The sequence below is a fragment of the Micropterus salmoides genome, unplaced genomic scaffold, assembly GCF_014851395.1.
Source record: "Micropterus salmoides isolate LMB-PRFRI ecotype aquatic unplaced genomic scaffold, ASM1485139v1 Ms_hic_scaffold_14, whole genome shotgun sequence".
NCBI lineage: Eukaryota > Metazoa > Chordata > Actinopteri > Centrarchiformes > Centrarchidae > Micropterus > Micropterus salmoides.
Genome location: NW_024040485.1, coordinates 31,731,125 through 31,803,213, shown reverse-complemented (window position 1 = coordinate 31,803,213; position 72,089 = coordinate 31,731,125). Strand labels below are relative to the sequence as shown.

The following is a 72,089-nucleotide window of genomic DNA, read 5'->3' as shown; positions in this document are numbered from 1 at the left end:
TCAGCTGTAAATCATGGGTCTAGAGACGAAGTCTGATGCAAGGAAGGTAGCGTTACTGCTAACAATAGCAGGCCCTCAAGCCATAGAAGTGTGTAATACCTTCGTATACGACAGTGAAGATGACAAAGACAAACTTGATAAAGTGCTGGAAAAGTTTGATGCCCACTGCTCTCCAAAAAAGAACGAGACATACGAGAGATATGTTTTTCGTTCCCGAGTGCAGCAGCAGCGTGAACCCTTTGATAGCTTTCTGAGCGACTTGAAGCTCAAAGCACAGTCATGCAACTTTGCTACACTGAAGGACTCCATGCTCCGAGACCAGGTCGTGTTTGGTGTGGAGGAAAGGCTACTGCGGGAAACGGAGCTGACGCTGGAAGGGGCCGTCAAGATCTGCCAGGCAAGTGAGATTAAAGGGAAATACGCGCAAAGTATCCCAAAAGAAAGTTAACACCTTTGGGGTGACTTCCCCTGAGACCCACTCCCAAATTGACGTCACCACTACCTAATGAAGTCAAATAAAAGGGCCTTGTTGTCTTCTGGCTCACCTCTTCTCTAAAAAACTCTCTTGAAACTAAACCTATACGCTCTCTTAACTTCCTTTACTTTTTGAAATTCCGATCTTTTTCCGTTTCGTACTTAAATTTTCTTCAGACGAGCTGAGAAAGCTACGACCCTGAATCCCAATTTTCTTAGCGGGAGATTTGATTTTTGATTTTTTGTTTGGAGCTGCCTGTTTAATCTCAGCAACATTAAACAGCCGATATTCACGAATGTGTGTTTATTTGATTTTGTTGTTGCAACCTCATCCGATCGTTGTTGAACAACTTTGGACCAGAAACTCAGAAGCCTTCATTTATGGCCTTGAATAAATGAAACCACGGCTCTGACGACAGAACCCTGAGTGGGCTCCGCTATAGCGACACCAAACGAACTGAGATCAGAGTAAAAGCCTTGGCTGACGGCCCGTTGCTGCAAGCGCTTCCCACAAAGGACTCCGGAACAAATCCACCGGTTTCGAACTCAACTCGAAAAAGCCACTGGGGTCGGGCCAGAACCGACTCCACGAGCCAACCGGCAGTCGAGCCTCGCTACGGGACCTGCGGCAACGGTAGGGCAAAACAAACCACACTCTGTGACTCGTTGGTGTTCTCTAGTGGCTCCATCCACAGTCAATAAACCCTTAGATTAGTCAAACTAAATCTGCAACCTAATTTCGGTCATTCGTTCCCTCATACTCGTAGAATTCTCTCCCTCTACAATATAAACTGAAATCCAATCGAGCTTACGTAGGCCACCCTGTTCATTACCTCCTGGGTGTCATATTGACTGTTGTCCCTGTAATAATACCACTATTGTACTCTCTTTAGTTAGTTAATCAATTCACCTTGAGCACAGTGATGTTGTGTGTGTGTTATTAAGAATCTAGAGTCCCTGTATAGAACTCACCCTCAGATTTGAGACTGACTGATTGACTAGAGTTTACGATTTCAGAATAACGGAACCAGTAACAACTAATGAATTACCGGAAATTTGTGTAATTCTCAGGCTTTACTCAAGGACCTAAAGCTTTGGGCGGACAAGCAAATCTTTAGGTGGTGCTCCTAGTTTCAAGTCATAAATTAATATTCCCGGAAATATTAATTTTCATAACTGTATTAAAATTATACGTAGCCATGAGATGAGAAGAGATGTTTTGTACCACATTCCAAACCACCCCTCACCCATTGGTGCTAAGTAAGTGTCCTTATCTGATCATGCAGAGACCCCCTGTTTCTGCACCTCTCCAAAAAACACACAAATCAGGTCGAGTTTAATAAATGATAAACCAACATATAAACTTCTACCTATAAAATACATCCGAGATCAATATAAGAAAACACAATACTAGTGGTTCCCCTGAGTAATACACAAATCATGCTATCATAATCTCTCAGCATGAACGGCAAAAGCTCAGAGAAACCCTGACAACTGCACCTGTATTGGCATTCTACGACCCGGCGAAGAGGATCAAAGTGTCGACAGACGCCTCAAAGAACGGGATTGGTGCAGTACTTTTACGAGCTGAAGGTGAGCACTGGAAACCAGTAGCCTATGCATCCAGATCCATGACAGAGACTGAGTGTAGATACGCTCAAATAGAAAAAGAATGCCTGGGACTTGTGTTTGGCCTGGAGCGGTTCCACAGCTACATTTATGACCTACCATCTTTCACGGTGGAAACAGACCATCGCCCGCTAGTCGCCATGGTCAAAAAGAATCTGAGCGAGATGTCGCCAAGGATTCAGCGTTTGATGATGAAAAAGCAGAGATATGACTTTGAGCTGATCTCCACCTGATAATTGCAGATTTGCAGAGGACGTTCAAGATCACGTGAACATGGTGTCTTCTGCACTTCCTGTGTCAGATGAAAAGTCCAGACAAATAGCTCATGAAACTTCAAAAGATACGGAGCTGCAGTGAGTCATTGAGAACATGAAAAATGGATGGCCTGTGGGATCCTGTCCACAGTTCTACCACATCATTGTTATTCCAGAAAAGATGAGACAGGACATACTACACGGGATCCATGAAGGTCATCTTGGTGTCGAGAAATGCAAAAGACGGGCGAGAGACACAGTTTTCTGGCCTGGAATAAACAAGGACATTGAGAAACTAATAAGCAGATGTGACACGTCAAAAACACAGGAACAAGCAAACCAAAGAGCCTGTGGTGGTAACTGCAGGACCAACAGCGCCATGGCACACGGTTGGAATGCTAAATAAATAAATAGGGAAGTAGTGCAATGAATGTCTCAAATGTAGTGGAGTAAAACTTTTCTGTAAAAATCTACTCAATTAATAGAGTAAATGTAACTCTTTACTACCCACCTCTGTTTTCTTCTCTCCCCACCACATGTTAGAAACACAACGCAGAGTCCAAGGGGGACGCCTTGCTAATCCTGGACTTGAGTGATCCAGAATGTTCTGGTCTCATTTAACAAACTGACTGTATTTGGGGAGTTCATGGCTGAGGTTTCCTTCCTTAAAGTCACCAAGAACAATAAAAAGGGAGTCCAGGTTAGTCGCTCTACTCGCAGTATCTGGTCGGCCAGCGTGCGCTGTGCGTCGTGCACGTTGGCCTGCGGTGGAATATAAACACCGAGCAGAAAGTAGGAAGCAAACTCGCAGGGAGAGTAAAACGGTTTACAGTGTGTCAGTAAATATTCCAGATAAAGTTTTCAGTGAGTTGATCAAAAATCAAGCCGTTAACTTTGAAGATGCTGAAGTGTTGGTGTAGAGAAACTGTTGTCCTGATGGTGGCGCTAGAGGAAAGGTCAGGAGGTCACCATAAATGTTAGGATTCATCCTCTGGGAAGCAGAAACATCCACAGGACATTTATGGAAACCTGGCAACAGAACCAGCGTCCTAATAAGCCGCTGCTAGAAGGGCAACATCCTGACCTGACATGTGTCCAAGATTTGGCTTTTAAAATGGAAGAAAGTGAAATGATCTGCTGAAATCTACTGAAAGCTGTTAAACAACAAGTGCTGCTGGAAGGGTTTTCATTCAGAGCAGATTAGTATTGTGAGGGAGGAATGGACTTTATTCCAGCAGCAGAACAAAGAGGACGACTTTAATCTGCATCTGGAACATCTGGCTGGAAACTTTATCTATTATATATCATTTACTAAAAAGTGAATCAGGATTATATTTTTATTTAGTTTCCTCTTTATCTTGTTTGCTCATTGTGCTTCTGTGCTGCTAGTTTGTCCTCACTGTGTGGAACAACAAGAAACCTGCTGGAATATCTGATCAAATAGAAATCAATAGAATATTAAAGAAATCCCTCAGCTCAGTATGTTTGTGACTCTGGCTGAGATGGAGGTGAAATATGTGAACCTGGGCTGTGGTTTACTGCTCTCTTCCTGTCACAAACACTGTTTGACATCTGCTGGTTTTTGTTCAGGCTGCACGGATCATTTCTCACTGTGGGCCCTTCAACAGGAGCAGTAGTAGGTGGCTGAATGAGAGATGGTAACTTTTGGATCTGCAACTCACAGCCGTTCTGATTATTCACAGCTGAGAAATCATCTTTCTGAGGATGATGCTGTAGCTTGAATCTATTTCATATCATATCTAGAATCACTGTGAATGTTTCTGTGTCTTTCTTCTGGTACCAGAATATCATGTCACACTGGTCAGTTCCTCGACAGCTGAAGGAAACAGTTTCATCTCTCCTGGTCCATGTTAAATCCTGAATCAGGTCTGCTGCCATGGCAACCAGCGCTGTAGAGACACAGACAGATAGATGAAGGTCAGTGTGACAGTGTTTGTTCCAGGTGGAGTTTGCTGGCTCCTGATTGGCTGGAAACACTCACCTGAACACAGACAGCACAGAGCAGCAGCTGGGAGGAAAAGCATTGTGTGCAGTGGTGTTTCCTCTGGTGAACCTGGGGAGAAGTGGCGCTCTGATGCAGCTGAGGCCAAACAAGGACGAGCTGTGAGATCAGACGAGGGCCGCGTGGTTTCTAACGGGTCCTCAGACCTCCCATCAGCCCCTGCGGCGGACAGATAAGGCTGCTGCTGCTGATTGACAGCTCAGCTGAAGCTGCTGTGTGGTTTTCTGCTGAGTCGGAGCTCATTCTGCTTTATTACAGTTCATCTCCTCTATTGAACTATTTCAAATCACTACAGCTACATTAGAAAGAAGGAAAACTACAAACTCGGCTGATTCTAACAGTGAAAATCATCAGTTCAAGGCAGGAACATGTAGTTGTGTCTCTCTAGTATAAAAAGTGGAACCAGCTTCTTGTTTTCATTGTGTGGTTCGTCACACTGAGACCTTCATTCTCCAAAATCCTGTTTGTGTTCAATCTTCAAATGTCTGTTGTTGAAAAAGAAGATGAAGGTTACTGTCAGCCAGCAGATTCATTTCTTACTGACACTATTTATCTTTCTGTTCTTCTCATTATTTTAACGTTGTTTCTAAATGCTTCTTGTTTCCCAGACTTCTCTGTTTCTCTGAACTGATTCACTGAGAAGTTTCTTCGTCTTGATTTGAATCTGACAGCAGATAAAAAATCTGGCTCACGATGATGCAGAAATACAAACAAACATTCCTGTTAGCACAAACACATTCAGGTTGGTGCTGAATTTAGTAACACAGACTGTTATCTGTTGTTTAACAGCTGGGATGAAAATACAAAAGTACAAACTGTGACTTTAACCCTTAAACGTCCCCTCACATTTCATCATTTCATTTCTACGACACATGAAACCTTTTCCACACACAGCATCACATCTTTATTTAGTGTTCTGTTGTTCAGTCTCTTCATTAAAGATACATGATGTTTCACTTTGTTATTCTTAATAGAAAGTAAAATGTTTCCCTCTGAATTGTAGTGGAGTAGAAATATAAAGTAGCAGAAAGTGGTAAAGTACCTCTAATGTGTACTTCAGTCCAGTACTTGAGTAAATGTCCACGGTTACTTTGAACCGCTGTCTGTATGTGTGCAATATCAAATGTCACTAGATCACTAAACTTAAACAGCAAAGATGAAGTGGAGGAAATAATCAGCAGGTTGATCCAGAATGAAAAGAATCATCAGCTGCAGTCTGATACTAAACAGTTCAGAATGAGCTGCAGCTCAACAACTACAGCAGCAACATCCTGCTGCACATTAATGAGGAGGAAGAAGAATCTGAGGAGAGAATATATAATAGTACAACAGACACAGTTAATCTTGTTATTAATGACAAACACAAGTTTTCCTGCTGTCACGTGTCAAAATGTCTCCATAAAAAAGTTCTGCATGCTGTCAGGATTATAACTGTCACACTGCTGCCCTCTAGTGTCTGCAACAACACACTGCGTCTCCACCTGATACTACTACTACTGCTATTAATACTAATACTGCTGCGACTACTGTACTGCTGTTACTGTGTAGAACAAATCCTTCACACTGCTGCCCTCTAGTGTCTGCAACAACACACTGCGTCTCCACCTGATACTACTACTTTTTCACACACTCAACATTTCTCCTGTTTTAGCTTCTCTGCATTGGCTTCCTGTAAAGTCCAGAATAGAATTTAAAATCCTTCTACTTACCTACAAAGCTCTTAATGATCAGGCACCATTTTATCTTAAACTACCAGCAATTTCCCCCAATTTCCAGGACAAAGACCTAAAATAACACACCCTAAAAGAATCAGGAATAACTCCTCAACCATTCGGCTTGGTGCATAATAAGTGAAGATATTTATGTCACCAAAAATCAAATACAAGCTAGCGCACACTGATATGACTTTACTGCATTTATTGTGAGTGAAGTAGTATACTTTGTGCTTCCACGTCGTTTAAAGACAGACACAATGCTTGGTTCAGGTGCTCATATGTTGGGACCTCCATACTGGTCCGTAGAGTGGCGTGGCAATCAGGGGCAGGGGAGCCTCCCGCAGCGTTTCCAACCACGGGCAATAAAACACGAAATTCCCTGTGCACAGCAACAATATTTATTTTTAATATTTATGTTACCATTACAGACTAAATAAAGGAAAATATGAGATTTCCATCCTCGCCTTGTATAAAATCTATATTTTACCATTTATCACCATCAAAACCTCCTCCTGCAGGTTATAATGCAACTGAATATCTCCTGCTACACCTGGACTACAACTGGAACTGTAAATTTGATGAAGAAACTCAAATACACAATTTATAAAATTATACCCAGGAGGTGTTCATGTTAGTATTATAGATCTACTGTTTACATGTTTCTGTCCACACAAACGTTACAAATAACATCAAGTTCTTAAAACATTGAAATATTGATCAATACAATGACTAGTGATCAATATTGCTTGGACCAAAGAACCCCTTTGCTACCGCAGCCCTTTCATTCGATGTAACTACCACGAGTCAGCGATACTGTAACACTCTGGATGTCAAAGCCAGGAGGGAAACGTCAGAGGTCAGAGTGCATTATATATGGTGCCTTTCTCATTTCCCAAAGTGCCTCCTTGCTCCTCGAGGTGCATTTTAGGAACTGAGATGTTCTTCAAGATGCACTGAGATCAATTTCCAGGTCACAGGCTGGAGCATCGAGGAGGCCCTCGGTCTGTTCAGACATGTTTTTACTTATTTATCAGGGTTGATGAACCTGAATTAATCCAGTGTTCATATTTAGATGCAAATTAGCACATATTTCATTAGATACTGCCTCATTTGCTTATTTAGACATAATATTTTCTACCCTATTCACTTCACGCAGTGTCTCGCCTTAAACAAATGAGCTGATTATTTGTTTGTAAACCATCTGTTTTTTTCATGTAGTTTGGTTTTTATTCCACCTTAAATTTACTTTTATTCTTAAATATTTGTAGCGCTGCTGACTTAGTGCTGCTGCCTGTTTTATTTAGTATTTTCTTTGTAAATAAAATGTTAAAAACACGCCTGTCGCTGTTGAGAAAAGTCCAAGATGATGTCATCTAAACACTTGTTTTGTCCAATCAAACTTCAAACTTCGATGGATCAGGCTTAGTTGCCATCACACGCCCTCAGTATGGCACTTGAGTCACATGATAACAGGTGGTTGTCTTCAGGTGGTAACATCTGTCTCTGTTCACAGACGCTCTCTGGGTTGAACCGCTGTGGTTTGATCCAGTGAATAGTCAGGAGCGAGAGGCGCTGAATAAACGGGGACTACAAAAACACTACAGACGACATTTGTTCTTGTGAAAGTCGGACTGAATCAAATATTATTGTGATTGTGATGAGATTTGTGTGTCCTGGCCTGCTGCAGCATCATCGGCTCTCTGGGCCAGTGTGAGATGGTCAAGAAGGAGTGAGGTTGGATTAATGGACTTTGGAACCTCAGGCCCCAACTCGTCCCTTTCCGTAACTGTCGTCAGCAGGAAAACACGTTCCGCCTCGCTTTTAGGAGGTTGAGGAGGTAAATTTGTGTCTCCTCCCCTGTCAGAACGCACAACCTCATAATCCATGTGGCCCACTCGCCGTGTGACTGCCAGGGGTTCTACCACCTGGTGAGTAATTTAGAGGTGGAATAATACAAGCACCTTATCTCCAGATGCAAACTGGCTTAACCTAGTTCCTCTGTTGTAGAGACGCTGCGGACGCCCTGAGCAAATTCTCCCATGACGACCGGCCTAATGTGTGGAGCTTTGCTCTGATGTTTTCTTTCTGGAAATTACAACCTGAAAGTCGTGAACTCTGACCCTGCACATTTTCTCAAAAGGAGACATTAACAGAAGCAGAGAGTTTTGGCGGTTGTGCTTCTACCATGAGTAAGTCGGCTGCAGAGTAAATGCTTTCTTTTTTGTCTCTTCACGATCAGGACTCAGCACAGGCTGTTTCATACTGAAGAATAAAGCGGAGACCCTGAAGCGGTCGATCAGCTCGTCCACATCTGTGAAGTTAATGGAACATTATCATATGATTTGAATGTGTTATTATAGATTAAACATGTTTTATCAGTTCATAAATAAAGTGCATCTGTTCTGTCTGCATATGTAGAACCAAGGGAGTCTCATGCGGCCTTTGTGATGAAGGTGAACAACCTGAACAACTTGTGTCCGAGAAGGAGAAGGAAGAAGTCAACATTATCAAGGGTCCAGTTCATTATACCAAAAATAAAGAAAACATATTTCCGCTCTCGGTTACTGTATCAAAAAACAAGAGAACCGGTTTATACCAGTAAATATATGAAAATACAAGCCAGGAGTTATAGAGCAGCTGTAACATTATCAGAATCATCAGAATCAGAACACTTTATTGATCCCAGAGGGGAAATTCTTTGTTTCAGATACTCGCATGGCTCAAAGAAATAGATATAATATTAATCATGAAAGCACAATATCAGGATAACATTAGAAGAAACACCAAACAAACTGGGAACCAAGGGAAAATTGTTAGCAACCGTAGTTGAATACATTTTTAATATTGTGCATTTATTCACGTACACAGCAAGAGTCCCGTTTAAAGAGCGCATTGTTGGTGCAGCACAGTTACTTAGATAGTTTAACCTCAGTCATTTCTGTGTGTGCAGAGTTGTTACTGTCAGCACTGATTTTTAATTTGGTTTCCACTCTAAAGGCTGTTGTTTGAGTGAAATGTTTCCCTTCTCTACCAGCAGGTGGCAGCACGAGTGTATTTAAAGGTTTGACTGGTTTGTGTGTTCAACTGTTTTTAAACCTGGTTATTGATCCAGATCTATTTAATGCTGTTAATTTCATTTGTTGTTTGATGTTTGTGGTTTATTTGCAACCTGGTTATTTAAAGTATACTTTGTTTTTATATATCTTTTCACAACCATAAAAATAAGTATATGATTCCCAGCAATCTTTTTCTTCTTTAAACATGTTTCCATGTTATTGTTGTTTGAAGAAGTGTGTCTATATTAAGAGTTTTTTTCACCACTTCACAACCCTTTGCTACACACAGTGTCACACAGGACACATGCCAGTAAAAGACATTTCAACCAGTCACTGATGGAAACAACTAAAAACTGTACAGTAGGCCAATAGTTACAAGGATCAGTTTTTGTTCTCATGACTTTCCCTTCACGTCATTCAGTGAGGCTGCCGCATCTTTTCCAGGTTTCTCCAGGTAGGCTCCAGGTGATTGTCTCCAATACTTTACAGGTTTGTTGTGCTGTGAGATGAAACATAAATCAAATCGGTATCTTTAAGGTTTGTTCAAATAGGCGATGGGCCGAGGCCAAGTATCTGCTTTAGTTGTTAGTTGAGCAGACATATCCTGCCTTTCTCCTCCTCTTGAGGGTCTTAGGGTCAGACCCACCTCCTCCACCTCCACATCCACACATAGTCAATATTGAAACAATAGTGTATTCTACCCTACAACACGTCTAAAGACTGAAATGTGACACTAATAAGACAAATTACTGCAAATGCATAAAACTACATCAACACAAGCACTCCAAGTTTATGTGCCGTGTCACACGATGACCTTCACATTCCTCACAGCTGCAGTCTTCTTTGCAGGGGCCCCTTGCAATCACCTTATTCTACTTTTATCAACGGAAAGCCTGTACAATCTGTCAAACACAACCCTGACCCCTCTTTTGAACTGCCTCCCACTACTCACTAAAATCAAGACCTACATTTTTATTTGTACATAAAAACATTACGTTTTTAAACAGGTAAGGCATTTAGCCCGGAGGCTCAGCTGCTCTGCCTAATCTGTAGCAAGGTGAGGGGTGTGTGTTTCAGTCTGCCTGCTGGTTGTCTCTGTGCCGTGTGATGAAATGCCATGTGATTGTGCTGCAAACTAACTTTCCTACGGGGACAAATATATTGATTGATACACTGTTTAATTATGTTACTGTACATTAACCAACAAATGTTCTACTCTGCATCCTTACCAGAAACCCAGATTTGCACTCTCCATTCTCTAACCCTGTCCTCTTCTCTTCTCTCTATAATATCTGTGTAACTCCTCTACATGTTGTAAGATATAGCAGGACTGCACTCATCTGTAAAAACACTATTTCTGCACTCCTGGTTAGATGCAAACTGCATTTCAGTAGCTCTGTACCTCTAAAGATCCGCCCCCCTTCAAACAGCTGGTACTCCCATCACTACAGAGTCTGCACGAGCAGCGCATGCTCCTGGGTCCAGTCTGATAGAGACGAGATGGCGGCAGCAGCGTCTAAGAGGATGAGCGTCCGACAGAGAGTTCCTGCTAAGAGCGACCGGGACCGGACCAGCCAGGAAGTCAGCACCGGGGTGAGTACCTGGCTCTGGGACCAGTGTGACAGTTTAATTGGTTGCCACATGAACTGGGGATGTTACTGCAGAAGTTCATGCGGTCGCTCTGATTTGTGCCCTGGTGGTTTTTAATCTGTGTGTGTGCTGACATCCAGCCTGTACGGGCAACAGGATGAGGGATTTGTTGAGTCCAGATCGCCGTTGAGTCAGGACGCTGAAGTTAGCTTCCAGTTCTGCACTTAAGGGAAAGTTAACTTACTGCTGAGCTTTTGCTCCTCTTGTTGTGAAAGCTGTCAGACATTTTAAGTTTTAACTCTGTCTGAAAATCCAAAAAAGAAACTTCCCCATCGTAGGACTACTAGGAAAAGATGTGAGTCCGGCTGGACCTGCTGGGACTTTGTAAACAAATCTGAGGCGCTAAATCTGTACTGTCAGTGTGTTTTCTATAGAGAGCAAAACATAGTGAGGGCTACATGGAAAGGAGGGCAGAAGAAGGAAGGAAAGATACAGAAAGACAGAGAGAAGCAAACTGAGACAAACATTTGGAAGGTTTAGTAGTTAAAGGACTGCAGCCCCAAGTTGTAGCAGTATCTTGGAGCTGAATTTTTCTCTTTAGTGTTTATTCAGAATATTTAATAATTCACAGACTCAGCTTTAAGATTTCTTTATTTGACTGTTCTGCAGAATGAAGTGATGCAGTCCTGAAAATCAAGCTCTTCACAGTCCTCCCAAAGCACACTCTGTACTGCCCTCCCTTTCCAGGACGTCCTCTCCATATTTGGTCCAGTCCAGTCAGTATCTCTGAACCTACAATGAATCACTCTGAGAACTTGGCCGGAAAAGTAGTTTAGTGCACATTCCAACGAGATCGCTTCATCCTGTTCCTCACATGTTGGCCAGAGTCCAAGGAAACCCAACCTAACAGAAAAACATCTGGTTTCTAGTTTTTCAGAAGTCAGTACGTGTGTGTGTGTGTTTGCTTTAACGCTAAATCAAAGTACCTCTTATCTGCATGAAAATATGACAACAAAAGTACAAACACACATATTCTACAGCTGTAATCATATCTTAACTAAACCTTATCTCTAAATATGAATTCTGCCTTCTGAACCTTGTGGGTTCACTTTCTCTGTCTGTGTCACACAGAGAGACTGACCTGGATTTATCCTCCATACTTGCTGCACCATTACATCTCACTCACCGTCTTTCTCTCTGTATGTCTGTTATTATAGAAACAGAGAGGAAGAGATGGACTTAAACAACACCACTGTGACAAATCCTTCAGAACATCGGACAGTCAAAGAATCATCGGAGAGTTCACACTGGAGAGAAACCGTACAGCTGTGACCAGTGTGGGAAGGTTTTCTCTACTTTAAGTAATCTAAAAAGTCACAAATATGTTCACATGGGGGAGGAACCATACTGGTGTGAGCAGTGTGGGAAAAATTTTCGCATAAAGTTTTAGGTAATCAGAAGTTAGAAGTTTAACAGTTAATGGGATTCTTGTCATCACTGCGTTTCTGTTGTTTTGTGTAAGATGAGTTAGTATATGTGTGATCAAACTAAGTGTTGAATCTGCTACCATTTTATTAGTAGTGTTGAATTTATGCTTCTGATAGTTAAGTGGTTAGGAAGCTTATTATTAACTGTGTTTGAAATCTAAGTTAGGTTTATATAACATGTCTGTGATGGATGCTCGACGTCAACCCTGTTTTTATGATGTGACTGTGCGAGACATGTTAAATTATATAGTTCCATAACGTAGAAGAAACCACAAAGAAAGATGATTAGTTACGAGGCGTAAAACAGTTTGAGTGTGAAAACCTTTCCTCCTCCTCCAATACGCACCCTATCTGATGGTGGTCCGGCCTCTTTCACCTATGTTTCTTTACCACTACATTACTCTTCTACAATAATAATAATAATAATAATAATAATCTTTATTTGTAGAGCACAAGTGTAAAGACAATAATACCCAAAAGACAATAATACAAAAACAATACAAGATAAAAGCAAGAAAACAAAAAGACTAAAATATAAAATAAGTAAAATAGAATAAAATAAAAGGGATAAATAAAGTCAAATAAGATCGGGAAAGGCTCTCCTATAAAAGTATGTTTTAAGAAGGGACTTAAAAGAGTTCACTGACTCAGCCGACCTGATTTCCTCGGGCAGGCTGTTCCAGAGCCTCGGGGCCCTGACAGCAAACGCTCTGTCCCCTTTAGTTTTCAGTCGAGACTCTGGAACAGACAACAGACCTCTGCCCGAGGATCTCAAGGTACGTGCTGGTGCGTATGGGACTAAAAGGTCAGAAATATAACAAGGCGAGAGGCCATGAAGAGCTTTAAAAGTGATCAATAGAATTTTAAAGTCAATTCTAAAACATACTGGGAGCCAGTGTAATGAAGCTAAAATAGGAGTAATGTGGTCATATTTCTTTGTTCTGGTTAAAAGCCTGGCAGCTGAGTTCTGGACAGTCTGGAGTCCATCAATAGATTTTTGGGTTAAACAGGTGAAAAGGCTGTTGCAATAATCCAGGCGTGATGAGATGAAGGCGTGTAAAATGGTCTCGGTGTCCTTAAAAGTTAACATAGATCGAATTTTTCTATATTTCTAAGTTGATAAAAACATGATTGAACAAGCTTTGTGGTGTGCTGCTCGAAATTTAAATTACTATCAAACCAAACACCAAGGTTCTTTGCCACAGGCTTAATGTGATTTACTAGGGAACCAGCAGATGGCAGTATTTGATTGCCATCTGCTGGGACCCGATGACCAGGATTTCTGTTTAGTCTGAGTTCAGCTGGAGGAAATTATTTGACATCCATTTTTTAACTTCACAAAGGCAGTTGTTAAGTGAACTCAGCATTCCAGGGTCTGTGGATCTGACGGGCAAGTACATTTGTGTGTCATCAGCATAAATATGAAAAGAAATGCCATGTTTATGGATAATATGTCCAAGGGGAAGCAGATACAAGGAAAGAAGATACAAGGAAAGCAGATACAAGTCTGCATTATTATTCCATGGTCTGCCCACGTCATCTCCGGAGTTTTTTTTGTCAACACGTCATATAACCCTTATTAAAACCTAATTTATTTTATTCACTTGTTAAAAACATTTAGTTATAAATAAATTTTCCTTTATCACCAAGTCTTTGTCTGTGAATATTTCTTAAGGATAAATATATTGGGAATTCACAACTCAGGTAATAAAACTTATTAATCTGCTTTCTCTCATTGTTCCTGTGATTGAAGGTGTTGCCCCAAAAGATGTTAGGAGTGCAAATATTCCATCTAAAGTAGTAGTCCTGCTATCTACATTTTTGTTTTCTATTACTGAAGATGATTTGGAATCCTTCTTTGTTCAGACTGAAAGCAATGCCAAATGTAATCGATGCAAAGAAACAAAGCTTTTTGCACCAGCTGAGGTGAAGACAGGTCAGCTCAAGTGTTAATGTTGCAGCTTCAACAAAAATCTTTATTCTCAACGAATCAAGTTAATGTAATGTATAAAGGTTTCAGACATTTTTGGCGCTCATTACTTTTGGAGATGACACTTGTAGCTTGTTAGCTTTTCTTTGCCAGTGTGTGTTGAAAGAGTGAGTGCTCAAGTTCAGCATACCACATTATAGTTTAGGTTCACTTACCTGTGACCATTAAAATCCTTAAGCGTGCGACGTGAAGTGCATGGTGCAGGTCCCTGTGTAGTTTTTCTGAATCCACTTTTGCTAGTTTACAGGGTTTGCTAGAGAACATGGTTCAAAAGATTTGTACGTAGTCTCTAATCATGGGTGTGTTTTGGGGCGTCACATGCAATAAACCAATCAGTGTCATCTCCCATTCCCTTTAAAAGCAGGTGAGCTTGGACCATGGTGCATTGCTATTTAAAGGAGACCTGTTATAATGCATTTCCAGTCCTATATTGTAGTTCTGTGACTCCTGTATGGCAGCTTTGCATGATTCAAAGTTCAAAAAAAGAATTTTCTATCTTATACTGGCCCTTCATGCAGGCCCTCATTTCAGCATCTGTCTGAAACAAGCTGTAGGTGCTCCTGTCTCTTTGAAGCAAAGCCTGTCTTCTGTCTTCTGGTTGGCCATTGTCTTATGTGTTTACCATGTGAAGGGATGGGGCTGCATGTTCCTTTGTGGGTGTGGTCAGCATTCTCTGCCTGGAGCAAATTACCATATTTACATTTACATTTTTTCATTTATTCATTTAGCTGACGCTTTTATCCAAAGCGACTTACAGCTGCTATACATGTCAGAGGTCGCACGCCTCTGGAGCAACGAGGGGTTTAGCGTCTTGCTCAGGGAGACATTGGTGGATGTCTCACAGTGGGAATCGAACCCAGGTCCCACACCAAAGGCCAGCATCTTATCTATGCGCCATCACCACCATCCGGCTCGGAATGACATCATATCGAGCCGTTTAAAACAGAACGTTCAGAACAAGAGGAAAATCTGAGGTTTTGTCTCACAGGGATTTCTTTTAAATACGTTTACCTCATTATTTGAAGCTTTGGTCATGTTTAACATGAATATGAACAGCTGCAATAAAAAATGTCCCGCTAATGTGTAGCTTTTTCAAAAAAGCAAGAAGTGAAGAGGAGGATGTCGAGCTAATCAGTGTTCAGCATCGTCTACCAGGGGCGCCCCCAGAAAATTTTCCCAGGGGTGGCCAGATGGGGCCACTGAAAATCCTGGGGGTGGCACACTAAACCAAAAGCCATAACTGAATTTCAGGATTTCTATTATGCAATATAGACTAGTTGAATACTACATAAAATGTGAGTTAAGGAATCACAGACTGATATCCTTTGGATTCTTATACTAAAACCAGTTCAGTTAACATTCCATAAAAATCCTGTTTGATGTGTTATCTGTATATGTGTTAGGCAATTAATTGTTCTTTAAATATGCAAGTTAACCTTTTCCTTAAAAAGCATTTATTTGTAGGAGTGCAGTGATGGGGAGGAACAAAACATTTACTGGGAACAAGTCAACTCAAGATTACAGACATCATGGAGCATAAATATTTTTCTTTAAATTCAAATTGAAATATACAACGTGTGTCTGTATAGAGTTGTGTAATTATTTGTTAACATTTGTTAACAAGGATAGGTATTCTTGCAATATCCCACTTTTTAACAACCGATTTGACCAGTGTCATATTTATATGTAAAAATGGTGGTGGGGCACCGACCATTTCAAAAAGCAGTAGGAAAGTGGCTGTATGACAACATCATGACAACAACCGTAATCTGTAGCCAGGGGCCTGCACCGCGAAGCGAGTTCAACATACCCAGGATATGTTTTCGTTATCTGGCTTAACTAACCTTAACAATCGCGATCGGAATAAGCGGTACCAAGAAGCTGGTTATCAACTCGGTAAGTCAACCCAGGGTTTCCCAATCCAGCCGGGAGCACGTTCACGTTCAAGAGGCGGTGTTAGCAGCAGATGACCAATCACAGACATGAACAAGTCCACTGGCAGCAGAGCGTCATATTCTATGAACGAGGATTAAACTGTAACACTACAGAAATGCGACAGTAGCACACCTGCATCTGACACATGCAGGGAGACAGAAAATCGCAGACAGTGTGAATGCCTAAATGAACAGGCGTGGTCTATAATATTGTGTTGATTTAAAGTGTTCTTATGAGCTGTATGAAAATATCAGCCTTATTCTTTCAGCTCGGCTGTGTCGGCGTTTCCACATTAAAAGACACGGGTCGTACCACCTCACTTTAAAAAAACCTGTCGTCACTTCAAAAATGAAATTAATTTATTTAACACACTCAAAGTGTCCAAACATTGTTCTAAATTAACTTCATAAAGCAATGTCTATGAAGATTCTCAGTCATCCAGGTCATAGTTATCCAACGAAGGTTAAAATCAAGGGCAACTGGACTTGGTTGAAGATACTGGAAGACGTTTCGTCCCTCATCCAAAGGACTTCTTCAGTTCTGACTGACTGGCAGGGAAACTCAGCTATTTAACCTCAGTGGGGTCGTTGGCCCGGGTCATCGATACCGCTGGTTCGTTAGTGTTCCTTGTTGCTGTGACGACAGTCGTTACAGTCGTTAAGACTACCTGTGGCCGAGACTGAACGACCATCGTTGGTATCTTCACCTGAGGCCAATAGGTTACGTTTGTTGAGTTTCCTGGGAAGTGATGAAAGGACAGCATTGTAAGTGGGGGATAAGTGGTGGCGTAGACCCCCTCCTCTGTTCAATGACGGCTTCCTACAAGGAAGATGAATCTTTATCTAGGTCACATGCAGTGTTGGGCAACTTACTCAGAAATTGTAATATATCACTAGTTACTTATTACTCCTTAAAAAATATGATTACTTTACTTATTACTGGGTGATAAAAGTAACTAGTTACGTTTCTATATACTTTCCAGTGTTTCCCACAGAATGACAGGGTGGGGTTATATTCCAACAGGTTTGAGAAGCGGTGTTCATGAGAGAGAGAGAAAGAGCGAGCGAGCCTGGAGGTGCTGCACGAATATATGCTCCTCAATCAAAAATGATTTTAAATACACCTAATAAAAAAATATTATAAAATCAATATGTGGCGGTCTGTGTTGATAATTATCCAAATTATAGGCTAATTATGGGAAACACAGCTTTCACTACCACCCCCCCTTCACCCCCAAACAAAGCGTCTCTGCCGACTTTTTAACTAATATCATATTCAACAGCAGCAAGGAGTGTGTTTTTTCTGTAAGTTTCACGTCGCTGTGCTGCTTCAGCAGACGCTTCAATAGATCAGATGTAGAAATGTTCGCTGTAGAAAGCTTTTTGCTGGTCGCACAGAGTTTACACTAGACCACAATGTTCTTTGCATCTTAGACTGTGACACAATAATGGCAGCAGCTACTTACAGCTGTGGAAAGAACGCCTCTCTCCCTCATTCTCCTTTCTTCCTTCAGCGACATGAACAACAAAGTCCGGTCCCGCTGAGCTGCAGCACAGTCGTGGATTCAAGTCAAGGATGGTGCGTTCAGTAACAGCGTTACTTGGATTAGTAACTGTAATAATTTTACTGTTTTAGAAAAGTAATTAGTTACACTACTTAGTTACTGGGACAAGTAATATTATTAACATGCCACTCAAATACAGACAGGAACTGTTATCTAGCTTTCACCTGTAGGCGTTTCCTGTCCATCTCTATGCACCAGTTCCTGTTTTATAAGTTCACTGAGAGTGTTAAACGCTTCTTCTTTATATTTATAGACAGGCTTGCAAAAGTTTAATATACTGAAGCATAGTACATTTTTCTAACAGTTGGACATGTTGGACATCAGGATAGGTTTGACAAAGTCTCTGTTGCAGAGAAGGTGGTGCACATTAAGTGTGTTATTAATCAAGACACACATTTACTGGTGGAAGCTCGACATAAATACACATTTTATTAAATGTTGCATGAACGACTTCAGCATCATATATTACAGCTCTGTCCCTTTCATCACTGCAGGTGTTCTGTCTTGTTTCCATGATAACAGAGTGATTACTTTGAGGTGAATCAATTGTTTGCATTTCCAAATGTACACTAACTGATTGTACACTGAGGTGCAGACAGCGAAGTGAAGTCCAAGGTGAGGAACATCACCTTTTTGCCCACTGAAGAACCTCTGTAGTTCAAGTAGAGTTGTTACAGTGTCTGCAGATGGTTCCTGTGTTTACTTTCATCGTCATTGGCAAAACAAAATACTTTTAATGGACGCACATTCCACCAAGGATTACGTTCCAGCCCATTTTGTGGCTTCCAAAGAGCTGAAGAGCTCACACTCAATGGTCCGGTATTGGGGTGCAAGTTGATGAGTACAAGGGTTTCTCTTTTAACAGATGTAATTTCTGTCATTATAATAGTCTTGTAATGGACTTGTCATAGATTTCTAGAGTTAATCTTGTCTTTTACCTTCTGGCTATCCAGGCCACAAATGATGTTGGAGCATGCCCAGGCGGAGGTGAAAAAGATGGAGATTGGCTGTAAGAAGTATCAACATTTCCTGCAGGCTGCAGACTTCTATATCAAGGGACCACATGTGTCATTTGTGAGAGCGGTTAGTGCAAGCCTCAGCTGCCCTGTTGTATTAGCTTTCTTACATGATATTATTTAATTATTTGCATTGGTTTTAAACAATTATTCAAACATTCAGGCATTCACAGGGGAACACCGTCAAGAATTGCATAAAATTAGTCATTTAATATTATTTGCAGTAACAATTACACTCACTGGCCACTTTATTAGGTACACCTTGCTAGTACAAGGTTGGACCCCCTTTTGCCTTCAGAACTGCCTTAATTCTTTGTGGAATACTTTCAACATGGTGTTGTCTTCCAGCAGGATAATGCACCACGTCACATAGCTCAAATCATCTCAAACTGGTTTCTTGAACATTACATTGAGTTCACTGAACTCCAGTGGCCTCCACAGTCACCAGCTCACGGTCCAACAGAGCACCTTAGGGATGTGGTGGAACGGGAGATTCTCATCATGGCTGTGCAGCCGACAAATCTGCAGCAACTGAGTGATGCTATCATGTCAGTATGGACCAAAGTCTCTGAGGAAGGTTTCCAACACCGCAAAGGACTAAGGCAGTTCTGAAGGCAAAGGGGGTCCAACCCGGTACTAGCAAGGTGTACCTAATAAAGTGGCCAGTGAGTGTATGCTAACTTTCTTCTTACTTAAAGAGCAGAGTGAAAAGGTGTGTGCTCTTTTTCCTTGTGTGCTTATGATGTGAAACCAGTAGAGGTGGGAATCTATAAGCACCTCACGATTTAATTACAGTTCGGGAGGCCACAATTATCGAGGCATCTTTATGCATCTTTTTTTCTATACAGGATTTCTTTTCTTGCACCGTCTGACTACCGACAACTTACTGCTGTGGCTGCAAAGAGATCTTAGGTAATAAGTTAGAGTATAGCAATTGAATAAAGCCCAACCAACATGGGTTTTTGGGGGCCGATGCCAATTTTTATGCTGATATTTAGATTTTTTAAATGATCTTGATAGTAGACCCCTTTCCTGTATAAACTACACTTAGAACAGGCTGATACTGTAAGCTGTTCTTGTGTGTGGGCTATAATACCTTCTCCTGAATGGATTATGTTTTTTAAAAAAAGCCTCAGATTATGGTCTCAATTTAAAATGCAAACAATTTCACATCAATAACTATTTGCTAGAACATGCATCTTCTTCAGCCATCAGTAATGCAGGATAAGCATGTGTATTTTACTTTACACTTAACCTGCCGTAATGGCTACTTTTAATGTAGTGGTTTATCCCTCTACCCTCTATCTAAAGCTACTAGAAACAATTTTTCAACCACCATCTATGATACAGTGACCTGCTGTTGAGAACTTGCACCTGAGCTTTCACAATAAGACAGATGAAGCTTAAAGATCTCTTTATTGCACCACCAAGTCAGCTGAGACTTTCTGCAGAAAGACTGCTGTTACAGTTATGTGCAGAAAAGTCAGTTCGTTTATACACTTCTTCAATACCAGCAAAAACAACGCCTCCCTTTTTTTCTCTCTCACCCTGGACTGACTATAGTTGAAGAACGTTTTGGGACTTTCCATGAACATAATTCATTTGCGGCCATCAGGACACAGACAGCAGGCCTAGCTTGTTTTCCTTCAAATCATTAGTTATACACAGGGCTGGAAACTTTGGCTCACCGGCCAATGGGACTGCTAGATGAAAAAATCCACCGGCCAAGATAATAACTTTCCTTTTTATGTCACATAAACATTTGTTTCAGTACTTTTAATTGAGATAATTGAGATTGAGCTTGGGGTGGTGATGGAGCAGTGGATGAGACGCATACTTTGCTGTGAGAGACCCGGGTTCAAGTCCACTGTGAGACACCAATGTGTCCAAGACACCCCTCGTTGCCCCGCTTAATATTAATTGTAGGTTGTTTTCAGTTATTAAATCTTTGTGCAAGAAAAACCCTCTACATTGGTCTCTAATTTATTAATGCTAAGTACTAACAAAAAAATCACAACCTATGCCAAAACCACTCCAGGTACTCCAAGCACGACTTGACTGCTCCCGACTCCACTCCCCTAACGCCCAACCCCTTCCATATCTACACCAATCAAAGCCAAGACACCTGAATGAACATAAACAATGAACGCCCCTAATCAGCGTGTTACACGATTTTAGACCCCCGTGTACAGCGGGGACCAATTTAAGTGCGACATACATCAAAAAACAACGCTGATCCGCTCTTAGCTACCGTCAAACATATATTATATGGAGATACGTTTACCCGCCAATGTGGCAGGTAGCCTTCCAACATTTAGCCGCCAAACAAAAAACAAACAAACTGCATTTGGCGCTTGGTGGTGTTAATTTCCAGCCCTGGTTATACATGTGCTGATATGTATCTATCAAATGTATCAAAGTTGCATCTCTCTCTCTCTCTCATATATATATATATATATATCAACAGCGTTGAAATTTGACGTCTTGGGTCGATCACCACACCGCAACCCGTTGTCTGCCTTGTGGGTCGAGACAACAATAAATAAAAATAAAAAGGAATACGCTACCAAAAATTATCTATACCAGGGCGATTCAAATGCCCTCCAACTGGTGTTTGATGTTTAAAAACCCTCGCAATCTGATATCAAAGGGCCCTCAAAAGTTAAGCGCGTTCATCAGCGGTGAGTTTAACAACGCACATGGTGTGCAACCACATTCAGCGGTGAGTTTAACAACACTCAACTGCAGGTAAAACGGCATTCAGAGTGAGTTTGACCAAAGCAACGCACAACTGCAGGTAAAACGTAATTAAAAGGTGAGTTTAACGCTTCAATGCGCGTGCAAGTATGCAGTTTTAAAGCGTTTTCTTATCATAGGTAAAACACTAGAGCATGCTGGATAACGTATTTCTATCGGAGGTTTGTTGATTTTAATATGCTACGATTGTGTTCAATTAATCATTTTTTAAAAATTATTATTTTTACTAAATCCTCTAAATTAATAACGCTGACGTCACCGTATGGGCGATCCCAAGGTCCATTGCGATTTTCCACTGGGTAAGTAGAAGGGTTCATTAATAGAGATGGATCCTCTTCTTACATTTACACATCAAAAACGGTTGGATCAGGACAAGAAATTGTGTTTAGAAACTTTAGATTTGTAAGGTGGCCCTTTCTTATGACGAGAAATGATAGAAGACATTATAAAAAATATAGCTTGAACTGCACCAAATGTGCAAGCTAGCAAAGTTAGCTAAGTTAATTGAATTCAAGTTCATTTTTGTCGCATATTATCATGTAAGGTACAATCATAGGGGAATGTAAGATTTTCAGATTTTTATTACATAGCCCTCAACTATCCTGTAGAAAATTCATGGCATAGAGACTGATATAAGTGCATGGTTATTGTTGCAGTGACACTAAACACTAAACAGTTAACCTTAAAGTTAGCTGCTCAATCGTTCTCGTTGTTTTGGTAGAAAGCAATTATGCCAATAAGTTATGTTGTGTTTGTTTACACTGTCTTAAGTGCACTCTAGAAAATGTGTGTGTGTGTGTGTGTGTGTGTGGTGTAGATTTCTCGAAAGAAGTTCAGGCCTTGCCCCTCCTGCCAAGCACCTAACCAGGTGAGGGAAAGTCAAATAGAGCATTATGTCCAGTATTCAAATATGCGGTTTTAAATGTTATACATTTCACATTATTAGGTCAATTGGACACTAAAGTATACTCCTACTAAACGACCCTGTATGATAAGTGTTCTGTGTTACAAAACAGTGATAATTTAAGGCATCTGGTTGATATCAATTTTGATTGCTTGTTTTGCACCAAATGCCATAGGCAACATTGATTTAGCCTGGGTGTCTCCTACATCTGCCACTTTCACTGTATGATAATAATAATAATAATCCTGTGTCAATCTAGAGATGCATATTCTGAATTGCATTGTGCTTTGTGTGTTCCTCTCTTTCCTGTATACAGCCAAATTAAACTGTATATTGATTCTACTTCTTCTCTGTGACTGTGGATCTGATGTCTCACTTTGGTATACTTTTACTAACACAGGTGAGCCGCAAAACCTGCAGCTCTTGTTTCGCAGCCATCTCCCAAAAAAAGAAAGTAGCGGCCAAAAAAGTGACCCTGGACAGGAAGTGGGGGGAAAGGGTCCTAAAAAACAGAAATGCAGGAAGAGTGGTGGACTCTGCCCATATTGCAGTAAGTAGAAATGCTCATATTTCATTAAGCAATATGATTTGTTTCACTTTCATTAATATTTTGTGATAGGGCAAGGGCCTCATTTTACAAAAATAAGTTGAATTTGTCAGTGAATGAATTTGAGGTAGTCATAGATGTCATTGGTGTAACATATTATTTGAATTAATTTGTAATTTGCTTGACATGCATAGAATAGACTTTCTTTTTGACCAGGCGCTCATGTACATTTGTTTACATATACTACCGGCTACATTGCAAATATAACCTTGCTTTAGTACCACACAGGTACTTCAGTATGCGTGTTACTGAAGTTTCTGTCTCTGCTAAAGGCAGATCACAGAATTCAGATCCAGAGTCACTATTAAAGACAGTCTTGCATGATTATGTAAGTAGATAACATGCTCTTACCTTGCACTACCACCCCTAGCATGTGAATATTGCATCGCACACTTATAGTGCCTTGCGCTGTGTTCATTTTAGAGAAAGTGCATGATGATGTGACAGAATAACTCAGGACATGTGTGAAAGCCATGCTGTGTGCAACATATGTGTTGTTAAAAGCAAGGCCATATTCCAGGTGTCCTATTTCAAAGACACAACTTAAAAAAGTATTTGAATTACTACAGGGGAGATTAATGTCGGGTTAAAAGTGGAAAGGATTCGACTATACCTACTGGAGTAGGACCGAGACCAGGTTCTGTAGTGCAGCTGGCTATTTTATGTCCGTTGGTGGCGTTCCCAAATGAGTGTTTCTGTTAGTCCCCCAATCTACATTTGCCGTGGGCAGAGACAGGTAGACCGACCAAGGGGGGGAGGAGAGTGTTTGGATCAGGTGGATAGGTGGCCATAAAGAGTTAGTCCAGTCAAAATGTATTTTTATCATATTTTGTTTTGTGTGTGTCCAATCAATATAATTATTTTTGAAGGGTGTCAGGACTTTTTGTGTTCCCTTTAGAATCCCAGATTGCTAACTATTTGACCACCAGCATCCAGCACAACATTAGATGAATATTGGTTGTATAGAGCAGGGGTTCTCAAACTGTTTGTGCCAAGGACCCTTTGTGTGGGAGAAGAATTTCCAAGGACCCCCTCATAATTAAAACAATTAAGCATATGCTTGCTACCATTTGTATACTTTGATGCCATTTTTATTCTCTTGGTGTGTACTTACTTGGTCTTTAGTCAACTTTGGATTTTGAATCACTTAATGATGTGGACTGACTCAAACATTTATCCATGTTCATCAGCTATCTTAATGGCAAATAAGCCAAGCTAAGCAGCAGGAAGAATGGTTCATCATGACCTGAGTGAAGTGATTCACAACAGATTGACTTGATTAATCATAATCACAAAAAAGTTCAATGTTAATGTTTTAATTTATTAGTGCATTCATAATCAAGAGTTTATATGTAGATTCTAGATCATTACATCGTCATTGATAAGCATTTCTTAACGATTAAGCACAACTTTCTCATTCGAAACAAATCCACTTTGAGAACCACTGGTATAGAGTACATATTTCACGAGTTCACACTTACATCAATTTAACAGAGTAAAGATTATGAGTATTTGGCGTGCGGTCCGGGGGGGTCTCCGAGCTCAGGATTTTTGCCTGAACCCAGAGTACTTCCCCCATTGTTATAAAAGTATTTAGGGCTAGAAGTGAGGAGATGGGGTGGTGGAGGGATGCTGTCAAACTGTCAACGGACAGAGGTAAGCTTGTTGTTATATATACACCTCTTAACTCGTTGATTGGATTGATTAGCAGAGTTTGCTCCACTCGTGTCTAATTGGGTTTAATTATCTGAACGTGCTCCTCCCGAACTTTGTTAATAAAACATCATGTAATGTTGTTTCTAAGGGGAAAAGCTGTTAAGGTTGGTCATGTAAGTTGTGTAGCCCGATATTAGAAACAGTAGCACTAATGTATTTAATGCAAATTTGTTTTCCAATTGGGTGGAAAGTAATGCAGTGGGAATAACTAATGTTTGCTGTCTGCATTTATTTATTACAGGTGAAAAAACTAAGTGCATTAGGCTATGTCCCAATTCTATTTTCGCAAAGAAAGATAAGGCCTCTGGAAAGTGGGTGTCTGATGTGGTGACCCATCTGCTACCCACTGAGGACAACCTAAAAATTGTGGCCACCATGAGAAAGGCCTACAATTTTGTATTGATCAAAGAAGGTAGGATTTGTGTAATTTAAGTCATGCCTGTTTTTTTATGATGGTGAAATATTGAAAATTAACATACTCATGCAATATTGTAGGGAACTCCACGACGACATTGCCCGATCCACACCCTCAGGCCCTGCCCGATCCACACCCTCAGGCCCTGCCGATCCACACCCTCAGGCCCTGCCCGATCCACACCCTCAGGCCCTGCCCGATCCACACCCTCAGGCCCTGCCCGATCCACACCCTCAGGCCCAGCCCGATCCACACCCTCAGGCCCAGCCCGATCCACACCCTCAGGCCCAGGAAAAGGAGACATTTTATATTTTATATTTACACCCTGTCTCTCTCCCTGTGAAGGAACAACCCCCCCCCCCAAAAAAGAAAGTGTAAGTTAACTGTGGTCTTAGCACACTATGTATGAATTTCTCCTTTTTGTAATCATTATTCATGAAATACAGAAATCTTTAGGTGAATTTAAGTGCAGTCAATTAGCGTAGTTAATGTGAGTAATTTTCAGTGGCCAGTCTGATACACAAAGGAGTTTGTCCTCGCACGCATACCTTTCAGTACTGAACACGCACACTCTAGGAGTAAAGCAATGAGCAATACACACTTGAGGAGAGATGAATACACACACACTCACGCACACATCAGTGGGCAGCCCAGGTAGCTTATCCCCCCCTATCACTGTTCACAATCTGCTTCAATAACCTTTAGGCCAGGCAGTAGGATAATTAGGCTAAATTTCGGCTATGAAATCACTGAATCTAATGGCTAAAGAGCAGTTCATTCCAGGAACTATAACGATAAAAGCGTCCAGACAGACTGACCAGCTATAAGCAAAGTCTCACCTTGTGTTAATAAATGTGATGGCTAAGATGTGATGGGTTCCTATTGGTTGTTAGCTCTTCTTTTTATTGTTCTCAAAATCGCTTTAAAAGCGATCCCCAACAATATTGTTCTCAATCTCGTTATAGTTTATCATATTAACGAGAACAATATTTTTTTATATAGTTATCGTTTTTGGTGTGAATGGCCCTTTATATATGTATTCTTCAGACGTTTTCAAAGTTCAAGGACAATGCTTAAAGTTGTTCCCCAGGTTTTATGAAACTTTAAGTTTAACTTTAAGTTTAATTTCCAGGTTTTTTTTACATTTATGGTTAATTAATATTATTATTATTATTATTATTGTCATTTTAAGGTTGCCGGAAATGTAGTAGGCAAAAAGTTTTCAAATATGACTCCATAACAGGACGAAGGATAAATGAGGTAAGAAATATATTTTTCATTAGGCTGTCTGATCATCTCTCCATTGTCTGTGGCTCATCTGGCATTTCACATATCACAAAATACTGACCATTTAAGCATTGGTAATTTGAGTCCATTTAAGTTCAACTGAAGGCCAAGTGGCCTTGCCCCAAAAATTATGAAATTCAAAACCTGATTATATGTTTTTGTCTTTCTGTAGGGGCAAGAGGAAGTAAGGGTGAAATGGTTACCTTGCTCTGCATGGTAAGTACTGCTTTATATTGGTTTATATTGCCTTCATACATGTACTCTTTTTCCACTTTTTACCATCTCATAGGTAGTGGATAAAGGTTGAAATTTATATTGTAGCACACAACTTTAAATGTACAGGTGGGTCTCAAAGTTTTGCAACCAAAAAGCAGCGTTGAGAGAATTGTCATGTCCACTAGGTTTTAGGTCCAGCGTCAATGCAGCCTTCTACCTGGAGATTTTAGAGCATGGTTCCATCTGCTGACGAGCTTTACGCACATGCTGATATCCTTTTCCAGCAGGACTCTGCCCCTGCCACAGTGCGAAAACTGCTAGTAACTGGGTTGCTTAGCATGGTATTGCTGTGCTTAACTCGTCTCACCTGAACCCCATAGAGAGGACAAAGATAGAAACCAAACCCAACATTAGAGACAACTTCAAGGTCACTATCAAAGCAACATGGGCTTTTATAACACCTCAGCAATGCCATACACTGATGGCCTCCACACCACACCACACCGATGCAGGAATTTGTGCAAAAGCAGCCACACCAAGTATAGAGTGTATGCATTAACAATTTTTGATAAGTCAGATTTGTTCATTTATTTTTGAAAGGTCGACATTTCTGTATTCCTCTTTATTATAATGTAGTGAGTTGATTGATTTTTTTATTTTTTAAATTTTTTTCATGAGCTGTAATCAAGATTAAATCAACACAAATTGCTTCAAATGTTGCACAATATTGTAATTGTAGACCCATAGGGTATATACCAATATACCAATTGGTATAGGGTGGAATAAATGCAGTGTCAAATATTGTCTACAGGATTTAGCCACTTGCTCTTTTCAGTACTATGCATAATTCCCCCGGTGTAATGTCTATGTAGGAAGTAGACCTTCACCAATATATTGGCAGAACATCAGTATCGGCCAAGCTCATCCTTGTTGACTGATGTCAGCTATTGACTTTCTCTGACTTTATCTATGAGAGTGGCTGATGTTTATCTGTTACATTTCATCAAGCACTATATATGTATAGGTTTTATAAAAACAATGAAATACAAGACCGTACAATATTTTTTGAAAATATTTATGCTGTGAAACTATTGTTAAAATGGTTCTAATGTTATTTTTTTACTGATACTTACAGTGGAAAAATCTGGGAGGAGACATGGGAGCCGGCCTGCCAGTTCTCACCAGGTGCCAACCATGTGTAATGTCACACATTGGTCTGTAATTCAATGAGTTAAATACCTGCTATGAGATGTCAAGTTTGCCGTTACGGGCCCAGCCATCCTGCTTGCGGATGTGACTACTTTAGATGAGGAGGAGCCGCGTTACACACTTTCAATGGTTTCCACCCTAACATGCTGTCATGCTGTTTTTTCATTTATTTTTTAATTATTGATTTTTGTTAAAAGCTGTGTTCAAATAAATCGATGTATACCTTTATTTCTGTTTGTCTTTCCATTCACCTTGTGGTTTAGCCAATCATCTGAAGTCTTCAATGCATCAAATGATATATTGTAATGTGATGCACAAAGTATGTAGGAAGGTGGGACATGTTTTCATTCATATTAATTGACATCATTAAGGAACCGTTGATTCCACCAGCTAAACCATACATTTTCTGTAGAAAGGGTAGCTGAGGTAGGCAGGGGTGGATAAATGAACAGGCTTACCAGGACCAGAGGTCAAGAGGGTCCAGAAGCCTCTAAAAATTTGAAAGCATGCTTTCTAATTCAGGAAGTTTTCTAAAGGCAAGGCACATGAAACCCTGGCTGCTGCACTGTGGCCTTCCATTGACCTTGATGCACTAAATGTGTGTGTTCAAGTCTACCCCGGATGGGTAAAAGCAGAAGACTATATTTTTTTACTTTTGTTATTTCAGTCTATATGGGCCAATCTGGGTTTCTTGTTTATATTTTTAAAACTGTCAATATTCATTTAGATGTTATGGTATTTATTTATTTTAATATTTCGGTCTTATTTACGGTGAAATAATACAGTATGCTGTAATACAGAACATATGATCCGAGCTAGACGCAAAGACTCCACAATGCAATGCGGGCGTTCATTCACAGAATCGGTTGTCATTGGTTGTCACCAGCAACAACAAGTTGCTCAGCTTTGTACCAGCCGCAATACCAGAGAAAGGACTTTGGTAATACCGATTACCGACCGAAGACTCCGGAAGTGACGTAGTATGTGCCGCTCGGCGGATAAGAAGATAAAAATATATATTTGTGCAAAATTGACTTAATTTATTTAATATATGCTTTTTTGGAAATGTTCTAGATTTCTAAGAAATGTGTTTTTGCACTATTGTAAAACATTTCTTGAATAAAAAGATAAAAAAATACACAGTATTCGTAATATTGATGTTTTTGTCTAACGTTGTATTTGAGGATTTAAACAATAAAGATAACAATAATAATAAAATACAGTTTAATGTATTTGTCTCATGTATTGTGTGCTCGTCGGCCGGCGGCAATCTGCAATGGAATGAAGCCCATTCACGGCCATAGTTACATAGTTACACGAACATGTCCCCCCACCCCCACCCCGGAATAACTACACATAAGCACTCGCTTTGTGTGGCGCGTCTCTTATGGGAGTTGTAGTTTTAAAGTATATTGGTATATTTCTCACAATTAGAAGTTAAAAGTGTAAAATTTTGGATACACCCTGTGTTTTTTTGGGATGGGGAACACACTGGTGTTATCAGATTTCAAAAAATTAATGGTTAAATAGGTGAGATAGCTTATTTCCATATTTGACAGTGCTTATACAGTGGGTAAACTTTGGTGACCATATCTACATGACAGCAGAGGCCCAGAGCTTTATATATAAATGCTGGTCTTATGTGTTTAGCACCTTCTGTTGCTAAATTACAAACCGAGATGGACTGGGTTCAAGGTTCAGAGGTCAATGCTCTCTGCAATGCTCTTCTGGCTGTACTTCCATCTTGTGCAACTAAACATCTACAAATGATCTGGAATGCTGCAGCTCGTCTTGTCTTCAACGAGCCCAAAAGGGCCCACGTCACTCCTCTGTTCATCTCTCTGCACTGGCTGCCACTCTCTGCTCGCATCAAGTTCAAGGCCTTGACACTTGCTTACAGATCGACCACTGGCTCAGCTCCCTCCTACTTTCACTCGCTCCTACGAGTCTACACCCCCACCAGAAGCCTACGATCGATCAATGAGCGACGGCTTGTGGTACCATCACAAAGAGCCACAAATCACTCTCTAGAACATTCTCATTCACAGTTCCATGCTGGTGGAATGATCTGCCCACCCTCATCCGGAATGCAGAATCCCTGACAGCATTCAAAAGACAACTGAAAACTCATCTCTTCCGAAAGCACTTAACATAAAAAAATAAAATAAAAATCCTTTAAATCCTCACTTGCCTAGTTTATGCTACTCTGAGCAATGTTTGAACTTTGTATTTTGAGCACTTCTTGTGTTGTTATTGCCTCCTCACGATAACTTGTTTGGTTTAGACCTCAGATGTAAGTCGCTTTGGATAAAAGTGTCTGCTAAATGACTAAATGTAAAATGTAAATGTAAAATGTATGGAGAATAAAGATGGATCAGACCACATTCTTTATGCTTGCCTGGAGAAACTGGTTTCTATTCTTCTCCACAACCTTCATGACAGTCATATTAAAATGCTCTGTAATGCAGCCTTGTATAACATTAAACCCTCTGATTCACTGTGAGTGTTTGCTCTAAATGATAACACCCACTTTCAACACGGGCCTTCCAGCCAAAGGTATTGTCCATATACACCCCAAGGTGCCTGTAGGAGCAGAGCTGATGGATTGGTTCATCATTTATGACTTCTAATACCTTCTGACCCATGTCAAGACCCTTTCATCAACTTGTGAAATGGTTGAATGAGATATGCGAGTTGTGTCTGTATGCTGTAAGCCGAGGAAGAAGTGTGCCAAAAATGCCAAAACACATGTTGTATACTGTATGTACACTAACCCTAACCCATAAATTGAAATTTCAAAAAAGTCATTCATTTAAATTTTAAAACTACTAATAATGCAGTGTGATTTTAAATCAAAGTCCCACCCATAAATATGCTCTCATGTTTTTTCCCCTTTAGTCTCAAAATAAAAAATGCTTCTCTTTTTATAGTTTTATTTTTTGGTTTTTCACAATAGTACAACAAATCCAAATTAATCAAACAAGCCATTAGGCTGTATTTTTAAACACTCAACTGTAGTTTTTTTTTATATAGTATATAAGGCAAATCAAAGTGCTTAGGTCAGGAAATGTAGTTATTAAAGCAAGTCTTGAAGTAATTCAACTTCCCAATTAAACATCCAAATTCAGAAAAATTGGTTTGTGTGTGTATATAATAACCACTATAGTGTCTATAATTAAGTCACATTTTCAGTTTTTGCATTTGTTGAACCTCTATGTACCTTCACTGCACATGAGAAGCAGCTGAATAAGTCCTGTCAAGGATGCTTTCAGAGACCATCTGTAGCAGGTGAGTTGATGCAAGAAAAAAATGGGGTTGTGTGTCCATGTAAAACTGTCAGAAAACTCAGATTTGCCACAGCAGATGACATCAGTGGAATTATGTTTATTATTATTAGTAAAATACACATATTTACACCTTCCTGTAAACTTTTCTGCACATAGTTTTGTTCTACCATAAACAGAAGACGACTATTCGAAAAACAGTTTCTTAAATTAATTTCAGTTTGTATAACTACATTCATTATTATTGTTGTAAGTAACATGTAGATATGATAATTACTATTATTCAAGCATATCTGACTTACAGTGTTTCCTCTTTGTTGATTTGACCGTGGTGGCCCCCCACAGCAACATTTCGAGATGGTTCTCACTGCGGAACATGAAATCCATGGGGAGGAGTCGGATCCAGATCCAACTCCTCCCACCTTACATACACCTAAACCTACCCAACTCCGCCCCCTGATCCCTAAACCCAACCCTAATCCTACCCATCTCCACCCCTTGGATCTTGATCCGACTCCTCCCCGTGGATCTCATGTACTGCATTGAGGTGCTACTGAACATTTCTGCCCCCCACGGTATCAGAAATAGGGCGATTATAGTGTCGATTTCACTGAATATGATCAAAAACTTGAGCATAGCAGTCTCTTGCATGCTTCATCATTCTGGTGACTTCTTGCTTCTTTCTCAAAGTTAAGCTGAGGAAACCCTCGATCCCTTCTTCATTTAGAGCCCACAGCTCACCTTATGGGAGTAAAACAAAAAATTATCAGAAAAAAAATGACAATGTAGAGTATAGTATTACAACACATTACTTAAATACGTACTTTGCAATGCCTCACTGGAAAGCTGGGATGACATCTCCTTGAGTGTGTCTGCACGAGTGGAGAGAGATTTCCAATGCTTTGCCATCTCAGAAAGAACAATCTTCTTCTCCTCCTCAAGTCTCCTTATTGCCATCACAACATCAAACGCCTTCCTCTTGATTTTCAAATCTACAGCGTCTGGGATACAGTTGTGGAAAATAAGTAAATTGTAAGTATGATTATTTTTCAAATAATATTTGAGATAATCTGGGATAAGGCATAATTGGTTTTGTGCTACTATGTGAATCAAACAAAATTGTCAACAGATTTGTGTACATACCACCATGTGAAAGTTGCCATGGCCAAACTGTCTCGTCAGAGAGAATGATGTCAAAGACGATTCTTTCTTTCCGACCTTTGCTGCCATCGGTGTCTTTGTAAAGGCGCTGGGACCTTCTTTTAATGCTGGCCACCAGCACCTCCATTCTACTGGTCACCGCGTCAAGATCGGCATTCTTTTGGGATGTTGTTGCTGAGAAGAAAAGAAGTGTAAACATTTCACTTACATTTTCATGGCAGTAACTGAAACGAGCTAAGTCTCAGTGTAACACAGAACGCCACAGGGAAGTCATAAGGATTACCTTAACCTCTTTGCTGCTTTTTTTTTCTTTATAAAAAAAAGCTCCTGGAGGAAGGACAGGTGAGTCTCAATATTCATTTCATATTTATTAGCATGTATAGGAAGTATGTAACAGGGTACCAAAGAAAATGACAACGTAGCCAAGATGGGATCCGCTAACTGCAAGAAATGTCGGAAACACTTTATTTTACGGTGTCCTTGTTACATATGTTACATGAACTTAAAATAGTAATAACAATAAATTATGCATAATTACATGTAACTAACCCTCAACCAAATCCTAATCCTACCCTAATCCTATAGTAAGTACATGTAGTTAATTAATATTACTCCGTATTTAAATGTATAATTACAATCTTAAAAGGACACCTTAAAATAAAGTGTTGAATGTCACCGAAATGTCCAATGTTCCAACTTTTGGACTGTGCACCATTCAGGTACTTTCAGGGCACTTTGTTTTGACATGATTTCCAGTGTGCATGCACTACATACTAAAATTTGGCATTTTAACTGCACAAGTAAATGACCAAGAAAACAGTGTATGTATGATTTCATTTTAAAACAGTAATTACTTGCAGAAGCATGTCTCCCATTATTCTGCAGAACTGAGACATTGAAATAATAGTATAACTATCACCTTCTGCCCACTCCTTAATATCAGTGACCCAGCCCTCAACTTCAACCTGTGTCACTGCCAGCTGGATTTTCATGCTTTCCAGATCCTGAAGTTGGCTTTCCAGGCGTTTTGCGGCCTTCAAATAACAAAAAAAGGAAATGAAATAAAAATGTTATACCTACAAAAATATACAATAGAAGGTATTTACAATATAAGAAAATAACAATACTCATCTCTACCTTCTGATATCGGCAGGCAAGTGAAGCAGCCAAGTTATTAAACTTTTGCTGATTCCAGCGCATGGCCATCAGTGTAAGCATGTCTGTACGTCCTGTAAAAAAGAAAAGAAAATACACTAATCTGTGTTGTACCACATGTCCCTCACTGGCTACAATTTTCTTGTAACACATTCAATCTAAGTAGTGCAGTGTGTGGTTACCTTACCTGCTTTGGACATGTGCTTTGTGGTCACAGCAATCCTAGAGAGGAAGGCGTTACACTGCTCAACCTCCTCCCCAAGTGTCAATCCGGCCCCTTGCTGGTAAGCTCCACTCCATTTAACCTATTGAAGAAAATACTTAAAAGCTGCCAACATACCTTTGCAGGTGTTTAGGGACGGTTAATGACATGGTAATGTTTTCTTACCTCGCATTTAAAATCATGGGCTTTGGCATGAAACACTGAGAGGAATGGTTTCATGCTCAGAAGGTGCTGGAGCTCCGGGCAGCTTTTTGTCACTTTGTGGAGGTAGGGCCAGTACTTGCAGGTTACATCCATGGCAAAAAAGCTTATTGACTTATTTGCCAGCTTGTTCTGCAGGTAGAGGGGATAAGCATATATTTCTCCCCTGAACATGTTGAGAGCGCCGAGAAAAACTCCATGTCGACAGACCGCAAGCTCAAGTCCCTCCTCATCAATTTTACTAGAGGATCTCTGAGAAGTTTCCCTGGCAGCTGACCACTCCCCTCCACAGACACCTCTTCCAGAGACCTACAACATGGAAAAAGGTTGATATAAATAGTCAGGACTCACCCAAACAATGTCAACTGTAAAATGTTATTGGTCGTGTTTTTAGAAATATTATACAACAAGTTTACATGGTTGGTGTTGGAATGAATGTAATCCACAAATCTTTCTACTTCATCATCTTTTGCAATGAAGATGCCATCAAATAAGGCTTGTTCTTCAGATCTAATTGAAAGAAAGGTACACATTGACCTTCAATATGACACAGCAAAGGTTACTTTAACAACACTGCAAATTACACACATTTTGTAAGTACCTTGCTGCGTTCTTAAAGCGGTAGTGCTTGCGATTTCAGTCCACAGAAACAGCAAGCATGTCTGGGGTGCATGCAGGACAGATAAAATGCTCCTCCCTGCAGATCTTATCCACTTCAAATCTAACAGCCTCCCACTCTAAAAAGCTTTTTCTGAAGCTGTCTGCTGTGATCTTCCCAGTCTGTTTCAGAACAGTAAAACATGTCAACATAATTCACAGTTAAGTTAACTAAAGTTAATAAGGTCAAAGGTGACACCAAATCCTCCTGCATCGAGCCTCCACAGGCAGTCGCTCAGCCCAGTGGATCTTTGGAAGTCTTTTGGCTCTTTGTATGTCACGGACAAAAAACATCACGACCAAAGTCCCCCCCAAAAAAGACCACAGCAAACTCGACTCCCACACCAAACTTAACCAATGTCTTTATGGACCTATTTGTTTTTTTTCTGAATGCAAACTGCATGACTAGGATGTGACATCACTACTTGATCTTATACACAGGTCTAATGTTTTGAGTGATTGAGTTGATAAATTGCTCCAATACTTTTGTACATTTAGTGTATGAATTTAGATTCTTTACTGAGTGGTAGTTTTTACACAAAGACTTTGAATCTTAGATGATGTTCTATTAATGTATCGAGTCCAGCTGAATCACTGTTTTGATTTCATCAACATGCTCCAATTATAATAATCAGTGTGTTGATAATGTCACCATAGTCGTTCTGCGATACACATCAATACTAGTACTAGTTGTTAGTGATTCCCACCACTCATACTCACACGGCCAAAGCGGACAGTTCGTTGATCAAGCATTCTTAAGAATGCTTGGCAGGACAGTCCTGGTGCTGCCATCTTCAATTCTTCATAAGAACAAAAAACATCTGTAGCGTACACCGTGGAAAAGTGAAGGGTAGCAGGCCAGTAGTCATTACGGACTAAGTCATCCACATTTCATCTCAGGCATACTGAGATCATATCGTCCTGGAAAAATCAGGAAAAGTAGCTTACATTACTATCACCTATGTAGTACATTCAGAACTAATAAAACTTAAAATCAGACATCTGGCAGTCTTTCTCATTTGTCAAGTGCCTCTTTTGTGAGACAGAACGCAAAACTGAACATCCCTCCTGCCTATCCTGGGTCTTTCACAGGCGGGAGATGCACATAAGGGTATAGATGCGGGCGGGAGCGGGACTAAAACACATTATTGCGGAACGGGACAGAATATTGTGGGAACGGGGGGCGCAGGACTGAAAATCCTGCCCAGCGCAGACCACTATAGGGAACGTTTGAATAGAAATAGATCAGGACACATTTACAAAGCCAACAGCACTGCCTTTTTTTTTTTCTATTCAAATAGGACAATGAAAAGTGGCAGGAAGCGAGTGGGAGAGCCCTATGGGGTGGAATCAGGTCTAAAGTCCAACCCAGGTCCCTATGGGCACTTTGCCCAGAATGTGATATGGACGCTAAAGCCACTTGATCTGGAATGTTCCCTTAAGTTCATTTTATTCTTACCATTCATTGTAACCACAGCAACAACTTTTCCTGTGTTGACACTCAACGATCCCGGAGAACAACTACATATTTTTTGGGAATCTCCAACGGCACAATACACACTGAAAGACACATCATATGCAGGGATTAAAGACATGCATCATCCTATGTACTAACTGGGAAGTATTCTGCAATCATTTTCTTTTTCTTTTTTATCAATGATTTGAAAAGCTTTAAAGATAAAGGTCATTAAGTGTGTTTCAGAGAAAGTACTCAAAACATTCCTGTGAAGCCTATTATACTGTAAAGTTATTTAAATAAACTGAGAATGGGACTAGTGCTGCACAATATATAATTGCACTTTTTCTGACAGATAAAGCGATTACCATTTCCAATTCAATTTTTGAATGTGTATGATCTGATTCAGTTCAATATTCCAAATGTCTCTTTAATTTGTGCCACCCCTGATAAGTAAGCACAGCCAGTGTACAAGACTAACACCCACTGACCGACTGAAGTTCACCAATCAGAATTTTTGTCCCCTTCACACACTACGCACACCCACCAACCAGAAGTTGCACAGTCAAGGAGGATGACGTGAATATAAAAGTCAAATGTCACAAATGATATTTGAAGATTTTACCATTAGGCAGTTGCGTTGGATCATATTGCAATTACGATTGCAATAATTGTGCAGCCCTAAATAAGACACTCAAAGAAATAGAGCTTACCACAGTGGGAAAGAGCCCTCTCCACGACACAGGTTGTTGGAGGCAATGGCTGAAAGAATCCAGCTATTGTTGCATCCCTGTTGTGGAACACATGGTTTCGGTGTATACTGACATCACAATCAGCACAAAAGAATGGTTGTGGTCGGCAGTCACGACAACGGACAGCAGCTGCACTGCTGCCACATTGTTGGCAGATCTGAGTGTTCACATTTTGTTGTGCCACCATGGTATTCACCAGACAGGGTCTCTCTTTCTCCCACCTCTCTGAGAGGAGACTTTTTCTAGTAGACCAGTCTGAGGAAGCTTGTGGTGGTGCTGGTGCCGTTTCCTGATCATCCAAGTCATCACCCTGTGAGTGGTTTAGCTCTTCAAGGAAAGTCTCTGTTAAAATAGTACATCATATTTAAAAACAATTTTCTACACTATCAAAGTGTGCAACATGTTGTCGGTTATTCTGTCGCAAAAACATGTAATTTACATTCTAATTATTAGAATCTATAAACATAATGAACTAATAGACACAAATAAAGAACATACCAACAGTGTCAGGGGGACAGTAGTTGGTTATCTCAAAGCTGTTGTCCAACATCCTAGTATGAGAACTAGACTTACGACTGTAGCTGTGACTAGCTGTAGCAGAAAATAAAACCCAAATCAACCTTTACAGCATTACAATTCCATAGATTTTGACAAGCTCATTTTATTCCACACAATGATACATACTTTTATTGGCCCAATTTCATTGTCTATACCACTTTGGATGATCATGAGTATGTAATAAAAACCTCATATCTCATACCAGACACATGACTGATTCATGTATTCAATCCCAAGTGGTAAAACAATCTATATCTCCGTTTTAGATCTATGTGAAAAATCACAGGAGTACTCCTTTAAGTAATATGACTGAAAAAAGAAAACTGACCCGTTTGGTTTCGGGATGATCTCGGTCTGTCATAGACAACATTTCCATCACTCTCTTCAGCCACCTGACAGGTTGATGGCTAGTGGATGGTGCTGCCTCCTGGACTGGTTGATGGCTGGTGGATGGTGCTGCCTCCTGGACTGGTTGATGGCTGGTGGATGGTGCTGCCTCCTGGACTGGTTGATGGATGGTGCTGCCTCCTGGACTGGTTGATGGCTGGTGGATGGTGCTGCCTCCTGGACTGGTTGATGGCTGGTGGATGGTGCTGCCTCCTGTTCTCCCTGCATCTTATTGATGAAATCATCCATGATCTGGAGTTCATAATTTAATTTAGAATGTTCAACAAGCTCATTAAGGACCTGTTTGAAATTGGAATTGTCACTCATGGTGAACAAGGACAAACAAGACAACACTAAAGGGATAGGGGGGAAGAGCAAAAGAGCAAGAACAACAGAGAACCAGACAGACTAACAACAATTAACTAGACAAAAGTGGCTCTTAAAAGTGCCTTTGTTTTTGCTTTGTAACGAAGCTGAGGTTTTGAAGTAAATGATGAAGGGACTAGGGAACCTGTTGAGAGAAGGGAAAGATAATAAATTCAGATTTGAAGATCATGCTACATACAACTACATAAATACTAAATAACTGAAAGGTTTAAGAACTTGAGAAAATGTTGGTCTAGTTTGCCCATGCTTTGGGCTGTGGTGGGGAGGTCTGTGGGTGCGTATAGTAATATTAGGCCAGAATACTGTAGGGCTGGTTGTTGCCTGCAAACTCACAATACAATAACTCACTAGTTATGGACTGATCTTGACACTCATGTCTGATATTGATACCAACCATTCAAAATGTCAGCTTGGCTGATAATCAGTGCCATTTTTAATATTTTTATGTTATTAATTATACTTGTATTAACAAGGAAACACATTTCTTTAACTTTTTCCCTGTGATCATTTTAATCAAAAAGTTCCCTCAGCAGTCATAGTAGTTTTTAACACTAGCTTTTAATTAACACTGATTTAATTTGTTAATGTGGTTGTATATTTTCATGTCTATGCTTTCATAGCATAGACACAGTTATAAGTTACACTGACTAGCATGTGTATAAATGGGCACAAAACACTGGGCAAAGAGCAACGACACACAACCACAAGAAGAATCCCAACGCAGACATGCATTACAGCTAACACGGTATGTCTCAGTGTGAAAATCTTACATTCCCCTATGATTGTACCTTACATGATAATATGCGACAAAAATTAACTTGAATTCAATTAACTTAGCTAACATTGCTAGCTTGCACATTTGGTGCAGTTCAAGCTATATTTTTAATAATGTCTTCTATCATTTCTCGTCATAAGAAAGGGCCACCTTACAAATCTAAAGTTTCTAAACACAATTTCTTGTCCTGATCCAACCGTTTTTGATGTGTAAATGTAAGAAGAGGATCCATCTCTATTAATGAACCCTTCTACTTACCCAGTGGAAAATCGCAATGGACCTTGGGATCGCCCATACGGTGACGTCAGCGTTATTAATTTAGAGGATTTAGTAAAAATAATCATTTTTAAAAAATTATTAATTGAACACAATCGTAGCATATTAAAATCAACAAACCTCCGATAGAAATACGTTATCCAGCATGCTCTAGTGTTTTACCTATGATAAGAAAACGCTTTAAAACTGCATACTTGCACGCGCATTGGAGCGTTAAACTCACCTTTTAATTACGTTTTACCTGCAGTTGTGCGTTGCTTTGGTCAAACTCACCTCTGAATGCCGTTTTACCTGCAGTTGAGTGTTGTTAAACTCACCGCTGAATGTGGTTGCACACCATGTGCGTTGTTAAACTCACCGCTGATGAACGCGCTTAACTTTTGAGGGCCCTTTGATATCAGATTGCGAGGGTTTTTAAACATCAAACACCAGTTGGAGGGCATTTGAATCGCCCTGGTATAGATAATTTTTGGTAGCGTATTCCTTTTTATTTTTATTTATTGTTGTCTCGACCCACAAGGCAGACAACGGGTTGCGGTGTGGTGATCGACCCAAGACGTCAAATTTCAACGCTGTTGAGTTCTATAGAAGTCTATTGGACTGCCCCGCACGTTGAAAAATGAAGCCGAAGGTATACCCAGTGCGTCAAAAAAGTGACGCCAGGGTCCCTTGACCATGCGTCAGACATTTTACGAGTAGGGAGTGAGACTGTGTTGGAAAATGATGTAGGATACGTTAAATAGTGAGTATGTTTCACTAAACAGTCAATCAAACTTTGTACAGTTTGTCTTTTCTTCTATCAAATATCGTGTTCTATATTTTAGCATCCTGGACTGCCAAATCAAAGAGAGCCGTCAACCACACAGGAAAGCTGGAATCAGCGATGAGTGGGTGAAGGATTACCTGCTCAAATCCGTGCAGTTGTTTCCTCCAGTCTCCTGCCACCTGGAGATCAACATTGACTGGGCCATTTATGGCCAGGGCCGATTCAGGTCCTTCACATTCCAGGAAATGTGGCAGTGGTACAGCCTTCACAAGCACCTCCAAGCTGACCCTCAGGCTGGCAGTGACCATGACCATGACCATCCCTCGTCATGAAGGAGGACGACATCTCTTCTTGCTTGCTGAAGCACTTCAGACTCTATATTGTCACTAAAGAGACAGAGGTAGGTTAAGGCACCTTAAGGAAAAAGCAGGGTGCAGTTCCTAAGAGATGCCTGAAACCTGTACTCAAACTGTACTTTACAGAAACCTCAGCAGAAAGTGGCCCCTCCCGCAGCAGCCGCCACGTCGTCCAGCACCGCCACGTCATCCGGCACCGCCTCCAGTACCGCCACGTCGTCCAGGAACGTAACGTTAGCATTACAGTTACGGTTAATTAGTTAGTTCACTGTTAACCGTTTTGGTAAAAAAAAAAATCAGCACATATCGCCATATTCATTAGTTATAACGTTACTCACTATGCCAACATTTCTAGCGACGCCCTCACATAACTGTAACGTTACTGTTTAAATCCTGACAATCCACAGTGTGGACCAGTATCGTAGCAAATAGCAAAACCGTAGTAATAAGCTAGGTCAATGATATTGAAATATCATATACAGGTGCTGATCATAAAATTAGAATATCATCAAAAAGTTGATTTATTTCAGTAATTCCATTTAAAAAGTGAAACTTGGATATTATATTCATTCATTACACACAGACTGATATATTTCAAATGTTTATTTCATTTAATTGTGATGATTAAAACTGACAACTAATGAAAATCCCAAATTCAGTATCTCAGAAAATTAGAATATTACTTAAGACCAATACAGAAAAAGGATTTTTGAAATGTTGGCCAACTGAAAAGTATGAACATGAAAAGTATGAGCATGTACAGCACTCAATACTTAGTTGGGGCTCCTTTTGCCTGAATTACTGCAGCAATGCGGCGTGGCATGGAGTCCATCAGTCTGTGGCACTGCTCAGGTGTTATGAGAGCCCAGGTTGCTCTGATAGTGGCCTTCAGCTCTTCTGCATTGTTGGGTCTGGCGTATCGCATCTTCCTCTTCACAATACCCCATAGATTTTCTATAGGGTTAAAGTCAGGCGAGTTTGCTGGCCAATTAAGAACAGGGATACCATGGTCCTTAAACCAGGTACTGGTAGCTTCGGCACAGTGTGCAGGTGCCAAGTCCTGTTGGAAAATGAAATCTGCATCTCAATAAAGTTGGTCAGCAGCAGGAAGCATGAAGTGCTCTAAAACTTCCTGGTAGATGGCTGCGTTGACCTTGGACCTCAGAAAACACAGTGGACCAACACCAGCAGATGACATGGCACCCCAAACCATCACTGACTGTGGAAACTTTACACTGGACTTCAAGCAACGTGGATTCTGTGCCTCTCCTCTCTTCCTCCAGACTCTGGAACCTTGATTGCCAAAGGAAATGCAAAATTTACTTTCATCAGAGAACATAACTTTGGACCACTCAGCAGCAGTCCAGTCCTTTTTGTCTTTAGCCCAGGCGAGACGCTTCTGACACTGTGTCTTGTTCAAGAGTGGCTTGACACAAGGAATGCGACAGCCATGTCTTGCATACATCTGTGCGTGGTGGTTCTTGAAGCACTGACTCCAGCTGCAGTCCACTCTTTGTGAATCTCCCCCACATTTTTGAATGGGTTTTGTTTCACAATCCTCTCCAGGGTGCGGTTATCCCTATTGCTTGTACACTTTTTTCTACCACATCTTTTCCTTCCTTTCGCCTCTCTATTAATGTGCTTGGACACAGAGCTCTGTGAACAGCCAGCCTCTTTAGCAATGACCTTTTGTGTCTTGCCCTCCTTGTGCAAGGTGTCAATGGCCGTCTTTTGGACAGCTGTCAAGCAGTCTTTCCCATGATTGTGTAACCTACAGAACTAGACTGAGAGACCATTTAAAGGCCTTTGCAGGTGTTTTGAGTTAATTAGCTGATTAGAGTGTGGCACCAGGTGTCTTCAATAATGAACCTTTTCACAATATTAAAATTTTCTGAGATACTGATTTTGTTGTCAGTTATAATCACCAAAATTAAAAGGAATGAACACTTGAAACATACCAGTCTGTGTGGAATGAATGTATACGTTATACAAGTTTCACTTTTTCAATGGAATTACTGAAATAAATCAACTTTTTGATGATATTCTAATTATGTGACCAGCACCTGTAATAAACCTTAAATAAATTAATTTTAGGTCTATACTGGATTATTGTGTTGCAAAATGCCACTCAGTTCATGATAAAAAGGTATGTTGTGTGGCAGAAAAACAGCTGTTTGGCTATTAGAGAGTATAATTCTATGTTATACAGGGTTTACACCCACACTGTGGCATGTGCATAGTGATGCAGATGCTTCTTTTGGTAATGCATACATCACAACATAGTAATAATTTATATTTATAACTAGGCTAAGTTTAGTTGTTGCTAGATATGATGTAGCCCATTATTACTGGTGTACATACTTACCTATCTACTGTAGGCGAGGACATAACAAAGGGAATATTTATCTCAAGGAATAATCAGAGTTCTATAACACATACTAATATTTTGTGTTACTGGCAACCTTTGGGGCAAAATATTTTGAATGTGAAGATGATATGAACGCTGGAGAAGAAAAAATTCAGATACATGGGAAACAGTCAGTCAGGAGTTAATTAACTCTCCCTCAGAGCTGTTTTGAGGGTTTAGCACTCCTCACCCTGCTCTGACACTTCTTCTACTGTTCCTTGCTTTGTGCTAAAATGGTATTAATGACCTACTGTGCGCAAACATTTATTTTTATATTAGTAATTGATATATTATCTTAATGTAATGACACTAATAATGCTGTTGTCGCTCCTGTTCTGTGTGTGTGTGTGTGTGTGTGTGTATTTCAGTAGCTGCAACTGAAGATGGCGACCCCGGTAATCCACGTCGTCAAGCCAGATGCCCCTACAAATCGCCAACAGGCCGTACTGATGTCGACCAAAGAGGCCCGTTGCCATCGGGAGAAAAGAATGGTCTTCCCCAAACCTGCACAGGAGCTACTTAACCAGGCCACTGCCCCGGTCCACGCAGAGAGGCTCCTCCGAGCAGAGGGTGTCCCTGCGCCGTCACGTCAGCTGTGCCTGGGAAAGCTGGTGGTGCCATTTGGCCAGTATTTGAAAGCACCGTTTCACTGGCTTGTGGCAAACGATGTGGGCTACATGAAGTAGCAAGCATATTATATTTAATCCCTTACATTACATCATTTATTACATTGTATGCTATGCATTTTGAATACCATTTTGATGTTTGATGGAAATGATCTCTTTGCACAAAACTTTGGCTGTTATCAGTGTTTATTATTCATCTTGCAAAGTTTCTTTTCTGATTATCACAGTTGCGGTGATATAAATTATGGCAGTACTAAGTTGATGTATATGTTTCCAGTGTGTTTGACAAGCACAGGTTAGAGATGAAAAACCCACGTAGAAAGGGAGAGATGGTGAACCAGTGGGTGAAAGACAGCCTCACAGAATATGCTGAGAGCTTCCCACAAATCTCCTGTCTCCTTCAGGCCAACGTCGACAGGTGTATCTACGGTCAGAGAGGGTTTGAGAATCACACTTTTCAGGAGATGTGGGAAATCTACAGCCAGTACCAAGCCCAGAAGGATAGGCCAGAGCAATTCAGTGATGAGCAGAGGGAGATAATACAGAAAACATGCAGTTCTGTGAGGCGGTGGTTAAACACACCAGTCACCCACATCACAAGCGTGCAGATGACGAGGTTCAGGAAGTATATCACTGACAAAGAGCGAGTAAGTGTTTATTTATTTGTTTGTCATGAAACAGTAAGAGTAGCTTAGTAAATGAAAATTCTGATGAAATAACTGAGATTTTAAACACTTGGGCTAAATGTGTCTGTTTGCTTTTGGTAATTAAAAACAAGAAAGAACATCTAGAAAGTCCCTTTTCATTTGTTGTCCAGCAGCCACAGGCAAGCCCCTCCAAGTGTGGTCCTTCGCCATTGGCAGATGATGATGATGACAACGACACTGAACTGTTAGCTGCATGCCAGGCTGTGGAAGGCAAGTGAGATACAGAGTTAACAGACAATAAGCCATTAAAGAAAACAAAAAAACCTTCATAATACAAAAAGCAAAGTCTGGGCGAAACTAGGGTTCCCGGCTCACAGACAAGACCAGGCAGCCAGAGGCTCCACTTCAGCCCAAGCACCCAGAGGACGCAGTCCGGTCCAAGCAGCCTGTAAGTTTGCATTAAATAAGCCCTTAGCTTGACTGTTCCTCTTGTCCGTATCCACATCAATAAATCCACGGGTAGAAATTGTATCCTTTTGCCTAGATATAAGACAGCAACGGTACAAGAAGATTACAGAAACGAGAGTTAATTAATGAAAAAAAAGCTTGCCTGACTGTTTCCAAGATTACTACCCAAACCTTCTTGCGAGAGTATCCCCGAGCAGTTAAAGTGCATGCAGTTAATAGGAAACGACAGTCATACAGCGTTCGTCTGTTTCCCAAATGTAATATAAATGAGATTTTTCTACACTGTAAATCATCCACACACATTTTAAACACGAGAAATTACTTCTACTTCAATGAACATGTAAATGACTTTATAGTTATTGCATGCTACTTAGTGTAATATTAATATTTCTGTTTATCAATAAACTGCATTTAGGCTCCTACACAGCCTGAGGCCTCTGTCAGGACCAAAAAGCGTGAGGAACAGCCAGAGGCCCCTGTCCAGCCCAAGCAGCATGTGTCCACTAGCCAGCCTAGCGAGCCCCCATCCACAACTATGTCTGCGTGGAAGCAAGAGCCTGGAAGGATTCCACAAATCTCTTCCTCACATGATTCCAGGTACACAAGAGTAGTCTGTATGCTTGTAACAAATTAAACCTGTGACCCTGTCATTATTCTAATGTGATGTTCAACTAAAAAAAACACACAGAAAGTGTTTATTGGACTCCCAGCACAGCTGGTTTACACGGTGAGTTTAATTTGCTCCCCTCAAGGAAGACTTTCTACCATCCTAGAGGTGACACTAACAGATATTTGAGGTAAATTTCTTCCACCATAATTTGGTGGGGGAAAAAAACTAATTGGGACTGTGACTTTGGATGTGGTACATTGCCCCTCGTCTTTCTTTCATTCTTGCTGCTTCTTCTGATGGTTCTGGTGGAAATGAGAGTGATGTTGTTGTTAACTGTGTACGTCTGTTTATGTGTTTAAGGATGTACACCTATAGTCTATAAGTATGTCTTAGACTTACTTAGTATGTCTAAGGAAAGACAAACATGAGGAAGTGTCTCAGCAATGAGTCAGGCCACCACAAGCCTCTAAAGCAGCTTCAGAGCTCCTTGCCAAGTCTGTGAAACTTTATATAATTTGGTCTTATGAGGATGGTGGTGGAGAGCATTGTCTTGCACGTAAATCCAGTCTTCCATGTGAGTCCTGGTGTGAAACAACAATTCAATTTAAAAAACGTATTCATTAGGAACTTCATTTGTGCACAGTATCAATGTGTGTACCATTCACATTGGCAGAAACACAGCACACTATAACACACACATGTATTTGTGTTCCTTTTAGTTTACTCCTTCTTTTGTAAAAAGTGATAAGTGGTTCCTGCACCATTCTGATTATTTTGCTGCTCATTGTAATGATTTTGTTTAGTGGATTGCGATGGATGTTAGATAGTGACCCCAAACAGGCTGATATTTTGAAGCTTATTACACATTCAATGAAACATTGTTATTTCCTGTTGTGGTGACAGCCCGGCTGTTGGTGAGTGTCCTGTTTCTCTTTTCCTCCCTCGCATTCTGGTTTCTCCTGTGCCTTCTCTCTCTCTCCCTCTGTGTGCTCTCCCTCTCTCCGCTCCTGCTCCTCGTTAACCTCCATCCCCGGCTGCCGCACCTGCCAGCCCTTTACAGAAGCATATGCATTTGATATGTTCTCCACTCTTTTAGTCAGGTTTTCCTTTAATTCCATATATGTATGGATACCTTTGTTAATGCTGTTTGTCAGCCAATTTGCCCCTTTGGGGATGTTAAAGGTTTACTTTACTCTACTCAGGTCCCCACTGTGCAGCACGGCCGTATCTGGTTTACCGAATACGTGGCATTGCGCGGTGGAACTCTGACAGGAGATCGGATGCCGTGTTTGGTGGTAAAGGACGGCACCACAGGACCTACTCAGTGCCGCTGATTGACCGCCTCAACACCCGCTGTCGGCAGCTGTTCGGAGAGACTGTGGAGGTGAATTTCCAGGCCCCTGCTGATGTCCCTTTCTAATGAGTTGCTCGGGTTGGAGTACCTGTTTAGCCAGAGCACAGGTGAATCTGCACCCTTCTCTCTTCAGGACATTGTCAATGATGGACCTGGTCCAGAGGAAGAGGTGGTTCAGCCTGGGCAGAGGCACGTGACGATGCGCTTCATGCTGTCCTGCCCCACATTACGCTCACCAGCAATGTTCTCCCTCCGGCCTTTGTGAGTAACTGTGTTACTCAATAGCACTAGGAACAGGAATCGGCTGGACCACCAACGCAACACAGGGAACAGGAGTCGGCTGGACGACTGACGGGGCTGGCGCTGGTTGGTCCACCGACAGGGATGGTGCAGGTGCCAGTCTCTTGGCCGCTCGTCGTTGGGGCCTACGTCGCCCTCCAGCCGGCCTTACTGGAGGTGGATCCGATGCAGAGTTCGACAAGGTGCTAGCCTCCAGGCTAGTAGGCCCGGAACCGGAGCTGTGTTGGTCTGCTTGCAGCCCGTTAGCAGACCGGTCTCCCTCCGACCAGTGGTTGGTTGGCTGGGGACACTCTGTCTGTTCACTCTCTGGCTCCAAAGGTAAGTTCAACAGAAAGGTAGCCAGAGAGCTGGAAGTCCATGAATCCCCAACCAACCTGGAAGTTTGAGCCGACTTGGAGGGGGATGGAGCAGGCAGATGACTAGCCGCTGCAGTGCTAGCAGGCCAGGAAACAGGCAGGGAGCTAGCCGCTGGAGCGCTAGCAGGCCGGGAACAAGTCCTCTTGGGGTTAGTAGGCTGGGAACAAGTCCTTTGGAGGTTAGTGGGCTGGGGAACAGACGGCCTGGAGCTAGCAGCACCGGGGACAGGCTGAGGACTAGCAGCGCTAGCCGAGCTGGAGACTGGTGGATCAGGCTGGCGGCTAGCAGCACTAGTGGGCCGGGGATCAGGCTGGCGGCTAGCAGCACTAGTGGGCCGGGGATCAGGCTGGCGGCTAGCAGCGCTAGCTTTCACACACTGGGGGGTTGCGGAACACAACTTGGAAACAGTCTCAAAAACAAATGTCTTTCTCCACCTGGGGGATGCCACGAGCAGAGCCATCTCTGGGTCGGTCCTCCACATGACAGACAGCAGTTCAAAAAACTGGGATTCCTCCTCCACTAGCTCCTCTTTAGGCACTCCTAATGCCTCCCAGGTGCTAGGCAGTCTTACGATGTCCGCTGGGTCCATCTTTGGTCGGGTCATTCTGTCACGGTTGGGTGGTGAAGGCAGGGTTGAGCAGGTTGGAGGACCCAAACGCAGGACACGAAGGCTAGCAGGTGCAGTTCAGAGATTTATTTAAGGGCAACAAAAAGTGAGCACACTTACAGACTGAGTGGCTGAAAGACTAAGTCCAAAACAAAGCTTGTCCAACAGAAAATCAAAATCCAAAACGAGCAGGGAAACAGGGAGACACGACGAGTGAGGCTGACAACAGGAGAACACACTGCAACACTGGGTGACAATAAACAATGACCCGACCAAGACAAGACAGAAACAGGTATATATACACAGGGACTAACGAGCAGGGCGGGAGCAACACAGGTGAAAGACATGAGGCTAACGAGGCACAGGTAGGGAGAGAGAGAGAGAGAGAGCGCAGGGGAAAACAGAGACAGACATGCAGAGGGATCACTGGGGTAACAGACATGACAAGGGTTACCGAACACTAGACGAAAGACAAGACAGACCCCCAAAACCCAACAGACCAAAATAACGCTAACTAAACACAAAAGTGCAAAACACCGCATGGCAGACAGGCAGAGTGTGACACTGCCCCTCATCACTGCCCATAATGCCTGCCCCCTCATCACTGCCCATAATGCCTGCCACCTCCACACGGCCCATAATGCCTGCCACCTCCACGCGGCCCATAATGCCTGCCACCTCCACGTGGCCCATGTTGCCTGCCCCCTCATAACTGCCCATAATGCCTGCCCCCTCATCACAGCCCATAATGCCTGCCTTTCAGGTTTCTTTGTATAAAATGGTAAATGTTCAGGAGCTGTTAGGGGTTCAGTGTGTTGCCCAAGGACCCTTCAACATGAGGACATGAGGAGCTGGGACTCAATGTTAACCTGGATACTTTATATTAAGGTGATAAGTCGTGACTAATTGATGGACTGTATCAGTAGGAAACAGTTATCACAAGGTTGATGGTTTAACACAAACATTAATGTGTAAAATAGTTTCAGCCTCTATTTTTTGTGCATCTCCTGCTCATAAACATGTTTTTAGTTTCCAGAATCATTAATCAAATTTGAATCCTCCATGCACGCCAATGTTAGTCATAGAGTCCCATAAGGATCTGTGCTCGGACCAATCCTGTTCTCTTTATATCTGCTTCCTTTAGGCAATATTATCAGGAAACACTCCATAAACCTTTATCGTTATGCAGATGATACTCAGTTATATCTATCGATCAAGCCAGATGAAACTAATTAGTTAGCTACACACCAAATGTGCCTTCAGGATATTAAAACCTGCAATTTTCTAAGGTTAAACTCTAAACTAAAGTTATTGTTCTGGGACCCAAGCACCTCCGTAATGCATTATCTAAAGATATAGTTTGCCTTGATGGCATCGCCCTGGCCTCCAGCACCTCTGTGAGCAATCTCAGTGTTATTTTTGATCAGGACATGTCGTTTAAGTCTCACATTAAGCAAATTTCAAGGACCGCCTTTTTTCACCTATGTAATATTGCAAAAATCAGGAACATCCTGTCTCAAAATGATGCAGAAAAGCTAGTCCATGCATTTGTTACTTCTAGGCTGGATTACTGTAATTTCTTACTATCAGGCTGCTCGAAAAAAGTCCATTTAGACTCTCCAGCTGATCCAGAATGCTGCAGCACGTGTTCTCACAACAACCAGGACAAAAGATTATATTTCCTCTGTTCTAGCTACATTTAAAATCATATGTGGAGAAATATTTCAGTGTAAAATCTTAAGTAAACGTAGAAATGCTACAGTGTACAGGTGCTGGTCATATAATTAGAATATCATCACAAAGTTGATTTATTTCAGTAATTCCGTTCAAAAAGTGAAACTTGTATAATTTATACATTCATTCCACTCAGACTGATATATTTCAAGTGTTCATTCCTTTTAATTTTGATGATTATAACTGACAACTAATGAAAATCCCAAAATCAGTATCTCAGACATTGGGGAATCCATGCGCTATCTTGGAAGAGGTGTGATGCGAATTCGCTACAATCGACGTCAAGGGGTTAAGTATGTGGTATAATAGAAACAATAAGTATAATATATCTGTGAGGGTTCTCAGTGATCTAGGTCATAGTTATCCAAGGTTGGTGCTCCTGGCTGTTGTAACGACAGTTGTTATGGTCGTTAGAGTCACCCAAGGCCAAGTCTGAACGACCATCACCTGAGGCCAAGAGGTTACGTTTGTTCAGTTTCCTGGGAAGTGGCCAAAGGACAGCATTGTAAGTGGTGGCGTAGACCCCCTCCTCTGTTCAACAACGGCTTCTCTACCCGGGTGTAAATGGTTTCCTTGAAACCTCTTTCAAACCATCCATCCTCTCTGTCTAAAACGTGCATCTGGTGGTCCTCAAACACGTGTCCTCTGTCCTTCAGATGTAAGTAGACTGCAGAGTCTTCACCTGAGGAGTTGGCCCTTCTGTGTTGAGCCATGCGTTTGTGTAGTGGTTGTTTAGTCTCCCCAATATACAGGTCTGTGCATCCCTCACTGCATTGGACCGCATACACTAGATCGCTTTTCTTGTGTTTGGGTGTGCGGTCTTTGGGGTGGACCAGGATCTGTCTTAGTCTGTTCTTGGGTTTAAAAAACACAGGGATGTTGTGTTTGTTGAAAATCCTCCTGAGTTTCTCTGTTACTCCAGACAAGTATGGAATCACATTGTTGTTGCGTTAGCTCTTCTTTCCTCCTGGATCTTCTGGCTGTTTTTACAAAAGTCCATTTAGGATTGAAAAGTAGGTATTGGTCTTTGTGTGGGTTTCTGTAAACCCTCATTTTCAGGCTCCTGTCCTCTTCAGTGTATATAGCACAGTCCAGGAAGGCCAAACTGCTGTCGTTGACATCTTGTGTGAACTTGATGTTACTGTCCACAGAGTTAATGTGTTCAGTGAAGGCTTGCACTTCCTGGGTTTTAATATGTGTGTGTCGTCCACATACCTGTACCAGTAGCTCGGTGCTGTTTATCTGAAGGAGTTCCGGATTTTGGTTACCTCCACTTTCCGTGTTGGCCACAATAGGTGATGCTGTTGAGCCCGTGGCATAGCCATGCTTCTGTCTGTAGAATCCTCTGTTGTACTGGAAATAGGTGGTGTTTAGACAGAGGTCGAGTAATTTACAGATGTCAGAGCTGATGCTAGTTCTGTTGTCCAGGGTGTTGTCTTGTAGCAGTCGTGTCCTTACAGTTTCTACTGCCTCCATTGTGGCCTGTGGTAGCCGTCCTCCGGGATTTCCTGAGCAGCCAGGAAACGGTGGCTGGGTGACTGTCCGAAGGAGGAATAGTCGTAAGCATTCAAAGTCCACGGGCGCCATCAACCTGTTCATGTTTCTAACAGATTTTCCCCACTCAGCGACACACCAGCTGAGAAACCAACTCTGATCATTGGCGGCTCCATTTTGAGGAACGTGAAGTTGGCGAAGCCAGCGGCCATAGTTAAGTGCATCCCTGGGGCCAGAGCGGGCAACACTGAGTCTTATTTGAAACTGCTGGCTAAGGATCAACGTAAATACAGTAAGATTGTTATTCACGTCGGCGGTAATGACTCCCGGTTACGCCAATCGGAGGTCACTAAAACAATGTCGGACACCGTAGTTTTCTCTGGACCCCTGTCAAATCTGACCAGTGATGACATGTATAGCCGCATGTTGTCATTCCGCCGCTGGTTGTCGAGGTGGTGTCCAGCAAACGATGTGGGCTTTGTAGATCATTGGCAGACTTTCTGGGGAAGACCTGGTCTGAGACGGCATCCATCCCACTTGGGAAGGAGCAGCTCTCATTTCTAGAAATCTGGCCAAGTTTATTAGTGGACCAAATCCATGACAACCCAGAGTTGAGACCAGGAGGCAGAGTCGCAGTTTAACACACTTCTCTGCCCTTCTAATTCAGCAGTTACCCACCCAAAACCCTACGCAGAGTCGCAGTCTAACACACTTATCTGCTCATCCATTTCAGGAGTTACTTAGTGAAAATCCTATAGTGACGGTGTCTGCCCCTAGACCATCGAAATTATAGTTACATTATAATTATAGTGTACCGAGCACCTGGTCCGTACTCTGAATTCTTATATGAATTTGCAGAGTTTTTGTCAACTTTAGTCCTTAAAACGGACAAAGTTATTATTGTAGGGGATTTTAATATTCATGTGGACGTTGAGAATGACAGCTTCAGTACTGCGTTTATCTCTCTGTTAGATTCCATTGGCTTCTCAGAGTGTTCATGAACCGACTCACTGTTTTAACCACACCCTCGACCTTGTTTTGGTGTATGGTATTGAAATTGAACATTTAGTGGTCTTCCAACAGAATCCCTCTTTGTCCGACCACTGTTTGATAACTTTTGAGTTTGCATTGCTAAACTATACACCATTGGGCAAAAATTTCTATACAAGATGTCTCTCTGATAGTGCTGTAGCTAAATTTAAGGATGCGATTCCATCAGCCGGGGGATTTCCCATGATGCACTGAGCTCCTCTCTCCTCTACTTTCTCTCCCTCTGTATGCAACCTCATCCCATTATTGCATGTTACAATCACAACTTCTCCCCTTTCTGGTAGTCTTGTGCTTTCTCGTCCCTCTCCTCTCTCCTCCTATCACTTCCTGCAGGTTTTCTGGCTCTGGAGCTGTGGAGTCTGGATCTGTGGTTGCGGGTCACCTGCTGCGACACCCTCTGCTACAACAACTATTGTTACTAGTCCTATTATTATTATTGTTATTATAATCATTAACATTACGATTGTTATCATTAACACTACTATAAATATCTGTACCATTTTTCATTTAGTCTACAGCAACATCACCTTTACTCTCTGTACCTCTGTGTGTATATTGTGTAGGCTGCCTCCCTCTCTCTCCTTCCAACCCCCCCCCCCCCCCTTCTCACCCCCCCCCCCCCTCTCTCTCTCCCTCTCTCTCCCTCTCTCTCCTTCACCCCAACCGGTCGAGGCAGATGGCCGCCCACCCTGAGTCATGGTTCTGCTCGAGGTTTCTGCCTCTTAAAGGAAGTTTTTCCTTGCCTCTGTCTCCTAGTGCTGCTCTTGGTGGGAACTGTTGGGCTTCTGTAAATAGCATCATAGAGTACAGTCTAGACCTGCTCTTTATGAAAAGCGCTGTGAGATAACTGTTGTTGTGATTTGGCGCTATATAAATAAAATTGAATTGAATTGAATTGAATGGTGGGGATACATGTGAACAAGGAAGTCACATCTTAGGTCACCATGGTTTCATCTGGGTCCAGTTTCAGTCCTCTGACTTTGTTCACAAAGTCTATGGAGTTTTGGATGTGGTGAGGCGTGTTGCCAACCAAGGGGGCTAAGATGGTAGATATGTGTTGGCAATGTTGTAGGTGACCGAGTTTATGCTATTGGGCCTGAGTGGGGCTCCTTCTTTGTTCACGGGTGATGTTTTCTTCCTGTAGCTGTTATAGACATTTTATGGCCTTTTTCTTGTGTATTTGTGTCCATTTGTAATGTGTTGACCTTGTCCTGGTAGTCCGCTGTGTTTAGGACCACTGTGAATTTTCCTTTGTCAGCAGATAGGATGGTGATGTTTTCATCCGTGCTCAGGGATGTAGCACAATATATTTAGCATATAGTACAGAAAACAAAGTTGGTATGTAGTATAATATCATTAAAATGTAGCATAATATCATTAATATGTAGTGTGTATTGGGGAGTACTGCTGCTCTCTAGTTCAACTCTGTGTGGGTGGAGGGCTCAGTGGAAAAAAGCTTCCAAACAACAAGAGAAAAGACAAACAGCTACAGAGAGGGAGAGGAGTTGATGAGTGTGTACAGCAGCAGATATGAATCTGTTCTCAGTGGTTATTAGGACTCATAAAAAAAACTGTTGACAGCCAATCAGCACTTCCTTTCCTGCAGCTGTGTGGGTTTCTGCTCTGCAGCCTCCTCACCGCTAGCTGCACTTTTTCACATTAATAACACAATGACAGTTACAACCGTCAAATCATTCTAGGAAGTTCAGTTTGATTTCAGCGCTCAGTACTCACTGTCTCAGTTTTGATCTGTTATTAATCTGTGAGAGAAACAGCTCAAATCCTGAACTCAGAGCTGAGAAGCTGAAATAAAAGGAGATATGTTCAACCACCTGCAGTCTGCTCTGATCCCACTTTATGACCTCAAACTGATTCTAACAGGCAGTCAGACAGCAGAGTGTTCACATGGGAATAATAACTAAATAACCTTTTAACACGACAGCAGGCAAAATAAAAAGTTAAGCTGCATTTTATTGGTTTAGAAGAAATAAAAACAGCCATCATGTTGCCGATATTCAGACTTCAGCCCGACTGATGAGAGCTAGTTACAACCAGAGTCAAATGACTTGTAGCTGTCAACATATAGGCTGTTTCGGTTCTGATTATTTGCCATGAAGGCAAACTGAAAACAGTACAAACAATGATGTTTACAAAACACAGACGCTGGGATTTTTCAGTTTATTGAGAAAGTTAAACTGAAAGAATTTGCCAAACCTGCCACACTCTGCATAATGTATTAAAAAGAGACACAAGAACAGAAAAATACTGAAAACAAAAAAATCTAGCAGACAGCTAATGATTCAGCTTCATTTTCTATTTTTATATAAGTCACAAATGGAAATAATCTAGATCATCAAAATAACAAATACACAGAACTTACACTCAGCAAATATGTATGTGTATATATTTTTAGGATTACTACATCTAACCTGTGCACATCATAACTTACATTTGTAATTTCTGCAGAAAGTGACCAATGAGTTAAATTGATGAGATCTGATGGTGAGAAAAGGCGAGCAGAAAACAGTCAGTCAGCATGTGTGCAGCCGGTGGACGGTCCCTTGTTTCTGAGGATTCACAGCAGAGGGAGTCCACAGCAGTACACCAGACTCTTCACTATCAGCACTGTGTACAGCAGCCAGAGCAGCTTCACCCTGCACTGAGACTGGAAGGACACTGACAGACAGACAGAGACATCAGAATATCATTAGTATACTTGGGACCTTCCAGGTGGGACGACATGAAGACGGGTCGGCTTCAAAGTCCCATCTGATTCTCTCCTTTAAAGTTAAGAGCTACAATTAACTTTCTAATTCACAACTAACTACAATTTCTGACAAAGTCCCTCAAGGATCAAACAGAAAGTCTATATTTAAAAAGAAACAGGTTATTATGAGTTTGAAGTCGGACTAGTTGATTTTTACATGCAGCCCTAACTGCAGCAGAACATTGGAGCTGTCTATGCAGAGAGGCAGCAGGTGATCTTACAGTCAGCTTGCTGCAGAGCTGCCAGGTCTGCTGGCTCTCTCTCTGGAGGACAGGAGGCCACCGGAACCTCTGAAACAGAAAAGGAGTCAGAAAGAAATGTCAGTCCTCTGCTCCTCTGCTCTCTTTGACAGCGTCTCCACATGAAGCTGAATCTCTGCTGAACACAGTCACCAAGCCTTCATTACCTTGTTCTGTTTGGGCCTTCACTTCCCCCCCCTCGTGCTGGACGTAGCAGCGGTATTTATATGGAGAGAGCGTCCCGATCAATCACTCTGATGGCGGCGGTGCGTCCCGACTCTCTGAGCTCCAGCTGCACCTCCTCAGCAGGTGCCTGCTCCTCCTCAGCAGGTGCCTGCTCCTCCAGAGACTCGTTCACCTTTCGTCTTTTCCAGGAGAAGCGGACCAGAGGAGGAAACATGTTTGAGGCCACACACAGCAGGGAGCTCTTCCCCTCATGGTGGGCTCTGGATGCTGCTGGGTACACGCTCACCACGGGCTTCACTACCGGCTTATCTGAAGTTTGACAGCAGCAACAAGCAGCACAGACACACATTCACACAGTCAACAGCAGCTTCCAGCACTGCATTCAGTCTGATCCTGGAAACTACATGGACTCTGATCACTGAGCTCCTCATCAATACAGCACACAGTTCACTACATGGACTGGATTCACCTTCATATCACACACGTCATGTATAATAATAATAATATTAATATGTTATATGAGGAAAGAAAAGAATTTTACTTATTTAGCAGTTCTACATATGCTGGATTCTTATAATATAATTATGAAATATCCCCTTTAAAAACTTAATGTTTTATATATTAGGGTTAATAAACACATTTTAATAAAGGTATTTTTACGTTCACATTAAATTAGTTATACTTTTACATTTACTTAGACATTATATATCATATACTTTATTTTAACGGCAAAAAAATCTAATTGTTGCATCAGTAATTTCATAAAGTTTTAAAATTAAAAAAATTCTATATAAAACACAATTTACATATATGTTCAGATACATGATCGAAAGTCTGATGAAACAACAATACTGTAATCTAAGTACATTTTAATGTAACATAATATCAAACATTACATAAGAATCAAAACTACTGTTTACATGTTAGGGTAAAAATACATATTACACCAAATTACATATTTACTTCACATAAAATAATTCAAGTCACGTACATTATTTATAATTTCTGAACTTGAACCACTCAACAACTAATCAATACATCAATAATGTCTTTGTTTAATATGTTAAATGTGAATAAAGACAGCTTTATAATATTAAATAAGATTCACTATTGACTGATTACTTTTTAATATAATGTAATAATGTGATGTTAAAATTATAAAGAACCTGATACATCATTTTTACTACCATACTTTTGAAAACATGTTTTATAATTTAAATTATAAAGCATCACAAACTATTTGTATTTATATTAAAAGTATAAAATGCAAATATATTTGTGTGAGCGACTTTATCACTCTATTTCACATACCATATATAAATACATAAATATAAATTTTATCATTTAAAATGAAGAAATTATCCTGTACAACATATTTATAGTAAAATGTCTTTTCAAAAACAATAGACTGCGCTGACTCACTGAGAGGATCAAATACTGTATATTTACAACTTTGTCAATATCTTACTTTTTCCATATGAATCAGTTTTGCTGGTGCAAAATAAAGAATAACTTCAGTTGTGCAGTGAGATTTAAACATCTTTTCAGCAATTATGAACCTTTTTATGTAACAATAGCTGCACGGCTGTAAGAACTCTACTAATTATGAACAAACTAATATTTGAAGCCTGAAACAGCAGAAACTCATTAAAAACACATTTTAACTTGTTCAATAAAACAACTGAAGGAAAATAAATGTTTATTCTTACCTGTTACATACAGTTTAGTTCCAGAGCCAAAGATGTAGTAGCCACAGTGAAACAGAGTAATACAAAAACCTGTCAGCTGCTGAATGTGTCAGCTGAGGTGAACGAGTCCAGATGATGAACCAGGATCATATTTCAGCTGCATGATGTGTTTCTCTAATGTTCATATCAACATGACTGTCTCTTCTTTTATTGTCTTTTTAGACACACTAGCAGTGTTGCTCTGTGGATGCTGATGTCTGCTGGTCCAGATGGACTGGACCTGGACCAAAGGATGGATGGATTGACATTGTTGTTCAGACATTCTTGGTCCCCAGAGGATTCACTTCATTAATTCACTTGATTCTGACTCTTCAGAAGAAGATGCAGATGTCCAGGCCCAGACTTCCTCTTCTGTGCTCTTGTCATTGTTTACAGTCCGATAAGCAATCTGAGAGCCCATCAGCTGTCATCTGATATAAAAGCTAATCTGAAGTTAAATATTCATCAGATGATAGCCGATGGTTTCTGCCTTATTTGCTCTCCACACGGACTGTTGACCTGCATGCAACCAAAACCAGCTCAGATTTGATTGGTCAATACTATTCGGACTACAAACAGAAACCACAACACATTCATATGCAGATATCTGTTTACAGAGATTATTTCTGATCTGTATCAAGACTTTAAGGATAGACGGTGCTGTATGCTGTACAGATTGTAAAGCCCCTTGTTAGCCGGTGTTAGCATCAAATGCCAACACCGAATCTGAAGGAGAACATCTGGTGGTCCCTTTTATGTTTCATTCTTCCCTGATCTATCTGATGTTTAGACTCCAATGCTTCGTCATATTGGAATCTCTCACTATCCATGAGTGGTTCTCTGATCTGTGGAGCCAGTGAGTTCTTGTAAATATTCTTGTAAGATTCCCAGAGAACACTGATATCTGCCAGCCTGACGCCTGAGCTACTGTCTCTAACTAATCAGTCTAAGTACATGTTAGAAACACCTAAAGCTAGAATGTCAGAAAACACTTATGGGGTCAGCTAAATTACTCTAAGATAGAGCTGTCTTACTTTTCCCTGTCACATCAACAAAGCCCCTTAAGAAATATTCTCCACACGTGGCTATGCATAGGCTACAGCGTACCTAAGGAGGAGATTCGACAAAAAACTATACACTGAGCTTTGTGAGGGAAATGAGGAACAGGTGAGTAGGCCTGGGCGAAAAATCGATTGAATGAATTAATTCGAATTTTTTGTTGCGGGCGATTTAAAAAATAAGTAAATCGAGTTTTTGTGTAATAGCACATTTTTGGCTCCCCGGGGTTTCCGTAGTGTTCGTTTCCCATTGCAACATCATACACTAAACAGCAACAGCAAGCGACAAAATGGCTACCGGTGAGAGCGGGAAGTTTGTTCCCAAGAAAGGAATAAAGTCATCTGTTGTTTGGAACTGGTATGGGTTTGCTGCGACAGATGTGGAACAACAGACACCACGCTGCAACATTTGCCTAAAGCCTATCGCAGTGAAAGGCAGCAGCACCACAAACCTATTCCAACACCTGAAACAGAGACATCCAGCCGAATATGAAAATGCCAGTCTCTCCGCGATGAACAAAGCCGCACTGACCAACAAACCTTATTGCTTTCCTTAAGTAGGGGGGGAAATCGGAAAAAATCGTAAATTGAATTAAAAAAATAAAATCAGAGATTTTATTTTTAGGCCATATCGCCCAGCCCTACAGGTGAGCAGGTGGGCGGGGAGGTCAGGTGATGGGAATGGTGGGAAAGATGTTAGCTCAGTGCGGGGGAGAGACATCTGAGGACACCTGGTGGACAGGTGGAGAAATGGTAATGAGAGGTGGGAATGTGTCTGAAAGGAAGGACAGAGAGGCAGAATGGAGAAACACAACTGAGTCAGACACTGTGACCCCCCTCCAGTTAATCTGTTCATGTTTGTGTTATTAAGATATTAAGATACACTTTGGTGTGGGTTTGAGTAAGAAGCACTCGTGTTTTGCTCTGAAGTGTTGGCTGTATTTTTGCCAGCTTGCTGTGTACCGAGCATTTATTCTGTGGAAATAGTGCAGGATAAAACTTTAGCTCTATTTAGTTTTACCCTTATATTAACTTAGATTTATTTTTATGTTCATAATATTTTTATTTAACTTCACAGACATCTTAATATTAAAAACATTTGTATTGTTTTTAGATAATTTTTTTGCACTGAATGTTTTTTGGTATAAAGTTGACTTTGCACTACCTCGTTCCCCTTCGAGGGAACTCGAACTGCGTCGGTGACGACACTATGGGAACGCCTCTGGGCGTGGCAGGGCTGAAACCATGAGTGAAACTACTCCGATCCTATCGGCGTTGCTAGAACGGTAGCGTGTGACGGCGTAACTGGAGGCGTATATAAGCACGCCGGCACACCGGACACATTAGCTTTATTCTATTCGGCAACCACGAGAGGAAATTTCTTACCTGGAAGGAAGTCTGGCAGAGGAGATGGCTGGTGAGCAGTTCAGGCAGTGTGTTTCCCATGCCCGCGTCAACATCACGGCTGGGGACACTCGTGCCCTGTGTGCGTCTTGTCTGGGGATGCCGCACGCCCAGGCAGCTCTCGAGGGGGCCGCTTGCGGCCATTGCGAGGCCCTGCCCCTGAGGGCGCTGAGGTCCCATGCGGCTCTTTTCTCCGAAGACGGCCGGATGCGCTCTCCCCGTGGCTCGGGCCCAGCGGTCGCTGAGTCGGCGCGGCGGCTTCGGTCATGGGGCTCCCAGCGTGACGTCTCCGAGTGCATCGGGACTGCAGAGGCTTTTTCCCGTTCCTCTTCTGCTCGTCTGACAGAGAAGCTACAAAAAGAAATTTAACTCAGTGACACTGACGTTCCTTTTGGTGAAGCTGAAGTTGTTGGTGGGTAAAAAAACAAACTTTGATGCGATGCTTGTGCACCGGAGGAAAGGGGTCACCAGAGCTCCACCGCCTTCACAACCAATCTGCAGAAAGGGGCCTCCCTCCTGATCAGTGACGATGATGAAGGGGGACATGCCGACGCCCTGGATGACCCAGGTGTGATGATTAGGTGTAATTCCACATTGTACCAAACGGCGTCAGTAGTGGTTTGTGGGAACAAGGGATTGATGTTTTAGGTACAGGGAGGCAGCAGAGGAAGTTGTTGTTGACTGGCTAGCACGAGGAATAAAGAAACCCATAGAGTTTGCACAAGAGTGGTCACAGTTTATTTTCATGAAGAATAATGAACAAAACATGGTACCAGGAGTAAAACCAGAACGAGGTGCACTGTGAACAGCGACATGGATTCGTTAAAGCCACCGGAGACTTTGAAACTAACGGGGAATGTCGACAGCAATTGGCGCATCTTCAAGCAGCAATTTCAGCTGTAAATCAAGTCTGATGCAAGGAAGGTAGCGTTACTGCTAACAATAGCAGGCCCTCAAGCCATAGAAGTGTGTAATACCTTCGTATACGACAGTGAAGATGACAAAGACAAACTTGATAAAGTGCTGGAAAAGTTTGATGCCCGCTGCTCTCCAAAAAAGAACGAGACATACGAGAGATATGTTTTTCGTTCCCGGGTGCAGCAGCAGCGTGAACCCTTTGATAGCTTTCTGACCGACTTGAAGCTCAAAGCACAGTCATGCAACTTTGCTACACTGAAGGACTCCATGCTCCGAGACCAGGTCGTGTTTGGTGTGGAGGAAAGGCTACTGCGGGAAACGGAGCTGACGCTGGAAGGGGCCCTCAAGATCTGCCAGGCAAGTGAGCTCTCGCAAATGCATGTGAGGACATTCAGCGAGTTAGCGGCGAGCGCAGCGAGTGTGGGTGATGGCGCCGCTGTAAGCGTTGTCTCAAGTGAGGGACGGAGACGCCTTGCGCAGCAGACAGACGATCGAACATTCAAACCCAAACAGTGGCCTGCCTTTGGTAAGCTATGCTCTAATTGCCAGGGCAAGAACCACCAAGTGACACTGTTGACTCCAATACACAGAACTTTGTAGATGTTTTCAGAGGTTTTGGTGCACTGCCCTTCACATACAAAATCCAGTTAAGAGAAAATGTACAACCAGTAGTGCATGCTGCACAAAGAGTTCCAGCACCGCTGAGAGACCGTTTAAAAAAGGAAGTGGACAGGATGACGACGCTGGGTGTGATAAAGAAGGTTGAAGAACTCACCGACTGGGTAAACTCCATGGTATGTGCAAAGAAAAAGAAGGGCGACCTGAGGATATGCATGGACCCAAAAGATCTGAACGAGAATATTAAGCGGGAACATTACCAGATACCAAAGCGTGAAGAAGTCTGGAGTGAGATGATGGGTGCCAGATATTTTTCAAAGCTTGATGCATCACAAGGCTTCTGGCAGCTGAAGTTGGATGAAAGCAGCACCAAATACTGCACCTTCAATACACCTTTCGGCAGTTACCGCTTCCTCAGATTGCCCTTTGGCATCATCTCAGCATCAGAGATATTTCACAGAGCTATGGAGCACATCATCGAGGGATTAGACGCAGTCCGGGTGTATGCTGATGACGTCATTGTGTGGGGCTCCACACTCCAGGAGCACAATGTGAGGCTGACAAAAGTGCTGGAGCGAATACGCAAGTATGGACTAAAGCTAAACAAGAGTAAATGCCAGTTTGGAGTTCAAGAAATTGTTTTTCCCGGAGATAAGCTTTCTGCACACGGCATTCAACCTGACCAAGAAAAAGTTGATGCTATAAAAGACATGCCAAGGCCTAGAGACAAGGCTGGAGTGCTACGCATCATGGGGATCGTCAACTTCATAAGGAAATTCATTCCCAATCTATCAGCAAAAACATCCTGCATCCGTGAACTCCTACACAAAGAGATTGAGTTCAAGTGGACAAGCAGACATGAGCATTGTTGGACCGTGACTTTAAATGACCCTTTTTAAACTATGTGTAGTCCTTGGTCCTGCGTGTTCTTTCATGAAGCAATAGGAGAAGATGTTTTTGGTCAGTTAATCAGTTTAATTACAAATAAATGAATAAAGGTTACAGAGCTCTGGGTCGATCTTACTTTCTCTGACAAACAACAAGCTGTATCAGTTCATGAAGTCTGACTGGTTATCTCTCCCTGACCCAGTGTTTTAGTATACATCGTCACGTCATAAAACAATAAAACAAAAGTGTAGGTCAGTCCATGATTGGCCCAAGTCCTCTGACCCCAATGTTTGTCCTCTGACTCCATCAATCACCATGCTGTTGCTGGGCAGATTACAAGCGTAATTCCTGAAATAAGATATCTTGGAGAAGAGATGTTTTGTACCACATTCCAAATTACCCCTCACCCATTGTTCCTAAGTAAGTGTCCTTATCTGATCATGCAGAGTAATCAACGGGGCAGGGTGGCGATGGCGCAATGGATAAGACCATGGCTTTGGTGTGAGAGACCCAGGTTCAAATAAACCAACATATAAACTTCTACCTATAAAATACATCCGAGATCAATATAAGAAAACACAATACTAGTGGTTCCCCTGAGTAATACACAAATCATGCTATCAGAATCTCTCAGCATGAACGGCAAAAGCTCAGAGAAACCCTGACAACTGCACCTGTATTGGCATTCTACGACCCGGCGAAGAGGATCAAAGTGTCGACAGACGCCTCAAAGAACGGGATTGGTGCAGTACTTTTACGAGCTGAAGGTGAGCACTGGAAACCAGTAGCCTATGCATCCAGATCCATGACAGAGACTGAGTGTAGATATGCTCAAATAGAAAAAGAATGCCTGGGACTTGTGTTTGGCCTGGAGCGGTTCCACAGCTACATTTATGACCTACCATCTTTCACGGTGGAAACAGACCATCGCCCGCTAGTCGCCATGGTCAAAAAGAATCTGAGCGAGATGTCGCCAAGGATTCAGCGTTTGATGATGAAAATCATCAAACTGATCTCCACCTGATAATTGCAGATTTGCAGAGGACGTTCAAGATCACGTGAACATGGTGTCTTCTGCACTTCCTGTGTCAGATGAAAAGTCCAGACAAATAGCTCATGAAACTTCAAAAGATACGGAGCTGCAGTGAGTCATTGAGAACATGAAAAATGGATGGCCTGTGGGATCCTGTCCACAGTTCTACCACATCATTGTTATTCCAGAAAAGATGAGACAGGACATACTACACGGGATCCATGAAGGTCATCTTGGTGTCGAGAAATGCAAAAGACGGGCGAGAGACACAGTTTTCTGGCCTGGAATAAACAAGGACATTGAGAAACTAATAAGCAGATGTGACACGTCAAAAACACAGGAACAAGCAAACCAAAGAGCCTGTGGTGGTAACTGCAGGACCAACAGCGCCATGGCACACGGTTGGAATGGGAAATAAATAAATAGGGAAGTAGTGCAATGAATGTCTCAAATGTAGTGGAGTAAAACTTTTCTGTAAAAATCTACTCAATTAATAGAGTAAATGTAACTCTTTACTACCCACCTCTGTTTTCTTCTCTCCCCACCACATGTTAGAAACACAACGCAGAGTCCAAGGGGGACGCCTTGCTAATCCTGGACTTGAGTGATCCAGAATGTTCTGGTCTCATTTAACAAACTGACTGTATTTGGGGAGTTCATGGCTGAGGTTTCCTTCCTTAAAGTCACCAAGAACAATAAAAAGGGAGTCCAGGTTAGTCGCTCTACTCGCAGTATCTGGTCGGCCAGCGTGCGCTGTGCGTCGTGCACGTTGGCCTGCGGTGGAATATAAACACCGAGCAGAAAGTAGGAAGCAAACTCGCAGGGAGAGTAAAACGGTTTACAGTGTGTCAGTAAATATTCCAGATAAAGTTTTCAGTGAGTTGATCAAAAATCAAGCCGTTAACTTTGAAGATGCTGAAGTGTTGGTGTAGAGAAACTGTTGTCCTGATGGTGGCGCTAGAGGAAAGGTCAGGAGGTCACCATAAATGTTAGGATTCATCCTCTGGGAAGCAGAAACATCCACAGGACATTTATGGAAACCTGGCAACAGAACCAGCGTCCTAATAAGCCGCTGCTAGAAGGGCAACATCCTGACCTGACATGTGTCCAAGATTTGGCTTTTAAAATGGAAGAAAGTGAAATGATCTGCTGAAATCTACTGAAAGCTGTTAAACAACAAGTGCTGCTGGAAGGGTTTTCATTCAGAGCAGATTAGTATTGTGAGGGAGGAATGGACTTTATTCCAGCAGCAGAACAAAGAGGACGACTTTAATCTGCATCTGGAACATCTGGCTGGAAACTTTATCTATTATATATCATTTACTTTAAGGATTACTTCATAAAGTGAATCAGGATTATATTTTTATTTAGTTTCCTCTTTATCTTGTTTGCTCATTGTGCTTCTGTGCTGCTAGTTTGTCCTCACTGTGTGGAACAACAAGAAACCTGCTGGAATATCTGATCAAATAGAAATCAATAGAATATTAAAGAAATCCCTCAGCTCAGTATGTTTGTGACTCTGGCTGAGATGGAGGTGAAATATGTGAACCTGGGCTGTGGTTTACTGCTCTCTTCCTGTCACAAACACTGTTTGACATCTGCTGGTTTTTGTTCAGGCTGCACGGATCATTTCTCACTGTGGGCGCCGCTCTTCCAACAGGAGCAGTAGTAGGTGGCTGAATGAGAGATGTTAACTTTCTGGATCTGCAGCTCCCAGCTGTTCTGATTATTCACAGCTGAGAAATCATCTTTCTGAGGGTGATTGGGATTTTTATGAACTTGATCATTATTCCTATCAATATAAAGAATCAATGTGAATGTTTCTGTGTCTTTCTTCTGGTACCAGTAAAAAATAAGTGCCACACTGGTCAGTTCCTCGACAGCTGAAGGAAACAGTTTCATCGACTCTCCTGGTCCATGTTAAATCCTGAATCAGGTCTGCTGCCATGGCAACCAGCGCTGTAGAGACACAGACAGATAGATGAAGGTCAGTGTGACAGTGTTTGTTCCAGGTGGAGTTTGCTGGCTCCTGATTGGCTGGAAACACTCACCTGAACACAGACAGCACAGAGCAGCAGCTGGGAGGAAAAGCATTGTGTGCAGTGGTGTTTCCTCTGGTGAACCTGGGGAGAAGTGGCGCTCTGATGCAGCTGAGGCCAAACAAGGACGAGCTGTGAGATCAGACGAGGGCCGCGTGGTTTCTAACGGGTCCTCAGACCTCCCATCAGCCCCTGCGGCGGACAGATAAGGCTGCTGCTGCTGATTGACAGCTCAGCTGAAGCTGCTGTGTGGTTTTCTGCTGAGTCGGAGCTCATTCTGCTTTATTACAGTTCATCTCCTCTATTGAACTATTTCAAATCACTACAGCTACATTAGAAAGAAGGAAAACTACAAACTCGGCTGATTCTAACAGTGAAAATCATCAGTTCAAGGCAGGAACATGTAGTTGTGTCTCTCTAGTATAAAAAGTGGAACCAGCTTCTTGTTTTCATTGTGTGGTTCGTCACACTGAGACCTTCATTCTCCAAAATCCTGTTTGTGTTCAATCTTCAAATGTCTGTTGTTGAAAAAGAAGATGAAGGTTACTGTCAGCCAGCAGATTCATTTCTTACTGACACTATTTATCTTTCTGTTCTTCTCATTATTTTAACGTTGTTTCTAAATGCTTCTTGTTTCCCAGACTTCTCTGTTTCTCTGAACTGATTCACTGAGAAGTTTCTTCGTCTTGATTTGAATCTGACAGCAGATAAAAAATCTGGCTCACGATGATGCAGAAATACAAACAAACATTCCTGTTAGCACAAACACATTCAGGTTGGTGCTGAATTTAGTAACACAGACTGTTATCTGTTGTTTAACAGCTGGGATGAAAATACAAAAGTACAAACTGTGACTTTAACCCTTAAACGTCCCCTCACATTTCATCATTTCATTTCTACGACACATGAAACCTTTTCCACACACAGCATCACATCTTTATTTAGTGTTCTGTTGTTCAGTCTCTTCATTAAAGATACATGATGTTTCACTTTGTTATTCTTAATAGAAAGTAAAATGTTTCCCTCTGAATTGTAGTGGAGTAGAAATATAAAGTAGCAGAAAGTGGTAAAGTACCTCTAATGTGTACTTCAGTCCAGTACTTGAGTAAATGTCCACGGTTACTTTGAACCGCTGTCTGTATGTGTGCAATATCAAATGTCACTAGATCACTAAACTTAAACAGCAAAGATGAAGTGGAGGAAATAATCAGCAGGTTGATCCAGAATGAAAAGAATCATCAGCTGCAGTCTGATACTAAACAGTTCAGAATGAGCTGCAGCTCAACAACTACAGCAGCAACATCCTGCTGCACATTAATGAGGAGGAAGAAGAATCTGAGGAGAGAATATATAATAGTACAACAGACACAGTTAATCTTGTTATTAATGACAAACACAAGTTTTCCTGCTGTCACGTGTCAAAATGTCTCCATAAAAAAGTTCTGCATGCTGTCAGGATTATAACTGTCACACTGCTGCCCTCTAGTGTCTGCAACAACACACTGCGTCTCCACCTGATACTACTACTACTGCTATTAATACTAATACTGCTGCGACTACTGTACTGCTGTTACTGTGTAGAACAAATCCTTCACACTGCTGCCCTCTAGTGTCTGCAACAACACACTGCGTCTCCACCTGATACTACTACTACTGCTATTAATACTAATACTGCTGCGACTACTGTACTGCTGTTACTGTGTAGAACAAATCCTTCACACTGCTGCCCTCTAGTGTCTGCAACAACACACTGCGTCTCCACCTCATACTACTACTTTTTCACACACTCAACATTTCTCCTGTTTTAGCTTCTCTGCATTGGCTTCCTGTAAAGTCCAGAATAGAATTTAAAATCCTTCTACTTACCTACAAAGCTCTTAATGATCAGGCACCATTTTATCTTAAACTACCAGCAATTTCCCCCAATTTCCAGGACAAAGACCTAAAATAACACACCCTAAAAGAATCAGGAATAACTCCTCAACCATTCGGCTTGGTGCATAATAAGTGAAGATATTTATGTCACCAAAAATCAAATACAAGCTAGCGCACACTGATATGACTTTACTGCATTTATTGTGAGTGAAGTAGTATACTTTGTGCTTCCACGTCGTTTAAAGACAGACACAATGCTTGGTTCAGGTGCTCATATGTTGGGACCTCCATACTGGTCCGTAGAGTGGCGTGGCAATCAGGGGCAGGGGAGCCTCCCGCAGCGTTTCCAACCACGGGCAATAAAACACGAAATTCCCTGTGCACAGCAACAATATTTATTTTTAATATTTATGTTACCATTACAGACTAAATAAAGGAAAATATGAGATTTCCATCCTCGCCTTGTATAAAATCTATATTTTACCATTTATCACCATCAAAACCTCCTCCTGCAGGTTATAATGCAACTGAATATCTCCTGCTACACCTGGACTACAACTGGAACTGTAAATTTGATGAAGAAACTCAAATACACAATTTATAAAATTATACCCAGGAGGTGTTCATGTTAGTATTATAGATCTACTGTTTACATGTTTCTGTCCACACAAACGTTACAAATAACATCAAGTTCTTAAAACATTGAAATATTGATCAATACAATGACTAGTGATCAATATTGCTTGGACCAAAGAACCCCTTTGCTACCGCAGCCCTTTCATTCGATGTAACTACCACGAGTCAGCGATACTGTAACACTCTGGATGTCAAAGCCAGGAGGGAAACGTCAGAGGTCAGAGTGCATTATATATGGTGCCTTTCTCATTTCCCAAAGTGCCTCCTTGCTCCTCGAGGTGCATTTTAGGAACTGAGATGTTCTTCAAGATGCACTGAGATCAATTTCCAGGTCACAGGCTGGAGCATCGAGGAGGCCCTCGGTCTGTTCAGACATGTTTTTACTTATTTATCAGGGTTGATGAACCTGAATTAATCCAGTGTTCATATTTAGATGCAAATTAGCACATATTTCATTAGATACTGCCTCATTTGCTTATTTAGACATAATATTTTCTACCCTATTCACTTCACGCAGTGTCTCGCCTTAAACAAATGAGCTGATTATTTGTTTGTAAACCATCTGTTTTTTTCATGTAGTTTGGTTTTTATTCCACCTTAAATTTACTTTTATTCTTAAATATTTGTAGCGCTGCTGACTTAGTGCTGCTGCCTGTTTTATTTAGTATTTTCTTTGTAAATAAAATGTTAAAAACACGCCTGTCGCTGTTGAGAAAAGTCCAAGATGATGTCATCTAAACACTTGTTTTGTCCAATCAAACTTCAAACTTCGATGGATCAGGCTTAGTTGCCATCACACGCCCTCAGTATGGCACTTGAGTCACATGATAACAGGTGGTTGTCTTCAGGTGGTAACATCTGTCTCTGTTCACAGACGCTCTCTGGGTTGAACCGCTGTGGTTTGATCCAGTGAATAGTCAGGAGCGAGAGGCGCTGAATAAACGGGGACTACAAAAACACTACAGACGACATTTGTTCTTGTGAAAGTCGGACTGAATCAAATATTATTGTGATTGTGATGAGATTTGTGTGTCCTGGCCTGCTGCAGCATCATCGGCTCTCTGGGCCAGTGTGAGATGGTCAAGAAGGAGTGAGGTTGGATTAATGGACTTTGGAACCTCAGGCCCCAACTCGTCCCTTTCCGTAACTGTCGTCAGCAGGAAAACACGTTCCGCCTCGCTTTTAGGAGGTTGAGGAGGTAAATTTGTGTCTCCTCCCCTGTCAGAACGCACAACCTCATAATCCATGTGGCCCACTCGCCGTGTGACTGCCAGGGGTTCTACCACCTGGTGAGTAATTTAGAGGTGGAATAATACAAGCACCTTATCTCCAGATGCAAACTGGCTTAACCTAGTTCCTCTGTTGTAGAGACGCTGCGGACGCCCTGAGCAAATTCTCCCATGACGACCGGCCTAATGTGTGGAGCTTTGCTCTGATGTTTTCTTTCTGGAAATTACAACCTGAAAGTCGTGAACTCTGACCCTGCACATTTTCTCAAAAGGAGACATTAACAGAAGCAGAGAGTTTTGGCGGTTGTGCTTCTACCATGAGTAAGTCGGCTGCAGAGTAAATGCTTTCTTTTTTGTCTCTTCACGATCAGGACTCAGCACAGGCTGTTTCATACTGAAGAATAAAGCGGAGACCCTGAAGCGGTCGATCAGCTCGTCCACATCTGTGAAGTTAATGGAACATTATCATATGATTTGAATGTGTTATTATAGATTAAACATGTTTTATCAGTTCATAAATAAAGTGCATCTGTTCTGTCTGCATATGTAGAACCAAGGGAGTCTCATGCGGCCTTTGTGATGAAGGTGAACAACCTGAACAACTTGTGTCCGAGAAGGAGAAGGAAGAAGTCAACATTATCAAGGGTCCAGTTCATTATACCAAAAATAAAGAAAACATATTTCCGCTCTCGGTTACTGTATCAAAAAACAAGAGAACCGGTTTATACCAGTAAATATATGAAAATACAAGCCAGGAGTTATAGAGCAGCTGTAACATTATCAGAATCATCAGAATCAGAACACTTTATTGATCCCAGAGGGGAAATTCTTTGTTTCAGATACTCGCATGGCTCAAAGAAATAGATATAATATTAATCATGAAAGCACAATATCAGGATAACATTAGAAGAAACACCAAACAAACTGGGAACCAAGGGAAAATTGTTAGCAACCGTAGTTGAATACATTTTTAATATTGTGCATTTATTCACGTACACAGCAAGAGTCCCGTTTAAAGAGCGCATTGTTGGTGCAGCACAGTTACTTAGATAGTTTAACCTCAGTCATTTCTGTGTGTGCAGAGTTGTTACTGTCAGCACTGATTTTAATTTGGTTTCCACTCTAAAGGCTGTTGTTTGAGTGAAATGTTTCCCTTCTCTACCAGCAGGTGGCAGCACGAGTGTATTTAAAGGTTTGACTGGTTTGTGTGTTCAACTGTTTTTAAACCTGGTTATTGATCCAGATCTATTTAATGCTGTTAATTTCATTTGTTGTTTGATGTTTGTGGTTTATTTGCAACCTGGTTATTTAAAGTATACTTTGTTTTTATATATCTTTTCACAACCATAAAAATAAGTATATGATTCCCAGCAATCTTTTTCTTCTTTAAACATGTTTCCATGTTATTGTTGTTTGAAGAAGTGTGTCTATATTAAGAGTTTTTTTCACCACTTCACAACCCTTTGCTACACACAGTGTCACACAGGACACATGCCAGTAAAAGACATTTCAACCAGTCACTGATGGAAACAACTAAAAACTGTACAGTAGGCCAATAGTTACAAGGATCAGTTTTTGTTCTCATGACTTTCCCTTCACGTCATTCAGTGAGGCTGCCGCATCTTTTCCAGGTTTCTCCAGGTAGGCTCCAGGTGATTGTCTCCAATACTTTACAGGTTTGTTGTGCTGTGAGATGAAACATAAATCAAATCGGTATCTTTAAGGTTTGTTCAAATAGGCGATGGGCCGAGGCCAAGTATCTGCTTTAGTTGTTAGTTGAGCAGACATATCCTGCCTTTCTCCTCCTCTTGAGGGTCTTAGGGTCAGACCCACCTCCTCCACCTCCACATCCACACATAGTCAATATTGAAACAATAGTGTATTCTACCCTACAACACGTCTAAAGACTGAAATGTGACACTAATAAGACAAATTACTGCAAATGCATAAAACTACATCAACACAAGCACTCCAAGTTTATGTGCCGTGTCACACGATGACCTTCACATTCCTCACAGCTGCAGTCTTCTTTGCAGGGGCCCCTTGCAATCACCTTATTCTACTTTTATCAACGGAAAGCCTGTACAATCTGTCAAACACAACCCTGACCCCTCTTTTGAACTGCCTCCCACTACTCACTAAAATCAAGACCTACATTTTTATTTGTACATAAAAACATTACGTTTTTAAACAGGTAAGGCATTTAGCCCGGAGGCTCAGCTGCTCTGCCTAATCTGTAGCAAGGTGAGGGGTGTGTGTTTCAGTCTGCCTGCTGGTTGTCTCTGTGCCGTGTGATGAAATGCCATGTGATTGTGCTGCAAACTAACTTTCCTACGGGGACAAATATATTGATTGATACACTGTTTAATTATGTTACTGTACATTAACCAACAAATGTTCTACTCTGCATCCTTACCAGAAACCCAGATTTGCACTCTCCATTCTCTAACCCTGTCCTCTTCTCTTCTCTCTATAATATCTGTGTAACTCCTCTACATGTTGTAAGATATAGCAGGACTGCACTCATCTGTAAAAACACTATTTCTGCACTCCTGGTTAGATGCAAACTGCATTTCAGTAGCTCTGTACCTCTAAAGATCCGCCCCCCTTCAAACAGCTGGTACTCCCATCACTACAGAGTCTGCACGAGCAGCGCATGCTCCTGGGTCCAGTCTGATAGAGACGAGATGGCGGCAGCAGCGTCTAAGAGGATGAGCGTCCGACAGAGAGTTCCTGCTAAGAGCGACCGGGACCGGACCAGCCAGGAAGTCAGCACCGGGGTGAGTACCTGGCTCTGGGACCAGTGTGACAGTTTAATTGGTTGCCACATGAACTGGGGATGTTACTGCAGAAGTTCATGCGGTCGCTCTGATTTGTGCCCTGGTGGTTTTTAATCTGTGTGTGTGCTGACATCCAGCCTGTACGGGCAACAGGATGAGGGATTTGTTGAGTCCAGATCGCCGTTGAGTCAGGACGCTGAAGTTAGCTTCCAGTTCTGCACTTAAGGGAAAGTTAACTTACTGCTGAGCTTTTGCTCCTCTTGTTGTGAAAGCTGTCAGACATTTTAAGTTTTAACTCTGTCTGAAAATCCAAAAAAGAAACTTCCCCATCGTAGGACTACTAGGAAAAGATGTGAGTCCGGCTGGACCTGCTGGGACTTTGTAAACAAATCTGAGGCGCTAAATCTGTACTGTCAGTGTGTTTTCTATAGAGAGCAAAACATAGTGAGGGCTACATGGAAAGGAGGGCAGAAGAAGGAAGGAAAGATACAGAAAGACAGAGAGAAGCAAACTGAGACAAACATTTGGAAGGTTTAGTAGTTAAAGGACTGCAGCCCCAAGTTGTAGCAGTATCTTGGAGCTGAATTTTTCTCTTTAGTGTTTATTCAGAATATTTAATAATTCACAGACTCAGCTTTAAGATTTCTTTATTGACTGTTCTGCAGAATGAAGTGATGCAGTCCTGAAAATCAAGCTCTTCACAGTCCTCCCAAAGCACACTCTGTACTGCCCTCCCTTTCCAGGACGTCCTCTCCATATTTGGTCCAGTCCAGTCAGTATCTCTGAACCTACAATGAATC

The 72,089-nt window shown here is 41.6% G+C and overlaps 2 protein-coding genes, 2 long non-coding RNA genes and 1 pseudogene across 5 annotated transcripts in view; 3 read left to right on the top strand and 2 right to left on the bottom strand.

Moving 5' to 3' along the window:
* Window positions 1-21,552: 21,552 nt before the first annotated feature.
* Window positions 21,553-25,280, top strand: LOC119902704. Its single transcript, XR_005444354.1, has 4 exons — window positions 21,553-22,358; window positions 22,795-22,944; window positions 24,959-25,129; window positions 25,213-25,280. It is a non-coding gene; the product is annotated as an uncharacterized LOC119902704 (long non-coding RNA).
* Window positions 25,281-25,471: 191 nt separating this feature from the next.
* LOC119902705 lies at window positions 25,472-28,809 on the top strand. Its single transcript, XR_005444355.1, has 3 exons — window positions 25,472-26,392; window positions 26,592-26,635; window positions 27,771-28,809. It is a non-coding gene; the product is annotated as an uncharacterized LOC119902705 (long non-coding RNA).
* A 2,601-nt stretch (window positions 28,810-31,410) lies between these two features.
* On the bottom strand, window positions 31,411-34,436 carry LOC119902702. 2 transcript variants are annotated; one of them, XM_038719060.1, is made up of 8 exons: window positions 34,285-34,436; window positions 33,833-34,177; window positions 33,632-33,749; window positions 33,427-33,518; window positions 33,209-33,323; window positions 32,272-32,463; window positions 31,953-32,129; window positions 31,411-31,869 (listed from the first exon to the last, which is right to left on the bottom strand). In XM_038719060.1, the coding sequence occupies exons 1-8, from the start codon at window positions 34,399-34,401 to the stop codon at window positions 31,736-31,738; spliced, it is 1,290 nt and encodes a 429-aa protein (XP_038574988.1). In that variant the 5' UTR covers window positions 34,402-34,436; the 3' UTR covers window positions 31,411-31,735. The 2 variants fall into 2 exon arrangements, with proteins under 2 accessions (XP_038574988.1, XP_038574989.1); XM_038719061.1 differs by having other exon boundaries at window positions 33,209-33,293.
* A 19,407-nt stretch (window positions 34,437-53,843) lies between these two features.
* Window positions 53,844-57,198, bottom strand: LOC119901618 (annotated as a pseudogene).
* A 13,936-nt stretch (window positions 57,199-71,134) lies between these two features.
* Window positions 71,135-72,089, top strand: part of LOC119902703 (zinc finger protein 22-like) — a 2,258-nt gene continuing 1,303 nt past the window's right edge. Inside the window, exon 1 of the mRNA XM_038719062.1 lies at window positions 71,135-71,289. Coding sequence (XP_038574990.1) covers window positions 71,197-71,289 — 93 coding nt within the window. The 5' untranslated portion in view covers window positions 71,135-71,196. The remainder of the gene's footprint in view (window positions 71,290-72,089) is intronic.

Bases quoted from the DNA above. Each gene is read 5' to 3' on its own strand.
- LOC119902702 (XM_038719060.1), bottom strand. From the start codon at position 34,401: ATGTGTACCTTTCTTTCAATTAGATCTGAAGAACAAGCCTTATTTGAT. The intron at 34,178-34,284 runs GTAAACTTGTTG...TCCATGTTGTAG, and splicing joins TTCATTCCAACACCAACCAT to GTCTCTGGAAGAGGTGTCTG. The intron at 31,870-31,952 runs GTACGTATTTAA...TACTCCCATAAG, and splicing joins TTCCAGTGAGGCATTGCAAA to GTGAGCTGTGGGCTCTAAAT.